This window comes from Chelonoidis abingdonii, chromosome 7 (assembly GCF_003597395.2).
Source record: "Chelonoidis abingdonii isolate Lonesome George chromosome 7, CheloAbing_2.0, whole genome shotgun sequence".
In the NCBI taxonomy this organism is placed as follows: domain Eukaryota; kingdom Metazoa; phylum Chordata; order Testudines; family Testudinidae; genus Chelonoidis; species Chelonoidis abingdonii.
Genome location: NC_133775.1, coordinates 15,802,853 through 15,859,204, shown reverse-complemented (window position 1 = coordinate 15,859,204; position 56,352 = coordinate 15,802,853). Strand labels below are relative to the sequence as shown.

Below are 56,352 nucleotides of genomic sequence, written 5' to 3'. Positions count from 1 at the left end.
GTCACAGAGGTCACTGGAATGCACGGATTCCGTGACTTCTGCGACCTCTGTGACTAAACGTAGTCTTACTATAAGTTCTGGATCTCTCAAAAGTATCTCCCTACAGATATGACGGAAACAAAGTACAATATTAAAATGTATGACACCTTTACAAGGAATACTTTTTGAACCCAGTATTTGGTGATGGAGGCTCTGTGACAAACTTCATCTTTATATTAACGGCAGGATTTTGATTTTACTTTCTTCTTTCCCGTATAGAAGACTCAGATAAATTATAATAACTAACATAGAATAATAAATAATAAACAACTAATACCTAACACCTCACTGAAAATCCTCTCTTCATTAAGGATAATAGCCAGGATGGCACTGGTGTCAATAAATTGCACAAGTATGTCAGGAGAGATATTTGGAAATCTTTACACCTACGAAAAGTGCCATTGGACTTTAATGTCCACATGAAAACACAGGACTTCATTTCTAAAGTCTTGACCAAATGACAGGAAGGCTATGTCTCACTGCCACAGTAAAGCGGTATTACTCGAGTTTTAGCCCAAACCCACCTACTAGTCACACAGAAAAACACTCTTTCCTGGGTTGGAAAGTGCTTTAAGCTCGGCTAGTTTACTTGGCATGGGGGCACAGGTTGCAGCTAAGCTCCATTTTAACTCATGCTGGAACCCATCCACCTTGCAGCAGCGAGGTGCAGACAAAATCACTTAAGCATTTATAATCCTCGCGTACCTTCTCACAAATTTCCTCCAAAGAAAAGGCAAGTTCTTCTGCAGTTGACACAACTGACTGGGAAAGAATCTAGGCCTGGTCTACACCTACCAACGTCTTTATATCGTATAAAGGCTCTTTAAATCGATTCTGTACTCCACCCTGATGAGAGGAGTAGCGCTAAATTCATATAAAGTCGGATTCGGTTAGAAATATTTATTGTGACGAAATCGACGTTATTGCCTCCGGTGTTATCCCAGAGGGCAACACTGACCGCTGGACAGCAATCTGAACCGGATGCAGCGTGCAGGTAAACAGGAAAAGCCCGCAAACTTTTGAATTACATTTCCTGCTTCCCCAGCGTGGAGCTCTGATCAGCACGGGTGGTGATGCACTCAAATCCAATAAGAGCTCCAGCATGGACCGTACGGGAGATACTAGATCTGATCGCTGTATGGAGAGACAAATCTGTTGTATCAGAGCTCCGTTACAGAACACGAAAGCCCAAAGCGTTTGAAAAAAATTCTCAGAACACAGCGCTGCGTGACAAGCATAACGGAAGCCAACACTCAAATGGACGCTCATGGATTGAGGGTACTGGGATCCAGCTATCCACAGTCCACAGCAGTCTCTGAAAAGTATTGCATTCTTGCTGAGCTCCTATATGTCGTAGTTCAAACACAGTGTCGGCATGGTTCAGGGAACAGCTCCCAGTTTCTTCCCCCCCACACCAATGAAAGGAAAGGAAAGAAATCATTCCTTGACTACTTTCAATGCACCCTAATACTGAATGCTTGCTGGTAGACGAGCTGCTACAGCAGTGGAAGAGCAGTATCTGCTCCCCTCCCCTTCCCCCTCCCCTCCCGGTGGTAGCGCGTACTGTAGGACTGCCCACCATCCTTCAATCATATTAACATGGTGACATTAACACCACATTGCTGTACTCCCAGTAGATAGGACAGAACGGCTAATAACCAGCTTCATCATCGCAACTGGGGCTTCACCCCTCCCTTTCTGTGTAAAGAAAAGATTCTGTACTGCCTGGACTGTCATAGCCCGCAGGCTGCCTCAAGGCCTCCCCTCCCCGTCATGTTATCTCACTAACAGTCTGTTTCTTATTCCTGCATTCCTTATAACTTCATGACACAAATGGGGGGGGGCACTGCCATGGTAGCCCAGGAAGGTTGGGGGAGGAGGGAAGCAACGGTGCGGTTGTTCAGGGCACCCTGTGAATACTGACACGGAGCAGCTGTCTCTGTGAAACATTGTCGTTTCTATACACTTGCCTCGTTATTAGGCAGGACTGCGGTTATGCAGGGCACCCCCGTGAATACTGACACAAGCAGCTGTGCTCTCTGATATACTGGTTCTCTAATACACTTGCCTCTTATTCTAGGCAGGACTGGTTATTGCAGGGCACCCCCGTGAATACTGACACAGAGCAGCTGTGCTCTCTGATACCTGGTTCTCAATACACTTGCCTCTTATTCTAGCAGGACAGACTATTTTTAAAACCATAAGGAGGGATTGACTCAGTCCCAAGTGAATCAATCCCAATTTTGCTTTCAAAAATTTTCAGCCAGGGGCACTCATGAATAGCAGTGGACAGTACAGAGGGGAGAGAACCATCATCTCATTGCCAATTTTCTCTGCAGTAGACAGTACAGAATGACCAGTAACCATCTCTGCATCATTGCCAAAGCAAGTGAATGCTGCTGTGTAGCGCTGGAGTATCGCTCTCTCTCTGCGGCATTCCAGTACACATATGTGCCGGAAAAAAAAAAAAGCTGAATGGGCTCCATGGTTGCTGTGCTATGGCGTCTGCCAGGGCATCCAGGGAAAAACGGCACGAAAAGGATTGTCAGCTGATGTTTTCCCGGAGGAAGGATGACTGACGACATTACCCAGAACCCCCCGGACAATTAAGATTCAACTCTGAATTCCAAGGGGCGGGAGACTGCGGGAATTTGGATAGCTACGAAGTGCACCACAATGCAACACTTCAGAAATCGACTGTTCAGCCTCGGAGAATGGATGCACAACGCTGAATTACTGTGCCTAGTGTGGCCGCATGAAATCAAATTTGTAATATCAGTTTTATAAAACTGATTTTAGCAAATTCGATTTTATCCCGTAGTGTAGACGTGGCCTTAGAGTGTCTCAGCACAAAGAACCATTAGCTATGCCCCCAGATACACAGGAGTTAGTGCAGAAACAATGATGACACAGTAACCCAGGTAGAGCTTTGCTATGGGGTGTGCACAGACCTGGGTGCGAAAACCTGGGTTAGTTGTGCAGTGAAGACATACCCTAAGTCGTATGTAACTCAACTTCAGAAGGGTGTTGGGCTTCACTGAACCTGCTAGAATTTGAACCCTGCTACCAGGGAATGGAGAGTGGACCACTCCAATACTTGGATCACTAAACCATTCCCTCTGACTAATATTAGTTATTTCTTTTAATTTTTTGTGATGTCCTATGAGAAATGAAAATTTCTGCATAAATACTAAGTATTTTACTGATTATGATAAAAACAGAGGAAAATTCTATGTTAAGTTATTTCTATGAACCTGATCATTGCACATTATAAATGACACCCCTTGACTTGCGAAGGGAAAAAATATGGGGAAGGGATGAGTTTTAATATAAACATTAGAGAATCCCTCCTGCTGGAAATGCAGGAAATTATCTGTTTTTTTAAAGTCTGTTTACAGGTAGGTTGTTTACAATGATTTTTATTGCATTTGATGTTTCACAGATAGGATAGAAAATAAAATAACTTGCACACAATGAAGGGATTGGTAAGAAAAATAAGTGCAAATGTTGTAATGCTGTTCCTCTTTCTCCCACCCAATTTTCCTTCCATGCAAAAAGACAACAAGATGTGATGAAATAGAGACTCAGTGCATCAAAGGAGCCCCAATTTGCAAACATGATATGAGTCATTTTATGCACGTGAGCAGTGCCATTAAATTCAATGAGACTATTCATATGAACAAAATTACTCGTGTACATAAGGGCTTGTCTACATGGGAAAATTTAACCAGTTCTACCGGTATGACTATACTGGTATAATTAAACCAATAAACCCTTTCTAAAGCAGCATAAATTAAACTGAAAAAAAAAAGTGCTCTTATTCTGGAATAAGAGAGTCCACACATGGAGTTATATTGGTATATTGGTTTAAATTCACACCTTAGGAAAGTTATTCCACTATAATTTATATAGACAAGTCCTAAGTGTTTGCAGGTCTGGAACCCACAAATCTGTTTTCAGATTTTAATATGATTCCAAGCACCTGAATCCATATTAAGATGATAGTGTCGGTTAATTAAAGCATTCTCTTTTGTCTGGCTTTTAATGCTGTGAGATTCCTTTCTGTAGAACCCCAGGATCACCTTTGAAAGCCTGTGGCCACAGGGGAGAAGCTTTGAGTTATGTTTCCCAGGTGTAAAACTCAGGGTTTGGATCAGGAAGTGAGAACTTTTGTTTTGTGAGAGCCCAGAGAGATAGAGGTCCAAAACAGCTGTTTTGAGGGACAGGGTAGTGGTGCCTTGCTTGAGGTTTCCACAAAAGGAATTTTTCTGCAGTCTGTTACCACTTCTCTTCAAGAAAATAGAACATGTGTACATTCCATAAATAAACAAATCATACTGGAAAAATACCTGACTCCACATTGCCAGTTTTTGCTTCAAACAGGAAACTGATCTGCAAGAACTTGATTCAGCTACTGCCTGGCAACAGGGTAACACAGTGAATTGCACAGATCTAGTCCCAATTTTGCCTGAGGATCACCTTGGACAAGTCACTTGCCCTATCCTGCTTAGAATGGATCCTGTGATTCTGGTGCATAGGGGCAGGATTTGGAGAGCATAAGCAGTGAGAAGTGGATATCCTGTAAATCATGAAGTTTTGCTCTAAGACTCCCCTTCCCCATCCGCACTGACCTGCAAAAAGCATTTGGGGACAAGAAAAAGGTATGGGAACTCCTTTTATGAGGATCTGTTGGCAATTTCCACTGCACCATGTACAGGGATAATAGGTGCTTCAAAAAGATTCCATCCCTGAAGAAATAGTAGATGGGGAGCAGCTCCATGACCTGGGGCACCCCTGACATACAACCCAGCTTCCTAGGCTAGGTGAATTTCACCCCTGTGCAGAGAGTCAGCATAAAACCTATATGCCAGTTATTACATCAAAATAGGGCTTAATTGGGAGTCATCTGGTGCATAGCCTTCAAGCTGTCCTTCACAGGAGTGAATTGTATGTGCTAGGGCCTGAATTTGGGCCTTAACCTCAGTCTCTCCAGATGTAAAATGGGGATAATATTTACCCAACCTTTTAAAACTTTTTGAGGTCCTAAGATAAAAGAAACTATGCATGTATGTTCATTAAAATTCAAGAGCAACTACTGTATAAATGACTATAATGGCTTTTGATTTAGCTGTGTATTTAGAGAAAACCAGCACTTAATACATATCCAATTGTGCAACTGTATATGCCAGATTTTCACATAAGGAGACATTGAGTGTTGGTGTACGATAGAGATATCCTGTAATTATCTATGCTATATTTGCAGCTTGTCTGCTTTGGAATTTTAATGAGTAGGAATGTCATTCATGGACATTTTTAGAAACGCAGAGAGCATAATAGGACTTTAAGGCCCAATCTTGTATTTCTTGTACACTCCAAACACCTACTTTAACAGCTTTAGGTGAGCCAGACATGCAGGATCAGGCCCTTGTTTGTGCCATTCCTACATCCCATATGCCAGACACAGTTCAATGATACAATCAGAGAGACAAATAATAGCAGAGGAGAAATAAGAAATATGGAAAGGAGAAAATATGTGATTTCAGTTGAGATTTGAAATAAGATGGAAAGTCAGTGACATGGAAAGATGGAGAAAGTTTGTTTGAGAGGGTAGGTGATGTAAAGTAAAAAACTCTTATATGTGAGTTGAGGGACAGAGAGGAGGCCTGAGATAGATGAGGAGAGCAAGAAAGGCCGGGAGATAGAATGAGTCAAGGAAATATAAAGCAGATAATTATTCCAGAAGATATTGCACAGAGATATGCAAGTTTGAGGCTCAGTTCTTTGCTACTTGACTAACTGGGCCATGCCTTAGGGTGCAGGTAGAGACTTGTGTCAATCAGCAACAATTCCCCAGGTTGGTTTCAGGAGTGGAGCTGACAATCAAAAAATAAAAAAACCCAACAACCAAGCCCTGCCTGACGAGTGGCAATTTCATCCCCTGATGTCCTCTGTGGTAGCAGGGCCAGCTTAAGGCTGATTCCCCTGAATTTGGCCCCGCGCCTAAGAGGGCCCCACGCCCAGGCCTAAGAGGGCCCTATGCCCTAAAGAAGAGCACCTAACTTTTTAATTTTTACTCACCCGGCGGCGGTCCGGGTCTTCGGTGGCAGGTTCTTCACTTGGTCCGGGTCTTCGGTGGCATTTTGGTGGCAGGTCATTCAGTGCTGCAGAAGCAAGTGAAGGATCCGTCGCCGAAGTGCCGCCGAAAACCCGGACCACCGCTTCCTAAAGCCGGCCCTGTGTGATAGAGTAGACAGAATTTGATAGTATTGATTATAAAGGAAATTCTTTATTGAATCTGTTGGACACAGAGAAGACCATTTCATTCTTCCTGGCTTTCTAGCAACCAGGCTGGCTAGTGGCAGACATGATTGGACTGCTACTACAACCCCCCAGAAGGAGCTACATGCTTCTATTCTTGCTGGGAGGGAGAATTGTCACAGTAACATGGCTTTGAGGTTGGTAGTGAAGAGGGAAGAGTGAGGGATGAGGGGGTAGCTCAGGAAATCAAAAAAGCCTCTGTAGATGCCAGAAGAAAAAAAAATCATAAAATGAAATTTATGGCATGTAGCGAGCAGGGTCATTGCAAAGTGCTTGAGGCTCTGTCACGGAAGCAGTGGGACCAAGAACTGGGCTTTCACACCTTTCCCAGGGACAAGCCCTTTGTTTTCACAAAAAAAGGCCTCATGCCTGCCCGCGTGAGCTGCCCTGCAGTAGGCACTTACCCTGTCATTATCATACCTTCCACTTGCACCCATTTAGATGGCAAGGCACCTGCAGCACCTGCCTTTCAGGTCACATCCCCAGCTCCTTAGGCAGAGGAAGTTTGGGTGTTGGTATCTACATGTTAAAACGTGCTTCCTAGGTGGCAGAAAACAGCACGTTGGGCATGGGTGGCGGGTATAATAGGCCAGGACAGGCTAAGCCTCCGCTGGTGCAACCTCTGCTGACCTGCCACCAGATGCTTGGCTGTGGTGGCCCTGCCTGCGCTCCGCATCTTCCTGTCCCTGCTCTGCCCCTTCCCCAAGGTCCCCACTGTTTGCCACCTGGTGAGTCCCGCCTCTCCTCCACTTCACCCCCCTCTTGCTACCATCTCCCTCCCCCACAAGGCCCTCCATTTCCCCCCTCTCCTCCCCTCCCCTCCCGTCCCCTGCTTGCAGGTAGAGTGGGTGGGGTATGTGCAGTGAGGCAGAGTGGAGAGGAAGGAGGCACCAGGGGGGAGCCTGGGGGTGCAGTAGCCAGGTGTGGGGGTGAGGGGCTAGGTCTGGGGGCAGAATGCAAAGGCCCTGGGGTTGCGGTGATGGCGGGGGGAGGGGGTGAGACGGTCCTGGGGATGAGTGAGTGCAGGGCCCAGGCAGACACAGAGCACAGCTGCAGGGAAGGGGGGGTGGGGTTGGAGGGTGTCACAGCTCCCTGCTCTGGACTCGCCTGGTGTGCCCCCCATGCCCAGCCCATGCCTCCAACACAGAGGGGGCGGGGCTCCCTCTGGCTGTAGGGGAGCAGGTCCCTCCCAATCTCTCCGCCCAGATACAAAATGAGAGTTGGGGTCAGACACAAAAATAGCGCCTCTCCCAGGCGGAACAAGGCGTGAGGCGGAGCCTTCAGGTCAGAGGGCGGGGCTACAGCGAAGTGGGCGGAGCCAACATAGCAAAACAACACGGGGCTATTGTGAAGACAGAAGGGGGGCGGGGCCACGGGAGCAGCCGCCTTTCTCGTAGTGGCGCCTCCGCAGCCGAAGGCGGAGCCAGGGGGTGTGGGGCGGGGTCTCCATGAGGGGGGCCAGGGCCCGCGTGAGTCGGGGTGGCCCCAGCGCCACTTCCTGAGGCGGTGAGTACGGAGCGCTCCTGGCGTTCCCCAGCCGGGCGCCAGCGAGCCGCCCCCTCAGCGGGGCCACCCTGCGCCCGCCGCTCCGTCCCATCCAGACCGCGGCGTGTCAGGGTGGCTGGGCCTCGCCTGGGTCTGGCCGGGCTTCAGGCTGCGTCACCGTCTCTCTTCCGGCGTTTTATTTGGGCGGGGTTCCACGTTCCTGGGGGGCGGGGGTGTCAGGCGAGAGTTACTTCGTGGCAGTGGCTGTTGGGGCTCAGAAAGGGGAGGGCTTTGAAACACAAACTGTCGCCGTTGCTAGTCACACGTACGAAGTAAATAGCCTTCAGTCAAACTTCAGTTCTCAAGCAGCAGTTTTCTTACCTTGTTTCCCTGCAAATGTTTTTTTTTTTTTCTTTTTATCGATGGAAACATGGTTTGTTTGGTGGTTCATGTGTGTCTGGTGAAATCAACATTTCCTAATGGAAAAACCCAAATCCTCCCAAGCCTGGTAGTATGTTACTCAGGTGCCTTGTCAAGGTATCTGTTTGTAAGTGTATGGCCTAAGGGTTCCTAAAATGCTTGTTGCCCTAGTGTCTAGATGCTAAATTGCTTTAATATGAACAATGAACCTTGATGGGACAGGCTCCTGTCCTGCAAAATAAACTTTCTTTATGATGTTGCAGATTGAGTTTTCAGTAGTTTTGGAGTCTGCTCATTCTTGCACATTGAATGCACAACTGCAGAAAACTTTTTTTTTTTTTCCAAAGGTCCACATCAAATGGAGCTGCAGTAATAAACCCTGTTTATTAGGATAGCTTGCAAAAGTGTAATGCAGAGAGGAAGTGAAAGTTGCCTGCTTGACTGAAGTGTAAAAAGTTAGTAGTCTATGAAGTATATGAGATCTTTTGCTTTTTTTTGAATGGACAGTGAAGAGCCCTGGTTTCCCTACCAGGTCTGAAAACACCCAAATTATTGATACACAAAGCATGCTGCAGCAGCATAGCTTAATTGTTCAGTGAGGTTTTTCCTTGTGGAGAGGTGCTTTAGTGGCACCTTTGAGGGAGGTTCTGTGTCTGTCAGTTGACATTACATCAGCTTTGTTTCGTGTATGAAAGTAAATGCACCTAAAAAGCGTAATAGGTGCATTTTGTAAATTCAAAACTAGATAACAGAAGTATTTCTCCTCCTGACAGTAAAGAATACAAATATTCAAAATAAAGAGCAAAATCCACATCATAATATTGTTACTGGGTTTTTGTTTTTTTTTTTTTACACCTTCTGAATAAAGGACACCTGTAAGCAGGTATCCTTTGAAACAATCATTTTAATGTCTTATTTTCAAGAAAAAGAGACCATGAGGAATATATTTCCTACACTTTCAGTTGCAAAGTTTAATATCTTTTTGTGCAGTTTAAAACAGTGTTATAACAAGTACATAATAGAAGACCGGGTAGTAATTCTGAGACTGTTGGCAAACAAGAAGTAGGATATTTCTGTTCAGCTAAAGTGAATTCATAATTCAGGAATTGCTTTAGTTATATTTTTATGATCTCTACAATAAATTCTCTTTTGTTTCAGGGTGAATAAATAAGAGAGAAATGTATGCCATCTGCCGCTTAAAAATAGCTGGTAGGAACTGCATTTTATTTCGCTTAACTTCTCTGGCCGGTCAGGCAAAGTGCAATAATCTTTATAGGTCTTCAGTTGAAGCTTTGAATGGACATTGCCAGATTCAAGTGAATCATATAGTGAATAAATGCCAGCAGCTAGTTACAAGCAGCAACACCAGCTATTATTTTATGACTGGAAGCTCTAACTTCTACAGAAAATTTATTAATAAAAGCCAAAGATGTTTTTTGAATGCCAAGAATATAGAAGTGTGCACAAACATACACAATAGCTGTAGAAGTCCTTGTTTCCTGGCCTCTCAACCGTTAGTGGAAGACCTTGCATTATTCCGAAGTCTTGCTCCAGTGCAGTCCCCAAATCGCATTCCTGCATGGGATGTGCAGATCATCAGACTTTTTCACACATCATCATCATTTCAGGCTGCTCCAGTGCCTCTGTTGTGGATTATTCTTAAACCGGCTCAGAAGCTATTTGCTATCGTTCTTGGAAGGTAAAATACTGTTTTATTTTCTCTTACAGAGTAAGGCCCTATCCTTCAAAAATTTACATATGTGTTTAATGTTACGCACAGCGAGTAATCTCATTAATGTTAATGGGACTACTCTGTAAAGTTGAACGTTTATGTAAAGCTTGCAGGATTTCGGGTTATGGTTGAATTTTTGTTTTTGTTTTGTTTACCACAATAGAATCCATATACCAATCAGACTAAAATGGTTATAAACGGGGAGGACCTCTCTCCTGTGGTTTTGTTTTAGAAAATGCATCTGTTTCAGACCTTTACAATCAATCACTATTTATCCACAGCCTAACAAAATAAACACTTTTTTTTTTGTGCTGAGCACCCTCAATGAAAATCAAGGCCATAATGGCCAGTGATATGTTTGGCAAAGCCAAAATATCATGGTATCTATCTACTGAAAGAGTAGACATCATGCTTGCCAGAGATGTGGTCCGAGGCAAAAGCAGAAGCCAAGAACTTTGGCATACCTCAGCTGTCCCCTTCTCCACAACAAGCAGGAGAGTAGCTACTGTTGCTGACACGATTCTGACATGTTGACTTCAGGCTGGAGATAAAGTGGGGGTGCTCATTCTCTCTTGCTGCATCGTAAGCTGAATTTACAAATGAGCCACATGATTTAAGTTGGATTCTGATTGTGCAGCTCTTGCCCAGAAATACAAATTCATTCTCTCCTATATGCGTAGTGAGATTCAATATATGCATCCTTTTGTATGTATACCTCTACCCCGATATAACGTGACCCGATATAACATGAATTTGGATATAATGTGGTAAAGCAGCGCTTCGGGGGAGCGGGCTGCGTGGTCCGGCGGATCAAAGCAAGTTTGATATTATGCAGTTTCACCTATAACGCAGTAAGATTTTTTTGGCTGCCGAGAACAGCATTACATCCGGATAGAGGTGTACTTATTTTTGATCAGCCTTGCTGATTGTGTCTTGCAAATCGATTCAAGGAGGGTGACCATTCCTTCAGATGTTCTCAAACAAAAATCTCAACATGCTGTTTTTAACCAGATCAAAAAGATAAAGGTTGGAATGGTTCCCATTCAAAAAGGAAGCATCTACCTTGTGAGACATTCCTGTTCCTTGAGGGAAATATTACCCTGAACTGACAGAATACATATTACTTAATGGTACTCTTGACTCTTTCATCCCAGGATTTCCTAGCACTTTATAAATGTTAATGTATACAGCCTCTCCTCACTTTTGTGAGGCACTATACCCACTTTACAATGTAAAATGTTTGTGTCTTGCAGGAGCATCAGAAAATGGTGGAAGGCGCTGCCTCCTAACAAACGGGAACTTTTTAAAGGAAGTGTAAGAAAAAACAAATGGAAGATAGTTGTGGGTCTGTGTAGCTTGGCAGTTTTATTTATTATGTTTTATTTTACTCACTTGGAGGAGACACCAATCACTGGGCGTGCTCGACTGTTGGTATTTGGGAAGGAACATTTTATGGCATTGTCAGAGATGGAGTATGATATGGTGAGTTGTTTGAAAGAAAGCAAGCCCTCCCCATTTCACACACACAAAAAACATGTTCCTGTTCACTGATGTGTGTCACAACCATGATTGGGCTCCCCCTTATGGCCCCTCATTAGCCTTCTGTATGGGTGACATATTGGACCCATCTGCTCTTAGCCTTCCCTTTGTCTGGGTAGGCTCTAGCACTGTCTCTTTCTTTGGCTACACTGGCTCATTTTCTGGGCACAACCTTGGTCTGTTACCTATTCATGGAAGTGGGACCTCATTGTTTGGCTGTCCTAAGCCCCCAGGTCAGTGCAGATCCCTCAAGCCAGCCCACTAGTTTAAACACACCCTTTCCCAAAGCTTCAACCTTGTGGTCACTTTGATTTATAGTTTACTTCTCTAGGGTCACATGATAGTGAAAACATATAAAACACAGTCTTTATGACGATTTCTAATATTATGACTCATTACTTTAGATAGCACATGAGAGGGAAAAATCTAAGTAAAAATAAAATGCCTATGTGCTGTTCCCTGCCTAAGTTTCCTTACCGCTCTTGAGCCTTTTGCGGGATTTGGTCAGAGTACTCTAGGGCGGGGGTTCTCAACCTTCTTCTTTCTGAGCCCCACTCCCAGCGTGCTATAAAACCTCCATGGCCTAACCTCTGTCACAACAGCTCTTTTTCTGCATATAAAAACCAGGGCTGGCATTAGGGGGTAGGAAGCTGGGGAACTGCCCGGGGCCACAGGGTCCCCTGCGAAGCTATATTGATCAGGCTTCAGCTTCAGTCCCAGATGGCAGGGCTCAGGGCCTTAGGCTTCAGCCCCATGCAGTGAGGCTTTGGCTTTCTGCCCTGGATCCTAGCGAGTCTAATACTGGCCCAGCTTGGCGGCCCCCCTGAAACCTGCTTGCTGTCTCCTGGGGGCCCCAGACCCCTGATTGAGAACCTCTCTGCTCTACGGTAAGCATGGTCCTACTCCTGCACAAAGCTTCTCTGAATCGTCCGTGAGGCAGTGTCAGTGTCCTGCAGCCAGCTTCCTTCTGCTCTCTCCCCACGAAGGTCAATGATTTTTGGATATTAATTAAGCTATATTAATACAATCATTTGGTGTAAATGGAAATATTACTTTGCACTGTATGTAATTGTTCGGTTTTATTACATCCGATACAAAACAGTTAGCCTAGAGTTTTGAAAAACTGAGCTCTACTGCTTTCCTTGGATGATTGACTTGGTATATAAAAGAGTATATGAGAACTGGATTGTTAATATATTGTCTGGAACAAAACTTTTACTGTGATACACTTACATGCCATATCAGTGTAGCAGTTAGCCTCCAGACTGCATTCTTTATTCTGTATAGACCTCAACAAATTCTCTCTTTCAGTGGATGGAACAGTTTAAAGATAAGATGTTATCCGAGATAGACCCTCGCTATCAGGTAGTGAAAAAAGTTATTGGTCATCTATCTGAAAGCAACCAGGACATCCCGCAGGTGTCGGACTTCAAGTGGGTTATCCATGTAGTGGAAGAACCAGGCATAAATGCTTTTGTACTTCCAGTAAGTAAAATCCAAAAGCAAAAGTAAGCAGTATTGAAGAATGCAACTTGTTTACACAGTTTCTATGCTATATTATGATGTGTGGCTTTTTTTTTTTCTTTTTACTCACAGAATGGACAAGTATTTGTTTTCACTGGTTTGCTAAATGCGGTGTCAGATATTCACCAGCTCTCTTTCATTTTGGGCCATGAAATAGCTCATGCTGTATTGGGACATGCAGTAAGTACTATTTTTTAAAAAAAACAAGTTAATATATAAACCAAAGTCTCAGGCCGCTTCCTCAAACTGAATAAAGACTTTGGTTTAAAGGTTGATTGTCCTGATCCTGCACATATTACTGTGCTATTTTAATCAGTGTTAGCGCTATACCTGCTAGTGAATGTTGACAGGATTGGTCCCTAAGAGAGGCTTCCATTCCATTACAAAATAGCAGTTAGGATTTGACCCTGAGAGATGCAGGCTTTTGGAGTTGCAGGTGCTCAGCACTTTACAAAATTGAGCCTTAGTCCTTCTAAACTTTTTGAATCCATAGATGCATTTAAAATGTCTTCTAAATTGCACGATACTTGCAGTTCAGTAGCAAAGCCCTAAAATTCATAATTAGTTTTTAAGATTGTTGGATTGGACTCTGTTTGCAGATAACTGAGAGTGGTTGCAAATGTGAGCATGTACCACCTTGTGTATATCCCAAGCCCTAATGTGTTCATGGATGAACTGGTAGTTCAGCACCATTTTTCATGCACGAAACATGTGTAATGATCTTTCACATTTTGCAGGTCCAGCTTTGAAAAAACAGGTTTGAAATAAAATCTTGGCCCAAGGTGTTCTAGATGAAGATATGTTATCCACACTGCTGCTTGTCTAAACAGAAAAACTAGGTCATTATAAGGTGTAGCTGCATCTGTACCCAAACCATTCCTTTCTTTTAATGCAAGATCTGCAGTCTTTTGTATCTGTACTTTCCCATCCACTCTCAAAACTCATAAACTTTCAACATAAAACTCCCCATAATGTTCCAAGGTTATGCTAGAGCTAGGTAAATGGCTCTCAAAAGCATTTGCAAACAAACCAACTGATTTGTTTCACTGGCACCTGCAAACACTTCATTGAACAAGAAGATTCGTGCCAGAAGTGCTTGTGATTATTTGAGCAGTTAAAAATATTCATGGCTAATTCTGAGTAGGGAAAAGGGAACTTATCCTCTTGTTATAAAGCCTCAGTCATCCAATCAGGACCTGAGATACCATGTGACTTAAGTAACCAGTTTCTTTGAGTAAAGAACCAAACCTCGCACAAACTGTTCACTAAGCAGAGAAAAAAATTGTGACCCAGACAACAGATTTGTATATGATCACATCCAGAAGAAGGGTCTCGATTCATCTGAAAAATAGTCGTGACTAGTAGTTTTACTAGTTCTAATTCATTTAGTGGAAAGTTGCTACACAACTGTGATTAGTGCATTTGGGGAACAAATATAACAAGGGATAGCAATATTCCCTTGGGGCTATTACTTGGGAGGGAGAAGTTATGCTGAATTATCCCTTTTTGATAGCATTGCACCTATGAAGAGGAGAACGGAGAAATGAGAGCTGCAGTTTTTGAGAGAGAAGCAACAGCTCTAACTATTGGAATAGTTTTACATTGTAACAGAATTTAATTTAAAGATTAAAATTGGCAAAATTGATGGAATTTGGGAGGAAAGTGGTCTTGGTGGTTAGGGAATTAGCCTGTATCTTGGTAGATCTGAATTCAAGTCCCTTCCCTGCTACAGATTCCTTATGTGAACTTGGGAAGTCACTTACTCACACGGTGTCTCAGTCCTCATTTGTAAAACAGGGATATCACTGCCCTACTTCACAGAGGTATTGTGTGGAAGTATGTTAGATTGAGAAGTGCTCATATTACAGTGATCAAGGCCTATAATTTGGTGGACCACTCACTGGCCAGTATGTCAAGTAAAGCTCTCGTCAGGAGAAGAATTTCAGTTCATTTTTTCAGGGATGTGTTTGTCGCCAAAATAGTCCAACACAAATCAAAACAAAAAAGTCAAGTCTGGCTGCCTGGTTCAAAGCCTCTTCCACATAAGGATGTTGTCTTTGCCCATACACTTTCTCTCTTCAGCTAGGCTGGTATGGAAAGCCTGTTTCTTAGTCTTTTTTTCCTGTCACTCGGTCTCCTGCAGACGCCTATGTACTCTGAGCAAGTCTCTCCCTCTGTGTTGCTTGTGAGTCTTTTTTTTGAGGGCCAGGTTGTCTGCAGGCTATCACCTGATACCTGGTCTAAATCATCTCGCCTAAGAGAAGAGAATTATTCGCAGTTGGGGCTAAGTCCACTTTTCTTAAAGGGTTATCCCACCCTGTGATGGCATATATGTACCTAAGATAGAAAATAACTATCTGTCTTAAATTCAGAAATAATGCATGCAAGCAAGATCCAAGGGTAATTGATTGAAAACTTCACTGTTTTTGTTTTCAGGCAGAGAAAGCCAGTCTGGTACATTTCTTGGATTTCCTGTCGCTTATCTTGCTCACTATGATTTGGGCAGTCTGTCCTCGAGATAGTCTGGCAGTTGTAGGCCAGTGGATCCAGACCAAGTTGCAGGAGGTAAGGTGGAGGCTGTGGCATTGTTGTACTTGCTTCATTTATTCAACACCTGCTTCAGTATGCCACACACTGACACTTTTTCTATAAATGCAGCTGAATATACTTTCTACTATTATTCAGGTAAGTTGTCATTTCTTAGTCATTTGGAAAACATTCAATTTGTAGTACTGGAGTATTGCAGTGCCACCCAACTCTCTGTCTAAGAGGGGAGAGCTCAGAGTTATAACTGTATAATAGAACGAGGAGTACTTGTGGCACCTTAGAAACTAACAAATTTATTTGAGCATAAGCTTTCCTGGGCTAAAACCCACTTCATTGGATGCATGCAGAGGAAAATACAGTAGGAAGATACTACTGTAGGAAGATATGTGAGAGAACATGAAAAAATGGGTGTTACCGTAGCAACTGTAACAAGAGTAATCAATTAAGGTGAGCTATCATCAGCAGGATTTAAAAAAGGTTTTTAGTGATAATCAGTATGGCCCATTTCCAGCAGTTGACAAGAAGGTGTGAGTAACAGTAGGGGGGAAAAATTGACATGAGAAAATAGTTTTTACTTTGTGTAATGACCCCTCCGCTCCGAGTCTTTATTCAAGCCTAGTTTAATGGTGTCCTGTTTGCAAATTAATTCCAATTCTGCAGTTTCTCATTGGAGTCTGTTTCTGAAGCTTTCTTTTGTTGGAGTATTCTGATTTTGAGGTCTGTAATCGAGTGACCAGGGAGGATGAAGTGTTCTCCTACTGGTTTTTGAACATTATAATTCTTGACGTCTGATTTTGTGTCCATTTATTCTTTTGCGTAGAGACTGTCTCGTTTTGCCAATGAACGTGGCAGAGGGGCATTGCTGGCACATGATGGCATATATCACATTGGTAGATGTGCAGGTGCATGAGCCTCTGATAGTGTGGCTGATGTGATTAGGTTCTATGATGGTGTCCCCTGAATAGATGTGTGGACAGAGTTGGCAACGGGCTTTGTTGCAAAGATAGGTTCCTGGGTTAGTGTTTTTTGTTGTGTGGTTGCTGATGAATAGTTGCTTCAGATTGGGGGGCTGTCTGTAAGCGAGGACTGGCCTGTCTCCCAAGATCTGTCAGAGTGATGGATCGTCCTTCAGGATAGGTTGTAGATCCTTGATGATGCACTGGAGAGGTTTTAGTTGGGGGCTGAAGGTGATGGCTAGTGAGGTTCTCTTTCTTTCTTTGTTGGGCCTGTCCTGTAGTAGGTGACTTATGGGTACTCTTCTGGCTCTGTCAGTCTATTTCTTCACTTCAGCAGGTAGGTATTGTAGTTGTAAGAAAGCTTGATAGAGATCTTGTAGGTATTTGTCTCTGTCTGAGGGGTTGGAGCAAATGCGGTTGTACTTTAGAGCTCGGCAGTAGACAATGGATCATGTGGTGTGAGCTGGATGAAAGTTGGAGGCATGTAGGTAAGTATAGTGGTCAGTAGGGTTACGGTATAGGGTGGTGTTTATGTGGTCATCGCTTATTAGCACAGTAGTGTCCAGGAAGTGGATCTCTTGTGTGAACTGGTCCAGGCTGAGGTTGATGGTGGGATGGAAATTGTTGAAATCATGGTGGAATTCTTCAAGGGCTTCTTTTCCATGGGTCCTGATGACGAAGATGTCATCAGCGTAGCACAAGTAGGTTAGGGGACAAGAGCTGAGGAAGCATTGTTCTAAGTCAGCCATAAAAATGTTGGCATACTGTGGGGCCGTGCAGGTACCCATAGCAGTGCTGCTGACTTGAAGGTATACATTGTCCCAAATGTGAAATAGTTGTGGGTGAGGTCAAAGTCACAAAGTTCAGCCACCAGGTTTGCTGTGACATTATCGGGGATACTGTTCCTGATGGCTTGTAGTCTATCTTTGTGTGGAATGTTGGTGTAGAGGGCTTCTGCATCCATAGTGGCCAGGATGGTGTTTTCTGGAAGGTGACCAATGCATTGTTGTTTCCTCAGGAAATCAGTGATGTCTCGAAGATAGCTAGGAGTGCTGGTAGTGTTGGGTCTGAAGAGAAAGTCTACATAGCCAGACAGTCCTGCTGTCAGGGTGCCAGTGCCTGAGATGATGGGTCGTCCGGGATTTCCAGGTTTATGGGTAGCAGATAGGAGTATTCTATTCAGAGTTCTAGGGGTGTGTCTGCAGATTTGTTCTTGTCCTTTTTCAGGGAGTTTCTTGAGCAGATAGTGTAATTTCTTTTGGTAACCCTCAGTGGGATCAGAGGGTAAAGGCCTGGATAATGTGGTGTTGCAGAGCTGCCTAGCAGCCTCTCGTTCATATCCCGACCTATTTATGATGATGACAGCACCTCCTTTGTCAGCCTTTTTGATTACGATGTCAAAGTTGTTCTTGAGGCTGTGGATGGCATTGTGTTCTGCATGGCTGAGGTTATGGGATAAGTGATGCTGCTTTTCTACAATTTTAGCCCGTGCACATCGGCGGAAGCATTCTATGTAGAAGTCCAGTCTGTTTCGACCTTCAGGAGGAGTCCACGCAGAATAAATTTGTTAGTCTCTAAGGTGCCACAAGTACTCCTCGTTCTTTTTGCTGCTACACACTAACGTGGCTGCTACTCTGAAACCTGTCAGCTGTATAATAGAGATTTGGGGTTTTTTGTGGGAGCTATATTTTTATAAATAATTTCTAATATTTCTGCTTCATCTGATGCTGTATTGTGACTTAACTCTTGTAATATTTCAAATATTTAGTAAAGAATTTACTGTTCGTAGCTTAGGAAGAGCCCAATTCCAAATTGTGTAGCAGAGGGTCAGCCTACAAAACTAATCTGCAGCGTATTAGCACTTGTGAATTAGAACCTGGGGATGTTCAATATCCCATTTAATCTTAGTTTGCCTTTTCAAAATAATTGACATTTAAGGTTCTATTTTTCTGCATTTGACAGCTGTTTTCTTTAGTTTGTCAGAATTGTGTGAAATGACTGTGTTTACGGATGTTTATTATTATTTTTATTATTATTATATTTTGTTAATTAGAAGTCTGTTTCCCCGCAATTTAATAAAATTCAGGATCTAAGTCGGAGGTGGGCAAACTATGGTCCTCGGGCCACATCCGGCCCGTGGGACCCTCCTGCCTAGCCCCTGAGCTCCTGGCCCGGGTGGCTAGCCCCCAGCCCCTCCCTCGCTATTCCCTCTCCCACGCAGCCACAGTTCACTCTGCCACCAGCGCAATGCTCTGGGCGGCAGGGTGGCGAGCTCCTGGGGCAGCACAGCTGCAGAGCCGCGGCCTTGACCTGGTGCTCTGTGCTGCACGGTGGTGTGGCTGGTTCTAGCCAGGTGGCACGGCTGCCTGTTTTGGTGCTCTAGGCGGTGTGGCTGTAGCGCCAGCGGCCACCGGTGCTCCAGGCAGCGCAGTAAGGGGGCAGGAAGCAGGGGGAGTTGGATAGAAGGCAGGGGAGTTCCGGGTGGTGGGCAGGGGGTCGGGGTGTGGATAGGGGTCAGGGCGGTCAGAGGGCAGGGAACACGGGTTGAATGGGGGCAGGGATGCCCGGGGGGGCCGTCAGGAATAAGAGGAGGAGTTGGATGGGGTGGCGGTTCTAGGGGTGGTCAGGGAGCGGGTGGTGGTGGATGGGGCTGGAATCCTGGGGGGGCCATCAGGGAACGAGGAGGTTGAATGGGGCAGGAGTCCGGGAAGGCCGTCAGGGGATGAGAAGCAGGGAGGGTCGGATAGGGGGTGGGGAGGCACAGCCCCCCCTAACCGACCCTCCATACAATTTCCAAAACCCAGTGCAATCCTCAGGCCAAAAAGTTTGCCCGCCCCGATCTAGCTCCTGTTTTAAAGCAAATAGTGCACTATAAAGAATCCAGTGAAATGTATGTAGTCCCTCCAACATAAATATCAATAAAATAAAACTTGGAGTTCGTATGGTGCCACATTCCTCCTGATAACTAATTCATTGTGTGCATCTGCCCAGTTATTCAGCTACTTCTTATGTAAAGCATTTTTGGGGGAATTTTGCATGTCATAACATTTTTTATCAGCCTTGAAATAAAGACACTTATTCCCTGTGATTCTTCTCCTGTTACCCAATGGTTCTTCAAAACAAAAACAAATATAACCAGTCTGTGCTGTGATATCTACCCATCAATCTGGGAGCTATAGACTTTGAACTTAAATTATTATAACAGAGGCTGGATGTTTGTAGAAGCATCTTAAAAGCCAGCACTAAATGCCAGCAAATGATCTAGAGACCAAAGTTTGAGAAATGTTGAGTTACTGTGACTGAGCTCTGACAAAAGTCTGTTTGGTTTCTGAGACCGAACTCCCTGTTGGAGCATGGAATATGGAGAGAGACAGCTGAGGTAAAAGTAAATTTGCAAAACTTTATTCCACAGTCTAAGGCTTCTTCAAAACTAGTTGAGTAGGGAGAGAGGCTTTTGTTAAGGGGAAGTTTTGTTAAAAGCACGATCTTTCCTTCTGGATTCACCCACGTCCTTGCAAAATCCTCCTGCCTCCCACTCAGTGTCTAGCTGTCATACTTACCAGAGCAGTTTTTTTCCCCCATCCACCCTCAAGTGTGTATCTCTCTGCTTTTGTCTGTCTGCCGCCTTATGTTTTTCTAGATAATAGCAACCTGGCCCGCCCTTGTTGTTGTCCATGCAATATTCCCCCTCTTGTGTGAGTTGTTTTAGCCACCTTGTCTGACCAGTTTAAGCTGCATTATGAGTTCTTCCTCTTGCGTACCTCCCCAGGAACATCATCCTTACTATAAATATTTGTATTCTCATTGCGCCTAGGAGCCCAATTTATGGACTTGCTGGTTGTTGTACAAACAGAACAAAAGAACATCTCTACCACAAATTTTACAGCTTACCTATCACTGTAAAAAAGTTCCACTCATTCTTCCAGGTTATTCTGTTCCCTCTGTCTTCTGATACAGCAAATGAGCACAGATTTTGTTTGCTTTTATACCAGAAGTTGTTCTAATTGACTTTAGTTTAAGGAATTGCTCACAAAAGAGCAGAAAATTAAGGTAATTTGGGTTTTACTCCCCATGTGACTACATTAGTATGCACAAATAGAACACTTCTTTTTCTCTCTTCCCTCCCCTCCCTGCTCTCTAACCTGCTACACATGGTTTGTATTTCCTGAGCTAACTGAGGTGTTGAGATTTTTGATTCTTTAACACACACAACCATTCTTTAACACACACAACCATTGTCAGTGTCTCTAACTCCATGTCAGTCACTCTGTCTAATGCCCTTCAGGTAGTTTTGAAGGGAGAGTTGGCAGATCTTCTCTTTCATTCCAGCATGCCCATACATTTAAAAAAAGCACACAATCAAATCATTTGTCAGTGGCAGATGATTACCCACAGCCTATTAAATGCCTTGAGGCCCAACCGCCTAGCTGCTTCATGTGGCTACTGCCAAGGCTTATTAGGCAGAAGCAGAAAAGAAAATCTCTTTCTTAACAAGCTTGCTTATTCTATTTTCCTATCCTTATGGCCTCAATCCTTCCTCTTAAGTACAGACAGCAAGTATATAGAACTTCCACCAATTTTTCAGGGCTGGTTTTAAGAAAGCATCTCCTGTAAATTAAGCAAACTTTGATATAATCATTGGAACATAATAAATATGGAATACCCTGTTGCCATTTTTAGTAATTCTTCAGAGTACAACCATAATGGGATGTATTTTAAGTCTAATGGGGACACCACATTGCTTGGTGACAACAGATCCAGAAACATTCCAGGGATGATAGAGTTTTAGTGCAGATCCTTGTAGTGTTATATTGCCCCCTGCCTTGCATCTCCTTTGTTCTTTACAGCAGCCATTAGAAAAACAAGCGTCCTGAATTCATTAAAATTTCTGCAAGTGATTAAGATAATTTTCAGCCCTCCTACCCCCATTTAGGTAAAGAATAATCAAATTACCTATCTCTCAAACTTTATATCTTTTTTTTTTTGATCTGTGAGATAATCTTCTTGATACGTAGAAGCCCCTGACTAAAAATTGCAGTGAAATCACCAAAACAAAAAATAACAGACTATGATGAATAGATGAAAAAATGCCTGTTTGTAGAGGTTTACTCAAGTCAGTGCTGCAAGTGATCATCTTGTCCATCTGTCAGACACAGAATCGAAACTGGGAGTGTCATGGCACCCACAGGTGATCCATCTAGCTTATTATCCTCCCTCTTTTATGAATGGTGATTCAGAGAGATATGTAAGACCACACCTAGAAGAATCTCCTGTCCTCTTAATGAGTGTGTGCGCTTCTCTTTACCTGGGGAAACTGTTCAATGAAAAGGAAGCAAATGTTCCCTATACATATTTGTCTCAAGTTTTCTGTTATCTGTCATTGCAATATCTAGACTTGGTAAGAGAGGCTTCAGCTTTGGGATTGAACTGTTCTCTCCTTCCTTATAAAACATGGAATTTGCTTTGGTTTACTCCGAGAGGATCAGCTTGGGTTGCCTTGTATTATGTTTCCCAGAAGCCCTCACACAAACACAAGTCAATATATGTGTCTAACCCTTATCCTATTATTGTAAAGCTTTCTGGGAGGTAGGGTAGGGTGGGAGACATACAGACATCTTAAAAATAATCCAAAAATGCCTGTCAGTTTACATCTCTGGAAAGATAAAGGAAAATTTAGTTACTTTGCTCATTTTACCAAGTGTTGCTGAATAAAACAGGAATACCCATGCTGCTTCAATAAAAGAACTAGTGACTAGGTTTCCACATGGTGTACGAGTTGCCAGGCCCGCTTCCTTGATGCTGTTCCATTGTGACAGTTACTGTTCTAGATCACTTCTTTCCTGATCCCAAATGCTTTCCAGCTCTTATTAACCAGTGAAGGAGCTGAAAGAACCTTGCAATAAACCTGTAATGCTCCCTCTCTCTAGCTGGAATTTCCCAATTGCTACTCAGTCCAGAGAGTGATGTCATAATGCCTATAAAACAGGAGCAAAGTTCACGCAGAGCAGCAATCTGCTTCAACAGGGCATGTAAATTTTTACTGTAACCTGTTTTACTAGCACATGATTACATGAATCCTTAGAAGATGCATATTCTAGAAGATTGGAGGTTGTATAATTGGATCTTTGCCTGGCAAAACAGCGTCTTTGTGCAATGTCATTTACATCACTAGGGTTAATGGAGTGGGAGCAGGCCAGATTAATATCTTCATCTCTTGGATTTCTCAAGGAGCATTTACGCCCTGTGTTGGGAGTGTAATCATGAAGGAGCAGTGATCTCTTATGGTTTATGGTTGTGTTGAATACTGTTGACTGTCTTGTTTACCATACCATATGTACTTACTCTCAGGTATGTCATACGAGACTTAAAGACAGACAATTTAAAAATCCCACTTCTTCTTCCTCATATTTTTACCCACTACAGGTACAAGCAAAACTTAAAATGACATCCTATCAAAGATATGATAAAAGTTTGTCTCTTGCTTATGCATAATCAGTTTATTCCCTCTGTTTGTGTGAATCTTCCACACAGCCATAGGGGAGATAAAACACTTGTTTAAACTGACAAATGTAATTGTAAATCCAGAAGATTGATGGGGTGGTTGGGAGGGGCATCACAAGCTTGGCTAGTACCTGAACTGCCTTTACTTCTCTTTCTAAAATCAACTAGTTGAATTGTTTGTGTCCCTTAAACTGCTTTTAAAATGCTCTGAGATCAGTTGATAAAAGTGCATTTACTCCTTTTCCTTGAGAAATGTATTTATAAATTTCCCAGTTGACTACATTGATTGAGTTCTGATGGAAAGAGAATACTGTGCTAGACAAGGATTAAAACTGTTTTTATAGGTAATTAATATAATGATGAACCCCATCCAGCTTTTCTTGTGAGCAGGTTAGAAAAAATATAAAATGTTAATGACTTCATAAACTGGTGAAAACAAGAATTATGATCAAGGCTTTGACATGTTTCTCTTCCAGTTTATGTTTGATAGGCCATATAACAGGACACTGGAGGCTGAGGCTGACAAAGTTGGACTTCAGTTTGCTGCAAAGGTAACTAAAATTGGTTCTTACTAGCCAAATAGCTCTTCTGTTTAATTTATTATTGGAATAAGTTATTTACAAATGACAATTCATGGACAGGTAAACTTTAATTTCTCAATCTAGGAATACTCCAAATTTTAGTCAAATAGATGTTTAATGACATTAAGGGAAAACACAGTAGTTTACTGGTCAATGGGGAAACAAAAGGGCATTTTTGCTAGAAGTAGAACAGTGGAGTTCATAAAACTGGGTGTTACTGACTTATTCTTAAAGAAGTGAAAGCTAAGAAGTTCCCTATCATAGATAATATACATGGAAATATATCTGGCAGCATAGATTACAACTCTGTCACTTGGCTTTTGATATATTTCACTTAGCTTCTGTCTGTTATTGAAGATTGTTTTACTAATCCCAGGGTAGGCAACCTATGGCACATGAAGGTGGCACGCGAGCTGATTTTCAGTGGCACTCACACTGCCCGGGTCCTGGGCACCAGTCCGGGGGGCTCAGCATTTTAATTTAATTTTAAAAGAAGCTTCTTAAACATTTTAAAAACCTTATTTACTTTACATACAACAATAGTTTAGTTATATATTCTGGACTTATAGAAAGAGACCTTCTAAAAACTTTAAAATGTATTATTGGCACGCAAAACCTTAAATTAGAGTGAATAAATGAAGACTCGGCACACCACTTCTGAAAGTTTGCCTACCCCTGTACTAATCTGTAGTGCACTTGAGTTTCAGTATATCTTTATCAGAGTAGATACTATGAATAAGCAAGAGTGGTTTTAAATTTTTCTGTATTATGATTGATAGCTAGTAATTTTGGTGTATATAATACATTATAACTTAAAATTCAGATCAGTTTTTTTTATTTGGTTTCAAGATTTAAAATAAGCATAGTCATGTTGTATCAATGGTACAAGTTTATTTATAAATCACTTCTAATATATCAGCTGCTTCATATGGGAAAGAGATGGGTTTCATACTTCTATGTGGAATTTAAATGATGTGGCTCCTTTTTAACATGAGGCTTTAATGCTCTTTGTAAAGTACTTGTAGTTTATTTCATAATCTCTCTACCAATTCACCCTTTTATCCTTGGAAGGATTTAGTTAATAAATTAAACAAATTAAGCAAGACCTTTCAGCTTTACCTATCCAGTTGCAGTGTTTTTGGAGCTGTTGGATAACTATGTGAACAGCACCATCTAGTGCTAATACGTCATAGTAAGAGAATTCTGCTTTTTGCAGTTTGGCCTTTTTGAATCTTCTATTATTCTGAGTTTCTTATTTCCTGTGATTGAAATTGCACTTTTATTTGTGGTTTTAATAGGTTACCAGTGAGGACATATATCTCAGAAATATATTTAGGGAAAATGTAATTGATATCTAGCTCTTTGGGGCAAAGACCTCATTGCTTTGAAGAACACCAAATAACGACACACACCCTCTTAATCCTTCTGCTGCCATAGGGACATCTCCTTTTCACACTAACCTTAGAAGACTTAGTACACACATCCACGCACTTCTAATATCATACGTGATAATAGTTTCCAGAGAATAGTTCCTTAATTAAATAACTTGTTACCTTGTACCTCGACTCTCTCACCTGTGTTCAGACCATTAATATATCTTGAACAAAAATACTAATATTCCAAATCTTTGAGCAGTTCCTTGCAAACTTTTATTAAAAAACATAGAAAAACAAAGATACATAGCTGTTCCGTTTTTCACATGAATGCATAGCAGGAAAATGCAAGTATATAGAGTCTATGGTGTAGGACTTTGGTCTTATATAACTGACATTTACTGTTCAATATCTCAGACACTCCATGTCCATATGGGGAGATGAGGTTCCTAATTTTCCAGCTGTATATATCATTAGTTTTTACTCGTGGCAGGTTACAAGAGATCATATGTTCACAGAATTTCAGCATAGTGACTTACTGAAAAAAATAGATAATTTTTAGATCATACAGAGAAATATACTAACTATATCAATCTTTTCATTTAGACACTTGGAAATATTTACAGTATGGTTGAACCCCAAATTTGCTAGGTGCTGTATAAAAACATAGGAAGAAATGGTCCCTGTTCCAAAGACCTTACAATCTCAAAGACAAAAAGGCAGAAGTGAATGGGGGTGAGGGAAGTGGTGCAGGGTTGGTTACATACATACGTACATATAAGCAGGATGGAAAAAATCAAACAAATACTGTTATAAAATATGAGACCCAAACAAAACAGGTTTTATTGTCATGAGTTTTCAGTGACTTTTACAACTAACTCATGGCTTCCGTGCTCACAAGAAATGTGGTCATCCCAAATTCATGCTAATAATACCCCTATATTGAATCCCACACACTGTCACGTGCTGTACTATCAGGGTCTGCTGGCTGCACAGTCATATTTGTTTACTTTCCTACAGCCACCTATAAATCACTAATAATATAAAGAGGCTTCATGACCATAGCATTCTATCCTCACTTAATAAACCTTGTCTTACTCACTCTCCCCTGGTACGTCTACCTTCATAGCTCATATTTTGACTGGAGCACTTTTTTGGCATTATCTCTGTTGCCCAATGGATGGTGGTGGTCCTCTAAAAACTATTCAGTGCTCAGTGTTTCTCTGAAGTAGAGAACAGCATGGGAATGGCATGGGGGAGGCAAGAAGAGCTGAAACGATCTCCCTCCCATTTGCCATCTAGCATCTCAACAACACCTTCACAAGCTCCACCCACCCAAAAAAACTTACCTGCTGTCACCCTTCACAAGACATATTGTTGCCATGACCTCAATCCACTATCTTTTGGCTGCTTTGAAGGTTCTGGGTGGAGAAAGTGATACACCCGCTCCCCGAAGTAAATAAGATTGCCGAAGTACCTGCAGTATTACTATAGGAAAAACCTTAAATACTGAATTTTCCTACAAATATTTAGCTAGATAAGACAATTGTCACTTTTGTTTGATGGCCATTGCTCCACTGTGTTCAGATACGATTTTCTAGTAACTATATTTACACTCTAGGACACTTTAACAAACGGATAGTATAGTATGGGTATACCCCACATTAGCTAGGTATTAAGACCTATGACTGCATATAAACTTAAGGTTTTTCTTCAGGCTTTTTATGGTGATTGGAGTTCCTAGGCATTGTGATATCACAATATAAATAATACATTTCCTTGCTGCAACTTTTTGTGGAATGTATTTTGGTAACTCTGTTTGCATCCCTTCTGCAGTGCAACTGTTACCACAGTTCATTCATTATTGTCATACTGCTGTGTAAAGTATTCCCAAGGTCAGGTGCTTAAACCAGATGGCATTCCTTTCACTAACATTAATTGTTATCCACCTTACACATGTGCACACATGCTGCCTGTTTCATTTACAGTGTCATTTCACTTCTTTTACTTCTGTTTCTCATAGTCATTACAAAAACAAAAAAATGATTCCCAAGTTTCCAGGAAAAATAATCCCTTCATTTTCCATAGTACATGGCATTCATCTTTTTCTAAAGCGTGAAAATTTACTCTGCTGCCTCTTGTGCTGTTTGCTGTATTTTAGAGTACATGACAAATTATGCCACTGATGCAGCAATACTCTGCTTATTGAGGCATTTTAAATTGGTCTAATCATAACGTGAGGCAAACTTCAGCCCTTATCAACAATTCATGCTGGCATATAGATGGCTGTGAAAGATGTGGCTGTTGGTTTTTTTTACTTCTTTGGTTGGTGAATCTTATCCTCCTGCACCTCATGAGTGACACACCTTTTGGATGCTGTTTTTCTGGGGTGGGGAATAAAAAAATGAATTAGCATGGTCATGTTTGATATGGCAGAGCTTACCTGTACTTCAAAGTCATTTATATTGTCATGAGCACTAGAACTAGCATAGCAGAAGGTCCTCTGAGTAGAAGGCCAAAAAATTGGGTATAACACCTTCCCTTCATTCTCCTGCAGAAATTCTCCCCAGTCTCTGAACTTTCTTTAAAGGGCTTTCTGGTAGTTGCTGTTTTCACAAATATTGAGGGGAAAAAAGGGACCTTCTCTCTGTAGATTTGTGTAAATCTATGAGGGTGATTAATTTGTTCTTCTGAGGTATTATGAGTAGCAACTGTTACTAAAAGAAAAAAGAATGCAGAGCTGTTTATAGTAAATTAAAACAAAGTGAAATCTAGAATAACTACTTTTTCTGATTAACCATTTCTGTGCCTGGCTCCTCTCTCACTAACTCTGTGTAATTTAGGAGTAATTCTTTCAAAGTCAATGAATTACACAGGTGTGAATAAAGTACAGGGCCCAGTGTGTCCTTGAAGTGCACCAGTCTTCAGCCCTGAGAGACTTATCTCATCTTTTCTGTTACTGTTTTTTTTCTTCTGTAGTTAATATCAAGGTTGAATCTGGCTCGCTGACTAGCATTCCCACCTGTCCGTTTTCTGGCTCTAGTGAAGTAGTTTAAGGGGAAAAAAATAAAGTTTTAATATTTGTCCCAGTCCATGTACCATAGTTGTACCATAGAATCTTGAATACTATGTGCAGTTCTTATGACCCTATCTCAAAAAATATATACCATAGTAGAAAGGCAACAAAAATGAATAGGCATACAAAATAACTTCTATAGGAGGAGAGATTAAAAAGACTGAGACTGTTCAGCCTGGAAAAGAGATGACTGAGAGAGGTCAATAAAATCTTGACTGGTTTGGGGAAAGTGAATAAGGAAGTGTTATGTACTCATTCACATAACAAGAACCAGGGGTCACCCAATAAAATTAATAGGCAGCAGGTTTAAAACAAACAAAAGGAAGTGCTTCTTCACACAACATACAGTCAACCTTTGGAAACTCATTGCCAGGGGATGGTATGAAGGCCAAAACTATAACAGAATTCAAAAAAAAAGACTGTATAAGTTCATGGAGGCTAGGTCCATCAATGGCTTTTAGCCAAGATCGTCATGGATGCAACCCTATTCTCTGAGTGTTCCTAGCCTCTGTTTGCCAGAAGCTGGGAGTGAACCACAGGGGATGGATCACTTGATGATTATCTGTTCTGTTCGTTCCCTCTGAAGCATCTAGCATTTTCCACTGTTGGAAGACAGGATACTGAGCTAGATGGACGATTGATGTGACCAAGTATGGCCATTCTTAGGTTTATGTTCTTATGTTCATGTGAAAGATGCAGTCAAAGGAGCTTTGGAGAATTCTAATTTAAAATGTGTTTCTGAGAATTACGGTACAGTGATAGTTCCTTTTTACTTTTAGGCTTGCGTGGATGTAAGAGCAAGCTCTGTGTTTTGGCAGCAGATGGAATTAGCAGAGACCATTCAAGGGCAGCGTAAATTACCAGAATGGCTCTCCACACACCCTTCTCATGAAAACAGAGCTGAACACTTGGACCGGCTTATACCAGAGGTGAGCAGAGAATCTTGAGAGAAGTGTCTCTCTTTTTTTCTGCGTGCCCCCCGCCCATCCCCTGCAAAAGGTTGTTAGAACCATACTTTAGGGTTTAGCTAATTTCATAGCATCACATTTATCTTGCCCTTTTTCCTTGCAGAAACATTCCATTATAAAATACTAACCTGTTCAGGACTTCCATTAGGTGAAGAAAAATTAAAGCAGCATAGGTAAAGTGTAGTTACTCTGTAGGCTTCTCAGCTATCTTTAGATGAAATGTACATTATGATTAAGATTTAAGATTTTTGTTTTGTTAATGGCTTCCCCTTTAATAAATACAGGCTTGGTAAAGTAACTTAGGTCTTCTATGACATCTTGTACCTGTGCTGGAAACCAGAGGTCAGGCTGGGATGCTAAGGATTTGTCTGCACTACAGGCCTTACAGTGGCACAGCTGTATTGCTGCAGCTGCGCTGCTGTAAGGTCTCCTTTGCAGCCCCTCTATTCCAGCAGGAGAGAGCTCTCCTGCCAGCATCATTAAACCACCTCTAACAAGTGCAGTAGCTATGTTGGCAAGAGAGTGTCTCCTGCCAGCATAGTGCTGTTCACAGTGGCGCTTTTGTCGGTGAAACCTTGTCACCCCTGACATAAAAGTGACAAAAATGCTAGTGTAGACAGAGTCTGAGTTCTCTTGTTTCCACTTCTGTTAACTACAAGCCCCAGGACCTAGCTTATCACACAGAGTAGGTCATGCTTCCCCATTTTCTCTCACCGAAGTGGGCATGAACAGCTTTGCCTAAAGAGTGATGTCAGATCCCCAGTAAAAGGTTTCTTAATATCCATAGTAATCATAGGCCTCTGTAGATTTTGCAGACTAGTTTTGTTTTCAGTTCTCTTTAGCTGTTCCATCACATTAGAGAGCCAGTTCAACCCCACTTTAAGGAAATGGAGCTAATTCTCACAATTGTCCATCCATCTGGAGTCTGTTTTTTGTTCTTTCTTTTAAATGTCCTCTTCTAGGAATGCCAAGTTGGTAACTGCTTGTGGATCCTCTTAATCTGCTCAATTACCCACCACTGGTGGCTGAACCAGAAAGCCCCCATTACCCAGGTGTTAGCATTGTATATGAAAACAGTTCTGTTCTGAGTAGTCTAGCCTTGTGTTCCATAATCAAACAGGGTCCCCTTTCTCCAGAAATGTAATATAATTACATAGGCCATTTTTAAAGATAAATAAAGGCTTTCTCTGTCTGCTGTTACCCTTTGCAGCAGCAAATCTATTCCAGTCACAACTCCTCTTTTTCCAACAAAATGAGCTGCCTTTTGAACTTACTACTTCATCCCAAAACAAGTGGTTGCTGCATATTTTGTACAACTAGCCAACTATCACTTGCAATCTTTTCCTGCTGCAAAGTTCTGACTGTTGGAGATTTATTAGCATGGGGATCATAAAAATACTCCATTTCCATAGAACTTTCAGAAAGAGAAGATTTTCATTCAATTGGAGAAAGTACAATTAGTGTGCTAAATGATGGCATAAGCCAAAATAGTGGTTGTGGGTGGGAGATTGAAGGATATCTAGATAGCATCTTTTAAAAATAACCTACCCTAGAAATACCCTGCTTCACCAAAATAACTCGGTGGTCTTTATTTAAGTTGTGAGCTGATTTTAATAGGAATGTTATAAAATCCTATCACAGTGGCTGAAGTGGAAAATGAAAATGTGAACAGTGTTCTTGGAGCCCTTGTTATAGATAGATCAGTACCAAAGGAATAGAGACCGTGATTTATTATTATTTTTTTTTTATACAAGTACCAGCTGGCTTGCAGAGCAGTAGTGAATTATTGCTTGGTCTGGTGCAGGGCATAAAATCTAAGAGCAAAAAAGAAGTTTTCTTATGCCATGGAAAGCGTTGGCATTTATTTTATCACTGCTTGATCTCTTGTTTACCAGGTGGAGTAACCCTTCCTTCTTTCCCCAGCCCCCGAAAAGAGCAGCCATCAGCCAGGTTGGGTGAGGGAGGTCTTGAAGTCATCTTCCCCTATGATATTTGAGGAAGAGGAACACAATTTGCATTTCACCTCAAACACGCTTGGAGTGGGATGGGGAAGCAGGAGTAAGGGCTTTGTGCCCTCAAGAAGAATTCAGTGGATAAGTGGAAGTGATGCGCAACAGCTAGAAAGAATTATAGGCAGAGGTGGTAATTGGTTCTGTTTGACCTGGTGCCTGTCTCTCCCCAATCTAGAGGACTGTGTGAAGAGCTAGAAGAAAAATGGGAATGTTGCTTTCAGTGCTAGTCTATTAAAGCCAGGTTTTATTTATCAGCAACAGCTTCTTGGTGCAGCATTGCTGCACTACAGGTATCCATATGATATGCTCAGTATTGTTCATACTGCACGCAGTGGAAAACAAGATACACTACTGGGAAACTGTGAGAGTAAATCTCTTGGAAGATTTATTTGTTATGGTATCATGAAGCTAAAGAGAAAATATACTATCAATTATACTGGCAGTAGGCAAAATTCAAAACGGGTATGGTAAATTCTATATCTGTATCCATTTTTGATAGTACCTCAGCTGAAGTGACCCTGCCAATCGTTCCCTACTGCTCAACCATTCAGATTAAAAAAAATTTTCCAGACAACCAAATGGCAGTGAAAGAAAACAGTTAATTTTGAAGGACACTTCAATAATGTTACTGTGTTTCTTAGCGTACTTTCTGAGCAAGACCACAATAAATTGCTCTGCATTCTCATCGCACCATAGGAAAGGTTTTTCTGACACTTTCTGATAATGACATTGCACTTTACAATGATGTGACCCAAAGCTATCTCAGGGAATGAAATGTCTATAGTGTCAGAAATCTGGAATTGATCATTCTTAGTCTACAATTGTTTACTCTATCTTTTAAGGCCAAAAAACCTACATTGTTTGCTATTAACTTGAATGATTTTTTTACTTTCTAAGATAGTAAGACAACTGTTAGTGCAAACCAACTGCAAACAGACTGACCAAAGGAGCCACTGGAAATGTGTTTTTTTGCTTCGTTCGTTTTGTTTTAAATCTGTAAATAATTTCATGGTAAAAGTTGTTTTATATACTTAAGATACTTATAGTACATAGCCGAATGATTAACATAAATTATTATAGTAACTAGAATGCTCGTATGGAAAATTGGAGAACAGATACATGCATCAACCTTCCGACATTTAATAGTATAACCATTTCAGAATACTTTCACATGATGACACTGTACAGCATTTTGAATATGTACATCATAACTTGTCTTTGAGCGAGATGGGATCTGGGTATTATAGCTGATTATATTATTATGAGGGTAGTTGAGAGAAATAGAGAACTAGTACGATAAGCCAACATGAAAATTGAATCTGAAATGTAGAACTCCAAATACAAATATTCAAAACCTATAACAGGTATTTTATGATTAGCTTTAAATTTCCAGCTAATAAAATTGGAAGCTTGATTCTGCAACACAAACTGCGGTAGTCTATATTTTGGTGACCAACTTGTCTAATATCCGTTATCTTTGTCCTCTTTTTGAGCTGCCATGCTGCCCACAGTCTCTTCGAGGGATATATAATTCTGTGCAAGTTCCTTTTGTTTTCCTTTTTTTTCCCTTTTCTCCCATCTTCTTTTCTCAATCTTGTGAGTTTAATAAAATCAGAATTGGAATGCAAAGTGACCCATGTTATGAATTTTGTAATTATTTAGGATTCTCATCTACAGCAAGCAGAATATTTGAACATAAAGGTAAACCTGAAGTACAAGAAAATATGTCCAAGCTCTGTGTATATACTATACAAGCACTATTCATTTTCCAGAATTTCATTTTGTCTGTGACATAAGTAAAGGCAGATATTTTACTAGCTAGTATAATTGAATTGGCCTCTAAATTTTATGACGTTATCAAGCTTGACAGTAACATTTTCTAAACTAGAGTGAGAGAGAATACTTAGGCCTGACACATACACTGGTGTCTACTTCAGGCCCAGAACAAATAGGCTGTTACAAGAGTGCTATTTTAGGAGAAATGATAGTTTTAGAAAACATGAGAGAAAAAAGGTTATTTTCTTTTACCCGCCTCCTCTGGAATGTCATCGTATCCAATTGCTGGTGAAAACTTTTCAATCTATGATGAAAATGCTAAAGCAACTTGGACACATCTTTTCCTGCAGCTTTCCTTTTAAAGGTGGCTGTGACAGTCATGGAGCTGCTACGTAATAACCTAAGTATACAGATATGTAACATCGTTATTGAGAGAGACTGTATTACACTGGGGTAATGGAATGTTTATTATATGCTTAGAATGCTTTTATTCCAGGAGGACTGTTGCTAAGAAGAGAGTGACCCCAGAAAAGAACACCAGCACCCACCCACCCACCCTACTCTCCATGCACACGTACTCCATGCACTGGTTTTGTAGATCTTACGTTCTGCCTCCTACTTATATGCCTCGTTTTGCCACGGCTGTGAAATAGGGGGTATGTCTACAAGTCCACAGACGCAAGTGTCCCAGCTTCGTTAACAGACTCTGGCCAGTGGGGCTCATGCTAGTGCTCTAAAAATAACATTTGGCAGCATAGATGTTGCAGCTTGGGCTCTCAACACGTCCCCCTTCAGAGGCCAAGCTTCAGCCCAAGCCGCAACTTCCAGGTGCTCTCTGCACAGCTATTTGAGCACTAGGGGCAGCCTGGCTAGCTTGAAACTGTTGACCCAGGCTGGGAGGCTCGCTTACAGAGGTTATATAAACATAACCTAACAGATCAAAGGGCCGTAATCAGTTAAAATGAGATCTGGTCTTGAGGGGGTGATCAAAAGGACTAAAGAGCTCTTAAAGAACTCTCTCCCTGAGGCTGAGGGAGAGAATGGTTTGAGCTGAGGGAAGGAACTAACCCCAGAGGTCTTGGTGGTCTGTAAGAGAATTATGCCTACCAGGATTCCCAGGTGGAAGATGGTTACATACCTAGTCAGCAAGATGTGTGTACAGTCTGATTGTTTTAAGAACTGCGTTTTCTCTGAAATGCATTTGTTCTAATAAATAGTAATTTGCATTAAAAGGACTGTCAGATCACTGTGTACCACTATCATTTTCAGTACGTTAGTCAGAACTTCTGAGGCAGTCACGGTTGATGCGGCGGGGACTGCAATCCAAGGGAAGATCCTAAAGTGGGAGAATGGTGTGATTCCATCCCAAGCGAGGTGATGGCCAGAGACCTGAAGGGAGGTGTATTCAGAGAGGCCAGGCATAGGGGTGTCAGGTTCAGTAAGCCCGGGAATGTGACAGTAGTGAAGTGTGTGTGTGTATATATATTGCTGAGGGATAAAATCCATCCTCTTTCCCAGGACCTGCATACAGCCATCTGTGCCACAATAAGTTTTAGTGTATGTGAGTGAGAAGTGTGAGTGAGGTACTAAGCAACGGCACAGGCAGGCCTTCACCCCATTGCTGTTTGTAGGTGGCTACGGCTATCTTGTAGTAGGAAATCTGCTCCCCTTTGCTATTTACAAGCCAAAATCTGAAATTTTTTGATAGAAATAATACTACTTGGTGACCACTCTGTGTCAATACACACACACAGGGTGATCTTCATCACTAACAGTTTCTCTTCTGCAGGCAGCGCAGTGCTTTTGTCTTAATGGGAGCCTGAAAAAAACAGTAGTAATGTGCCTACAAACCCCAACCTAATCCAAGTACTCCACTAAACATTTAACTTGGTGATGTTGCCTTGGTTCTGACTGGATTCGTTAGTATATCAGGGCTGGTTATTCAAGGAAAATAGAAATATAAAAATTTAAGTTGTATCTTGAAAAGGGCAACGTAATCCTCTTTTAAATTAAATTAGCAGTTTTAAATCTCTGGTTTTCTTGACTATAATGCCTATCTTCCTTGGGTTTACTTATCTAAAATATTAACTTGGTAAGTTGTATGCATTTAATTGGGAATGTCTATGCACTATCCTTACAACTAAATTAGCTGGATTGGATGGTGGAAGTGGAATTTCTTGAGCAACCCCAAATTATTGGAACTGAAGTTATGATAGTGATATTGAAGGTAGGCATTGGGATGCTTTATCTTCCAGAAAGAGTACATTGTAGGCTTCTTGAACAAGTTGGGAAATGGCATCTTAATGGTTCTGCTGCATTGAGTGCATTATTATCACTTAAAAAAAAATAGCAGGAGCCACCTGAGCTTAGGAAAGAACATCCACTAAATAGAACTGAATCCTCTGTACCAAGGACACATACTCACATGCAAAATCATTGCAAAAGTCACTCACTCACTAAAATGTGGATGCAGCTCTGTCTTTAACAGGAAGACCCATGCAAAACATAGCCTTTCAACTGTCACAACAGTAGACTTCAGTTTTTTATGGATTATGAATTGGTGTGTTTTAATCAGGCACCTCCAGCTGCTTTGTGTAATAAGAAAGCAGAGGCCTCTGCAGGGTAAGAATATTACTCCAGAGCTATTGCATGTAACTCTTAATGTTGTGAGCTCCAATATTTTAGATAAGTGAACCCAAGGAAGGAAGATAAGCATTACATAATCAAGAAAACCAGAGATTTAAAACTGCTAAATTAATTTAAAAGAGGATTATGTTGCCCTTTTAAGGATACAACTTAAATCTTTATATTTCTACTTGCCTTGAATAATGCTGCTTGACATTAATGCAGTCTTGCAGCAGCTTATGTTCTGCAAGAGAAAACTCTTAGTCTGTCGTTATAAATAACAGTTTTGAAATTGATTGGTCACTGAAGCAGAGTTGGGTTGATATGTATGATAAAATTTGGGGAATAGTTGGATGATTAGCTTGCAGAACCACACATGTTGAACTTACATTTTTATTTAATAAAAAGAAGTTATAACTGAGAGGAATATATGCAGTCCTAAGCCCGAAGTTGTGTTTGTGATGATTCAAACAATGCATTTTAACCAGAAACTATCACATAGCACAGATGAGAAACATTTGTTGTGTCTCTAGAACTTGTCTTTTTCTAAAGGCCAGTTGGAGCTATTCAGTTCCATTTGTTTCTAAGCCAGTTCCAGAGATATTAGTTTATTACACTGAAAAGATTTTCATTAGAAAAACGTGGTTTCAGAACCTCTTTGTAAAAGGAGCTATTAGGCTGGACTTATCTTTCCTTTTAAAAACTGCAGAAGTGATCTGTACATAGTACCCCTATTGGAAGGATCTGAATGAACTTCAGATTGAGGCAAATCCTTCCCTCCCTGTAGGTATGTAAGGAATATAAGTCAGCCCTTGCTCGCTATGTTAGCAGCAGGGCAGCATACCTACTGAACTAGGTAGATGAGGGAGGAGGGCAAGCCACTGTGTCCACATACATACGCTTCACATTGCAAAAGTGAGTGTGGCTATTCTAGTCTGTAGCATACCTAAGCCAAGGGTGAATTATTCCCTTCTTTTTAAAGGATCTGCAGTGTGAACTCCACTGTGTGGTCGCTCTCTTCTCTCACTCTGGGTCTAAGCCACTGTTTTCTGTAGTTTCCCCATAACACCACTCCCAATGGATAGGGCAGGATTTAGCTGTAAGTAACTCAAGGAAACTCTGACAAGAACTCTTCTGAAACATGAGGTTAGGAAGGGAATCGAGACGAATGGAATAAAGCATACAGGGAATGAACTTTTCTGATGCAAAGATTAAAAATGTCAGCTGGATGGGCATTTGCCCGTAAAGTGTGTGTTCTACTTTCAATAAGGCTAAAAAGCATTTAACAGCAGATAGGAAAGTGGCCATGATAATAAGTACTAAATATTAGAGTATATTATGACTTTACATTGTTTCATTAGATTATGAGAGTTTTGTGGATTTCCAATGCTGTATACCGTGGTTGGCAACCTTTCAGAAGTGGTGTGGCGAGTCTTTCTTTATTCACTCTAATTGAAGGTTTTGTATGCCAGTAATACATTTTAATGTTTTTAGGTCTCTTTCTGTAAGTCTATAATATGTAACTAAACTCTTGTTGTATGTAAAGTAAATAAGGTTTTTAAAATGTTTAAGAAGCGTTATTTAAAATTAAATTAAAAACGCAGAGTGTCATCCCCCTCCCCACCCCGGTCCCTGTCCCCTGACTGGTGGCCAGGACCTGGGCAGTGTGAGTGGCACTGAAAATCAGCTCATGTGCCGCCTTCAGCACGTGTGCCATAGGTTGCCTACCACTGCTGTATACAGTTAACACCATGGTACCATACCTCTTAAAGTAATCCACTCTTCATGGAGCAGCTGAGAAAACATTCTCCTTAAAAACAGTATCTTTTACCATATTAATGGCCCTTTTGACCCCAGGAGGTCTTGGTTTTCCTCGATAAATTGTCAGATAATATGTATATAGACTTAATTTTGAAGTCACCAACATATAACTAACAAATGCAATCCATACTGGAAAGCTAAGGGACTGACTGTCACGCACCAAACTGCATGCTCCTAAATTGTTCTTACCTACAATGTTGTTTTAGTAATTTGGTTTGATTTCTTCTGCTTGTTTTCATAGGCACTTAAAATAAGAGAGAACTGCAATTGCCCCTCTCTTCCTGGACCAGACCCTCGCCTCATTTTCAAACTTAACACGCAGCATCTTCTGGAAGCATCTAAGAATAAAGAAGGCCAGAATGCTACTGAGCATGATCTTGCAAAGCCAAAGATGGACTTTCCTTCTGTTTAAAAGGAGGAAAAGATTCCAATAACTTTTGCAGTTAAAAACGAACCAACGAGCTGAAGGGAAAAATATTCACCTGAAAAACTTTACGAACAGGCCACTGAACAGATTTTTTTCTCTGCAAGACTTTTGATCCTTTGGGGATGATAAAATGGACAAATCATGTTTGTACCTCCATGGTGCCAAAAATCCATTGAGAGAAACTTGTTTCTCTGTATCACAATGTAGGTCAAGCCACCAGTATTCTGTATTCCCAAACTTGTGGTGATCTCCCACCCAGTGCAATGAGGAACTCTCCCCACATACAGAGAGCGGTGTATTGGAGTTGAGACTTTTACTCAAGGAAAGATGCTAAACATAAATCACTTCAGTTGGGGGGCAAAAATCTCTGTACAGTCTATTCACACGAATAGAAAAGAAGCAATAAAATGGCCAGGGGGCTGTACATACATCCACCTATTTGGATGGTTTTCTGCTGGGATTTTTCTTATTAAATATCTTTTAAAGGCACTTTAGAATATGGGTGATTTCAGCATTTCACTTCAAAGTAATCCAGAAAGGTTGTGCAGAATTATATTTAAAAGTGAAGTCAGAAAACTTACAAGGGAATCTTTTTCCTTTTAAAAATCTGTAAGAATTGTCATTTGTAGCCCTGGGATATTTTGCAAGTGATCTCTTTAAATGGTGTCTCTTTAATAGATCAAGATGCTTCTTCAACAGGCAGATTCACTTCAGAGGCAGCTGGTCTGGACAGATCAGCGCTTGAATATTAGTGATTGGTGCTCTATAAACACATTAGGGTTTGACCACCTATGAAACTTCTAAGTTGTACAGACAATGCATCCTACTTAGAATGTTTATTTCTCGTTAGGAAACGGCCATCTAATGCTAGTTTACAAGTCTGTCTCTCAAGTCTGTCCCTCTTACAGCGGAGATGATTACTTGGAGTTGCCAGGGGAGGAATGGATGATGAGTATAGTTCCCGATGCAAAACCTTGGTTGGAGTTGATCAGGTAAACAACCGAACATGAAGGAGATGCCTCCAAAAGAAAGCTGGGGAAGATATGTGAGACCATGCCTCTGCTCCATTGTACAGTGAGCTCAGATTGAATAGAGGGATGTGACCTCTACCCCTCATTGGCACACCTGCTTGGGCTCCCTAATGCCAAATGTGATTGAGGAGCCCCTCATCAGAGTTTATATAGGTGGAAGGCAGAAGATTTCTCTGTTCCTTTAACTCATGTACGTTTGAGGAGCCAATCTTCCTTTATTTCCTTGCCAGCCTGGGAGTTAAACTATCAGGCTGTGCAGCCTCATTTGATGAGGTTGGGAAAAGGTCCAGAACCAGATAGAGCCTTGTAATATGAAGCTAAGAATCATCCCCCACTCACACCCCTAAGAAGCTTCCTGCTACAGATTTATTTTATTCTTTGTCCTCTCATGATGGACTGACCTTTCCTCCATTTAGCTAGGCCTTCCATGAAGCACAGCCAGCACATCATGTTTATTTTCAGCTGGTTGATAGACTCTTACTTTCCAATTCATGAAAATAAAGTGTGCTAGTCTTACTGGACTAAAAGAATGATACAGTGAACAGAAAAGGAAGATTTTACTGATTGAAATGCATGATCTAACTATGTATTGTTTTGGGATCCATTTTTTATTAAAGTTTAAAAGAAAATTACTGATGCTTTCCTATGTGGTAAGAGGGAAAACTGCAGGATTTTATTAGATTGTTTGACAATCATGGTACAGATTATAATGAACAGGATCATTCAAATGCAAAGTGGAGAACTGTGAAATTTTAGAATGTATTACACAAAGCAGAATTTCTTTTCCTTTTAATTTCGTTTGAATGCAAACTTTTTTGAAAAGACCATATTCAGCGTTGGTTTGTAGGCACAGAGTCTGAAAGAGTTTGAACAATAGTTTGTTTGCTGACTTAACCCAAAGAACTTGGGTCCTTTGAGCCATCTACCATCTCTGTTTGCGGGTGAAGGGGCTGCACCTGAAAGGTTGACTGTGCTGATGTTTTCCAGGCCAGGTTATATATTTTTAGATTGACTGCATATTACTTGCAAGCTATTTTTAAATTTGTATGCAAGACACCACTGGCAACAGGCAGAAGGTCCAGCCTGACCGTTATCCATCCATCCATCCATCCATCCATTATTTTTATTCTTAGTGACAGGAATTTATGTAACAGACGTTCAGCAATGTGTTAAGGCATTTGGACATTGTCACCTGAAGGTAAACAGAAAAACACACCATTTAGATTTCCCTGTGAATTTTATAACTTAAACTGTATAGTCAAGACCCCCATACTTCTTCCCTCCCACCGCAGTGTCAAAGCTTATTTTGTTATCCAGTCCTTCTGATTGACATACAACATGATTTTATGTCAGAGGAGATGAGGGAGAACCTAGAGAACTTTTTTTATAGAGTTCATGCATTTTTAAATATAAATTTGTAGTAAATAAACTACAGAAATATTGTATTTATGCTTTATTGGTCCATTTTAGGTGGCTTAAGTGTTATGTTGGTGAATGTTTGGGATACAAATACTGGTATTCAGTAAGTAAGAGTTCTTTAAATTCCAATGTATAAATGCCTTGCTTATCATACAAAGATGACCCTGAACCAGCCTCTGAATTTGAGATGTGCAAAATCTAGATCTGTATTTTGCACATTGATCTTATTCTAATACTTTGTCGAGTGCTTTTAAAAGATTTCTTCTTTCATTTTTGCATAAAGAATTAGGATACCCAAAGCCTGCATCTCTTGAGTCGGCCTCTTGTTAGCCTCAAGTGTCTAAGTGATTTCTAAAACCTATACACTGCATTTGCCTAAGCCGCTATAGAATTTTTGTTTAAGTATTTAAAAATACTTTCTTGCCCATACAGAAACAGATGAAATTAAAAGATGTTATTTTTCCAAAGGTCTGGGAGCCTTGAGCAAAATCTACACTGGCTCTTTTCTTTTATTTGTTAAAGAAACTAATTCTAAATCCTTGTGTAGTTAATTTTAAAATATACTTCCACTAGGAAAAATATTGCAAGTACCAACTTCTAACTAGCTGTAAAACTCTTATGCTGCGGTTGGATGGTTTAGTGGACTCCAGTGGAAGAAAGAAGTTGGAATTAAAGTGAAAGGAACTCAGTACTGAAAGATGAATGTTCTCATGGGGGGAAAATAGCATGTAAAATTGAGACAGATTGGTAAAAATGTTTCTACCTTCTATTGTCAGTGCTGCATGCTGTGCTTCACAGCTTCTTATGGAAAGATTAAGTCCACAGTACACACAATACTAAATTTATTATGCATTTACCTTACTAGGAGTGTTGAGAAATTTGACAAGCAGGAGACATGCACACAAGTCAGTCTTACAATAAAATTGTCGTCTTGTAACTTTTTATTTTGTCACATTTCACATCTTGTTTTAAAATAATACCTATCTCGATGTGAAATATTTATAAATGCTGAGAAACCAAAGCAAAGTACTTGTTAAAAATGAATTTTGTTTTGAAACTCTGAAGTCATTAAAAAAAGAAACAAATGTGCAAACTAAGATTATTTTATTATCTGTCCTCCTGAAGCGCTTCTGTAGTGTTGCACTTCTATTGTAATACTTAAGGTTGAAAAGGCACATCTAGCATAATCCCCATTCTTCAGACACTTAACTGTCTTAAATGCTCAATGTGCTAAAATTTCTTATGCATACTCTCAGTTCGTAGGATTTTCTTGGTGGATGGAAAGAGGAAGAGTTGATAAAATTCTGTTCAGATGATTTTCTAATGTTAAAAAAATCACTTTTTTTGCTTTCTAATCCACATTTAATTTTTCTTAAACTTCAGATGTGGCATGGATTTAGCAAGGGCTAGTAACTGGCATTTCTAGATCACTCAAAGTAGGTCACAAATATTAATAAGCCTCTCAGAACACCTGTGTAGGTGAACTATTTACCTGTTTTCTAGTTGGAGAAACTGGGGCATAGTGAGATAAAGGCTACACAGTAGGTCAGGGGGAAAGCTGGGAATAGAGCCCAGGAGGTCTGATTCAATCCCCAGCACTATTGTTTCTAAAATCACATTTTCTTTTAAACAAATTGAGGTGATTGCTATTTGAAAACTATATATTAACATGCACAGCACATCATCCACTGCTAGGTGCACCTGCAGAGGTTTACATGTTGCATGTTTGGTTAATATGCTCAGCTATCTGCACAAACCTTGAATAATCCTTAATGGTTCATTACCTTCAGTGTATCCTGACCAGTCTCTGAAGGCCTCTTTGTTTTTTCCCCTCTACCTAACCCCACTACAGAAATAGATCCTGAAGTCTGTTAGTGCTGTGGCTGAGACTCCAAACAAAAACATCAGGAAATTCAATATCATGATTCCCATAGCAAGCCTAGCTTGACTATATATTACATATATGAAGACATAAAATGAACTTCATACAAGTAATGCAGGATGTTGCGTTACTGTAGCACACTGTTCTTAGAGTGATTGCTCATGTGAATTCCAATAGGTGTGTGTGCACGTACTGCATGCATAATCACGGGAAAGCTTTTCCCCTAGCGGTACCTGTTGGGTCGGCTGTGGAGACCCCTAGAGTGGCGCCTGTATGGCGGTGTATATATTCCTGCCGACCCGCCACCTGCTCAGTTCCTTCTTACCACCCATGACGGTCGTTGGAATGGCTCAGGGCTGGTCTACACTAGGGCGGGAAATCGATCTAATATACGCAACTTCAGCTACATGAATAGCGTAGCTGAAGTCGAAGTATCTTAGATCGAGTTACCTACCATCCTCACGGCGCGCGATCGACGTCCACGGCTCCCCCTGTCGACTCCGCTACCGCCGTTCGTGTTGGTGGAGTTCCGGAGTCGACAGGAGCTCATTCAGGGATCGATTGCTACCCGCCGATACGGCCAGTAGTGAAGACGTACCCCTAGTCTCTTGCATCTGCAAGTGCCTACCTAGTAGTTCCCTTGTTTTTGTGTAAATAGTCATTAGTTAGTTAGTTAATAGTTGTAGATCAGTTTAGCTTACTTCAGGGGGCTCGTCTCCCACCCCCATTTTACTCTCCCGGTGCTGGGGGATGCCTCAGTTGCAGGGGTTTAAGGCATGCAAGAGGTGGCAAAACCTATGCCCACAAGTGATCCACATGCAGCTTGTCTCAAGTGCCTCGACAGATAAGTGCCCTATTTGCAGGATCTTCAGACCCAGGACTACAAGAGGGCGGGTCTATCGTCTGAAGCTCCTCCTGATGGAGTCGGCCCTTCAGCCACAGCCAGAGCCAACACCGGCATCCTCGGTGCCCAGCTCAGTGGCCTCGGTGCCGGATCTCCCGGCACCGAGGAAGGACTCCACCAGGGAGCAGCAGCACTGCTCCCTGGCCCACAAGCCCAGTGCCACCAGACGGCACCGTTCGCAGTCTCTGTTGCTGCATAAGAAAAAGAAAACAAACGGGATGTTCCCCTATCAAGAAGCCGAGGAGGGATTCTAGTGGGGTGTGTCCTCAAGAACTAGTGCCGTTGACTGCAGCCCCAGTGGCAGAGCCGTTGAGTCCGGCAAGAACAGGCTTCCCTACCTGGGATGATTTGGAGGAAGAGCTTGACCTCCCCTCCACTCCGGACAGATAAGAGGTGGCTTGAGACCTCGTTGCCATGACACATTGCACAGTAACCGACCCTGCAGGTGTGAGGCCTGGCTTTGCAAACTTAGGCACCATCAGTAGCACTGACGACGGCACCGTGGACAGCGACGACGTTCGTCATGGCACCGCCATTGAGTCATCATCGGGGGAAGCCCATGATGTTGTGACACCAATCTCCATCTCCCCGGCACCATTAGGCTCTGCTCCTCCATGGTTGGGTACAGAGTACTTGTCAGAGTCAGATGCCAAATCTTCTGTCTCCCAGTGCAGCCACCTCCACTACCAGTCCTGGCACCGATCCCAGCACCGTAGGCCAGTGGCACCAGCCATTACTTGGCCACCCCAGTGGCAGGGCCCAATACAATGGCCCTTTTGGACCCCTTGGGCCTACCACCAGGCTCAGGGTCAGTGATTCAAGCCAATATCGGTAGTGTCAGTCCCCAGTGCCCCTCCCATCACTGGGACACCAAAAAGCTGGATCTCTTTGGCTGTAAACACTATTCGACTAGTGGGCTCCAGCTTCGAGTAGCAAATCAGCAGGCAATGCTTGGCCGATACGCCTCTAATTCCTGGAGCTCGTTGGCTAAATTCCAGGAGTTAATCCTGGCCGACTCTCACAAGGAGTTTGCACTCCTTGAGGCGGGTAGAGTGGTGTCTAGGACCGCCCTCCAGGCAGCACTGGACGTGGTGGACTCTGCCTCTCGAACCATGGCCACCACCATTGCAATGAGGTGCAGTGCATGGCTCCACGTTTCAGGTATCCCATCGGAGGTCTAGAACACCATGCAGGACCTCCCCTTTGACTGCAAGGGCCTGTTCACTCAAAACATGGACACAGGCTTGCATAGCCTATAGAACTCTCGGGCGACTATGAAATCTCGGGGGCTAGACACCCAAGCGCCTCAGAGAAAGCCCTTTAGACCTCAGCCCTTGTCCTGCTGCTACCTTGGGCTTCCTAGACGAGATCCATCAAGGAGAAGGGGCAGGAATAACAAGAGGTGCCCACTGCAATGCTCCTTGGGCCAAGGCCAGGGTTCAGCCAAACAGCCCCCTAGCCCCAAGCCTAACTTTTGAAGATGTGCCCGAGGATAGTGCACCAGTCGCCATCCTGGATCCTTCCCCTCCTCCCCTTTTGTGAATCGACTCTCCTGCTTCTACTGTGCTTGGTCTCGGATCACTAGGTCCTCAGCATGGTCGGAGCTGGATATTCTATCCAATTCTGTGCCCTCCCTCCCGCCCTGCCACCCCCCTTCCCTGTCCCTCTTCAGAGATCCCTTTCATGAGCAACTCCTTTTGCAAGATGCAATCACTCCTAGCTCTAGGGACAATAGAGGAGGTTCCTCAGGAATTCAGGGGTTCTATTCCTGCTCTTTCCTCATCCCCAAGGCCAAGGGCAGGCTTCAGCCTGTCCTGGACTTCAGGGCTGGCGCTTCCATTTAGGCGACCTAGGCAGTCGCCTAGGGCGCCAGGATTTGGGAGGTTGGCAAGCTGCTCCGGCGGACCTCCCACAGGCGTGTCTGCGGAGGGTCCGCTGGTCCCGCGGCTCCGGTGGAGCATCCACAGGCGTGCCTGCGGCAGGTCCACCGGAGCCGCGGGACCGGCTGACCCTCTGCAGGAACGCCTGTGGGAGGTCCACCGGAGCCCCGGGACCGGCTTGGGGCAGCGAAATGGCTAGAGTGCCAAAAGGTGCCAAAAACCCTGGCGCTGCTCCTGCTGGACTTACAAGACCTCAACATGTTCATAAAGAAGGTGAAGTTTTGCATGGTCTCTCTGCCCGCTATCATTCCCTCCCTGCATATAGGAGACTGGTACGCCACCCTCGACTGAACGTGTACTTTCACATTGCTATTATCCCAGCCCACAGACGCTTTCTCAGATTTGTGGTTAGTGTCCAGCACTACCAGTTCAGGCTGCTCTCATTTGGCCTCTCAGTGGCCTCCTGAGTGTTCACCAAGTGTATGGCAATCGTGGCAGCCTTCTTCTGCAGGCCCAAGGTATGGGTATTCACGTATTTGGATGACTGGCTCATTAAGTTCGAGTCTGAAGCACGGGTGGCAGAACATGTGTCCCTGGCCCAGGCTATGTTTCACAGGCTGGGACTTATATCAAACGAACCCAAGTCCACATTGACCCCCCTACAAAGAATAGAGCTTATCGGCACTCTCTTGGACTCCACACACACGAGGGCGTTCCTTCCGGAACTGTGTTTCAAAGCACTCTTGAACATTATTGAGACAAAGCACTCTTGAACATTCCCACAACCACAGTCAAATTGTATGAAACTATTGGGGCACATGGCAGCCTGTACATATGTGGTACAGCACGTCAGGCTGCACCTTCGGCTCCTCCAGGCATGGTTAGCGCAAGTGCACAGACCAGGCGGGGACCCACTGGACTCAGTAGTGACTCTCCTGCCTCAGATTCGCAGCTCTTTCCACTGGTAGCTGCAACCACAGCTGGTTTTTGTGGGAGCACCCTTTGCCAAACCCCAGCCTACGCTGTCCCTGGTCACGGACGCCTTGGCACTCAGTTGTGGAGCACATCTGGGCAATATCAGAACCCAGGGCCTCTGGTCCCATGCAGAGCTATCGCTGACAATCAACGTAAGGGAACTGAGGGTGGTTCACCAGGCATGCCAAGTGTTACACACATGCCCTGAAGGCGGGCCTGGATCAGTGCTCAGAGATAATACTGCAGTGATGTTCTAGATAAACAACCAGAGTGGTGCTTGCTCCTGTCCCCTGTGTCAGGAAGCCCTCATGCTATGGGACTTTTGCATTGCCCGTTCTATACAACTACAGGCGTTGCACTTTCCGGGGGTGCAGAACAAGTTGGCTGACTGCCTTGTTCACTCATTCCATGGACATGAGTGGTCCCTCAGACCGGACATCGCTCACTTGATTTTCCAGAGGTGGGGCTCTCCCCACATGGATCTGGTTGTGATGCGGAACAACAGGAAGTACCAGAGGTTCTGCTTCTTCCTGAACCACAGCCCAGGCTCCACCGTGGACATCTGTCGCTTGTCATGGACGGATTACCTGCTGTACGCATTCCTGCCGTTCCCCCTCGTACACAGAATGCTCCTCAGAACTCATCAGAACAGGGCTTCTTTGATCCTCATAGCACCAGCGTGGCCTCGCCAGCACTGGTTCACCATGTTACTGAACCTCTCAGTGGACAGACCAGTAGCGCTCCCTGTCTGTCCGGCCCTAATCACACAAGACCACGGCCATCTGCAACACCCCAGCCTGGAGTCCCTCCACCTCATGGTGTGGAAGCTCCATGGCTGAACCCTCTTGAGCTTCAGTGCTCGCACTCAGTGAGGCAGGTCCTGATAAGAAGTAGGAAACCCTCCACTCGAGCCACGTATATGGTTAAGTGGAAGCGTTTCTCCATTTGGTCTCAACAAAAGGGAACTGAGCCACAATCAGCCCCAATTCCCCTTGTCTTGGACTATCTTTTATATCTCAAGCACCAAGGGTTAGCGATATCATCCCTGAGGGTACACCTCACAACCATTTCGGCCTTTCACCTGGGAATGGCGAGGGGGTCAGTGTTCGGTAATCCATAGTGAGCAGGTTTCTTAAGGGCCTGGACAGACTTTATTCCCCGGTATGTAGGCCCGTTCCCCAGTGGGACCTCAGCCTGGTCCTGTCCTCACTCATGGGCCCCCCTTTGAGCCCATGGCTACCTGCCCTCTGTCCTACTTCTCCTGGAAGGTGACCTTTCTGGTATCTATAACCCCCACTAGAAGGGTATCTGAACTCAGAGCGCTGACCTCTGAACCTTCTTAAAAGGTATTTTATAAGAACAAGGTGCAGCTACGCCCTCGCCCTGCATTCCAGCCTAAGGTTGTATCCCAGTTTCATGTGAGCCAAAATATATTTTTACCTGTTTTCTTTCCTAAACCCTATGCCACTAACAGGGAGCGCATGTTCCATTCCTTGTATGTTAGATGTGCCTTGGCATTTTACAGTGAATGCACGAAGCCGTTTTGTAAATCACCACAGCTCTTTATTGCTATCACAGAAAGAATGAGGGGGCTCCTGATCTCATCACAGCGCATCTCGTCATGGATCACGTCCTGTATCAGGACTTGCTATGACCTGGCTAAAGTTCCAGCCCCTCTGCTTACACCACACTCTACCAGAGCACAGGCAGCATCTGAAGCATTCCTGGCACAGGTCCCTTTCCAGGATATCTGCAAGGCGGCAACCTGGTCTTCAGTCCACACCTTCACTTCACACTATGCTATCACCCAGCAGACAAGGGGAGATGTTGTTTTTTTGGTACGGAAGTCCTTCATTCTCTCTGGGTAATGGCTGGGAAGTCACCTATTGGAATGCACATGAGCAATCACTCGAAGAAGAAAAAATGGTTACTCACCTCTAGTAACTGTTCTTTGAGATGTGTAGCTCATTCCAGTCCAAATCCCGCCTGCCTCCCCTCTGTCAGAGGATTCCGGCAAGCAGGAACTCAGCAGGCAGCAGGTCGGCAGGGACATGCATACACTGCCATAAAGGCGCCACTCTAAGGGTCTCCACAGCCGACCTGACAAGTACCGCTAGGGGAAAAGCTTTCCGGTGATCATGCACGCGGTGCGCACATACATCTATTGGAATTCACATGAGCAACACATCTTGAAGAACAACAGTTATGAGAGTTAAGCAACTGGTTTTTCTTCACATACATACAGTGTAGCCAAATTACAGCTCCAGTGGGAATCATGACTTTCAATTTTTGTATTTTTTAAAATCTAAATTATAGTGTAAAATTAGCTACATTAATACATTTTTAATATGCAGCATAGACACTGCCGCATGCTTCACAAGAAGGTGTTACATGGAATCTTAGCAACAGCAAATCAGAGGCACAAAAGAGTTGTCAAAAATAACCTTGCTTTTTCTTGTACTATTTCTAAATCTGCCCTTTTAAAATCAGTTTATTTAGTGTAATAGTTTTCCCCTAAAAATATCTGAGATGAGTTGTTCAGCTCAGTCTAGTTTCCAATGCAAGAAAGGCCACATCACGTGAACCCCAATTGCAGCTGACACCCTGTTGAGATTCTTGGCAGGCAGACCATGACTGGGATAACTCACTCTCTCTCCTCATCACCTTCCTTTCTGGCTTCTCCAGAAAAGAGTGAAAGTGAATTGGTGCTGCTGCCCATGCTGTGCCTAAAGGAAAGCTGCTCTTTCCATTACTGTTGAGATGCCATCTTTAATGAGTATCACATTCACCAAAAGGAAGGATGGTCTAGTGGTTAAGCAGAGAGTGAGACAGATGGATTCTGTTCCTGGCACTGCCACAGACTTCTGTGACCTAGAGCGAGTAACTTAAGACCTAATATTTTTTAAAAGTGGCTTCTGATTTTGTCTGCCTCAGTTCTTGAGGGAAACGTCTGACTTGTCAAAGGTCCTTAGCACTTAGCACTCCTGTGGGAGTTGCATATGCTCAACACTTCTAGAAAATCAGGCCTTAGGGAATATCAAATTGGGCACCCAAAATCCAAGGCCACTTCAAAATTTTTAGGTAACTCTCTCGGCCTCTGTTTCCCCATCTGCAAAATGGCAGCACTTCTCTTTCTGCAGTGGTGGCACTATGCTGCTTGCAAAGCCTCTTGAGATTCCTGGGGCTAAAGCTCTGTAAGTGTCCAGTGCATTGGTTTTTGTTAGTTTGGTTTTGCTTTTTAAATAAAGACTTTAAATGTCTAGAAATTAGTATAATGTGACAGTGTCCTGTGTTTCAGAAAGACATGCTCTTCACTGCGGCATATCAGACTTGCTGCTGTAGGGAAGGATTCTATCGTACAACATGATAAGCTGTTTACTGCACACTTGTTCTGTTTTTAAACAAAGGATTATTACAGCAAATTATAATGCATGTTGAATGGAGGACTCTTTCCATGTGTACCCACATGTGTGGTTTGGCTACTGAGGAGCAACAGGGCTGACAAAGAACAAAAGTATATCTAGTGTTTATCAAGAGCATTTTTTCCTCCCCTGTACTGAGAATTAAACATTTACCGTATCTCTTAAGTAATGTTTAATGGCTAGAATGCTACAAGGTTTCATTTCAAAACCTAGTATGTTTGAATAGTTGAATCATTGTCAATAAAAGCACGTTAGTGGTCTTTGAGAAGGTTATCTGACCCTAATCTCTGTTGGGATGGAACTCAGTAATTTCATTTAGAAAATAAATATTGTAGTATAAATGCTAGTATGTATTTAAAGCTTCATTTAGAATTCTGAGCTGCATCAGAATCTTTTCCACTCTGGCTGTGCCCACTGCACAAGTCCTGTATTTTCTGCTAGGTCAGTGTGGGTCACAGCACAAGCCGATGTGTCTATTTGTGTACAGTAGTTGGAGGAAGGGAAAAGAGAGTTTGCTGTATTGAAATAATTTAGCATTTTGACTTAGTATATATTTAAAAAACAAAAGCTCCCCATATTGTAGAGATGTGGCTGGAACTGACAAATTTCTGCTGATTATTGTGCCGTTGTTACAGGGAATGGGGGAAATAGTTTAATGAAATAGTAAGTATTGATAAAGAATTACAAATGCCTATTTGTTATAAGCTTGCATGGAAGGTCTTTACATCCTGACACTGTGATATCTCTGCTTTGTATCTCCATGGTCTAAATGTTATAGTAGGAAACATCTTTTCTCTTCTGAATTTAACAATCCTAATTTTATTGTGGTGACCATGCCTTTTAACTAGGACTGTCAAGCGATTAAAAAAATTAATCTCTATTAATCTTGCTGTTCAAATAAATAGTATTCTATTGTTTAATATTTTGGGACGTTTTCAAATATATTGATTTCAATGACAACATGAAATACAAAGTGTACAGTGCTCACTTTATATTTATTTTTATTACAAATATTTGTGCTGTAAAAACAAAAGAAATTGTATTTTTCAATTCATCTAATACAGGTACTGTAATGCAATCTCTTTATCATGAAAGATGAACTTACAAATGTAGAATTATGTACAAAAAATCTGCATTTAAAAATAAAACAATGTAAAACTTTAGAATCTACAGGTCTACTCAGTCCCATTTCAGCCAATCATAGAATATCAGGGTTGGAAGGGACCTCAGGAGGTCATCTAGTCCAAGCCCCTGCTTGAAGCAGGACCAATTCCCAGACAGATTTTTGCCACAGTTCCCTAAATTGGCCCCTCAAGGATTAAACTCACAATCCTGGGTTTAGCAGGCCAACGCTCAAACCACTGAGCTATCCCTCCCCTCTCACTTAGACAAACAAGTCTGGTTACAATTTGCAGGAGACAATGCTGCTGGCTTCTTGTTTACAGTGTCACCTGAAAGTGAGAACAGGCATTCACATGGCACTGTTGTAGCCGGCATCGTGAGATATTTACATACCAGATGCGCTAAAGATTCATATGTCCCTTCATGCTTCAACCACCATTCCAGAATATATGCATCCGTGCTGATGACAGATTCAGCTCGACAACAAGCCAAAGCAGTGCAGACAAATGGATGTTCATTTTCATCATCTGAGTCAGATGCCACCAGCAGAAGGTTGATTTTCTTTTTGGTGGTTCAGGTTCTGCAGTTTCTGCATCAGAGTGTTGCTCTTTTAAGACATCTGAAAAGATGCTTCACACCTCATCCCTCTCAGATTTTGGAAGGCACTTCAGATTCTTAAACCTTGGGTCGAGTGCTGTATCTATCCTTAGAAATCTCACATTGGTACCTTCTTTGTGTTTTGTCAAATCTGCTGTGAAAGAGTTCTTAAAATTTTGAAGGAGAAAGTAGTTAAGGACACTGAGGTCAATGGTAATTGGGACAAATTACAACACGGTTCTATAGCAGGTAATCACTGCCAACCCAGAGCGCTGCGTGCTTCTTCACGAGCAGGTGATCGGATTATTTAGACAAAGGAAATGCGGTTAGATCTAATTACCTCGATTTTAGTAAGGCATTTGACACGGTTCCGCATGGGAATTGTTAGTTTTAAACTGGAAAAGATGGGGATGAATATGAAATTGAAAGGTGGATTGGGAATGGTTAAAGGGAGCGACTCCAACGGTCATACTGAAGGGTGAACTTCAGGCTGGAAGAGGTTACTAGTGGAGTTCCTCAAGGATCGGTTTTGACCAATTTTATTTAACCTTTATACTGACCTTGGCACAAAGAGATGGGAATGTGCTATAAAGTTTGCGGATGACACAAAGCTGGGGGTATTGTAACACAGAGAAGGACCGGGATACCGTACAGGAAATCTGATGACCTTGTAAACTGAGTATAGTTATACGGATGAAATTTATAGTGAAAGTACAAGTCATGCACTTAGGGATTAATAATAAGAATTTTTGGATACATTGGACCATCAGTTGGAAACAACAGAGGAGAGAAGACCTTGGGTTTTGGTTGATGCAGGATGATATGAGCCGCCAATGTGTATGGCCATTAAAAAAGCAATGCGGTTTGTGCATCAGGTGTAGGTATTTCCAGCAAAGATAAGGAGTGTTAGTATCGTTGTATAAGGCGCTGGTGAGACCTCACCTGGAATTCTGTGTGCAGTTCTGGTCTCCCATGTTAAGAAGGAGAATTCAAACTGGAACAGTTCAGAGAGGGCTACTAGGATGATCCGAGGAATGGAAAACCTGACTTATGAAGGAGATCCAAAGAGCTTGGTGTTTTACGCCTAACCAAAAGAAGACTCCAGGGGATATGCTTGCCTATATAAAATAATCAGGGGATTAACGTTAGGGAGGAGAGGAATTATTAAGCTTAGTACTAATGTAGACACAGGACGAATGGGTACAAACTACTAGAAGTTCAGCTTGAATTAGACAAGTTTCTTAACCATAGAGGAGTGAAGTTCTGGAACAGCCTTCTGAGGAGAGTAGTGGGGCCAAAAGACATATCTGGCTTTAAGACTAGCTGATAAGTTTATGAAGGGATGATATATAGGAAGTTTAATTTTGGCAATTGTCCTTGGATTATCAGCAGGAAGTCTGCTCAATGGTCTGCGATGGATGTTGGATGGATGGATCGAGTTACTGCAGAGAATTCTTCCTGACTGCTGCTGGGAGCCTGCCCACATGCTCAGGGTTAGCTGATCGCCATATTTGGTTCGGGAAGGAATTTCTCCAGGGCAGACTGATGACGCTCTGGAGTTTCGCCGTCCCTGCAGCATGAGGCATGGGTCACTTGCTGGTGAGTCTCTGCTTGAGGTCTTCAACCACAATTTGAAAGACTTCAATAACTTGACATAGGTTAGGGTTTATAGAGAGTGGATGGATAGGGTTCTGTGGCCTGCTTTTTTTGCAGGAAGTCCGACTAGATGATCATGTTGGTCCCTCTGACCTATGAGTCTATGAGTCTATGTGCTGGGTCATCATCCATGTGAATGCCTGTTCTCACTTTCAGGTGACATTGTCAATAAGAAGTAGGCAGCATTATCTCCCGTAAATGTAAACAAACTTGTTTGTCTTAGTGATTGGCTGAACAAGAAGTAGGCCTGAGTGGACTTGTAGGCTCTAAAGTTTTACATTGTTTTGTTTGTGAGTGCAGTTGTGTAACAAAAAAAAAAATAGACATTTGCAAGTTACACTTTCATGATAGAGATTGCTCTACAATATTTGTATGAAGTCAATTGAAAAATACTATTTCTTTTATCATTTTTATAGTGAAAATGTTTGTAATAAAAATAAATAAAAAGTGAGCACTGTACACTTTGTATTCTATGTTGTAATAGAAATCAATATATTTGAAAATGTAGAAAAACATCCAAAATATTTAATACATTTCAATTGGCATTCTACTGTTTAACTGTGTGATTAATCCTGATTCATTTTTTTGAGTTAATCGCGAGAGTTAACTGTGATTAATCGACAGCCCTAAGTATAACCTCAAGACGTAAACAAAGCGAAGTTCTTTAAAAGGACTGTGTACTCCTTTCTCTGTTTTTAAATTTTTTCCTCTATCCGCTCCTCAAAACTGTCTTAGATCCTTTAATACAAAATATGTCTGTACTAATTATGTTCTTCTCCATTTGGCAATTTTGATTCTTCCTCTCCCCCATACACTTCACAACTTACACAGGAGCTGAAATTAACCTGTTTTAAGGTGATTCATGCATCAGCAGCACTGAAGGTATGTTGTCAATTATTTAATTTTGTGGGAATAAGAATTCATGTGTGAGCTGTTTTTTAGTTTTAAAAAAGTTCAATTCTGCAGGATTTTGTCAAAGCAGAAAAATGAAAACTTTCTTTCTTTAGAAAAATGTACTTACCATTGTCCATTCAGCTCTATGAACCGCCAGAGTTGTTCTGCTGAAAATATTTAACATTTATGGCTTGAAAGCCAGTGTAACTTTTTTTTTTTTTTTTTTTTTTTTTTTTTTTTGCAAAGTCTGATTCCACCTCACTTCACATTAATTGGAAAAGAAAAATATACATAATTGAAAACCTGACTGCAAATGCAGAACTCTGATGAAGTCACCATTGATTATAATGCATTGTATTTGCATAGTACTTTTCAGGCTGCGTAGAGCACAGCTCAGGAAGGGTAAGAACAGTGGAAAGCTTACTTTCTGTGCTCTCCTATTCCTCTACCTTCAGCATAATTTGCAGATAGTGCTCTAACTTACACTGGTTGCTATTGGTTCCAAGGATCCGCTAAATCATCTTGAAATAAACGGGTTATAGTGAAGACCTTAGCCCTGCCACCTTTTGCTCCTGCCACATGCCTTAAACCAGCAACTGAATCATCCAGTGGTATGGTGCAAAAGGGCTGCCCCCAGCTGAGAATATGGCCCTACATCCATCTTGGATGCTTCCTAGTGGGTATACAGAACATGCATTTGGAAGTTGTACAACCTACACCACCATGGGACCTGAATCATGTATTCAAATGTCTGACCAGACCACCCTTTGAACCACTATCAACTTGCTCTCTCCTACGTATGTCCACAAAGGTTGTGTTTCTGATGGCCATCATATCAGCCGGACGGGTCAGCGAAATAGGACCACTCGTGGCTGAACCTCCCTACACCGTATTCACCAAAGACAAAATCATGCTATGACCACACCCTAAATTTTTGCCAAAAGTAATTACATCCTTCCACATAAACCAAATGAGACACTTACCCACATTCTACCCTAAACCACTCAGAGATTCTCAAGAGGCCGCCCTCTACACACTGGATGTCAGATAAGCCATAGTGTTCTATTTAGACAGAACCAAACTCTTCCAGAAATCAGCTAGACTGTTTATCTTCACAAAAGAATGAACCAAGGGTTGTGCAATATCAAGCCAAGTGGCTCTTCACCTGTATCTGAACCTGCTACCAGCTACACAATAAAGGGCTTCCCTCAGGCATCAGATCTCATTCTACACATGCTATGGCTACATCAATAGTCTTCCTAAAAGTGGCCCCTTAATAGATATAGGTAGAGCTGCCACTTGGGCGTCAGAGCACGCCTTTGCTAAACACTATGCTATCACCCAAGGGGCTATGTCAGACACTATAGTTGGTCTTACTGTGCTAGGGTATGTCTACACTATGGGATTAGTCCGATTTTACATAAACCAGTTTTGTAAAACAGATTGTATAAAGTCGAGTGCACACGGCCACACTAAGCACATTAATTCGGCGGTGTGCATCCATGGTCCTAGGCTAGCGTCGATTTCCGGAGCGTGCATGTGGTAGCTATTCTGTAGCTATCCCATAGTTCCCGCAGTCTCCCCCGCCCCTTGGAATTCTGGGTTGAGACTCCAGTGCCTGATGGGGCAAAATCATTGTCACGGGTGTTCTGGTAAATGTCGTCATCATCCTTCCTCCGGGAAAACAACGGCAGAAATCATTCGCACCCCTTTTCCCTGGATCCCTGGCAGACGCCATATGCAAACCATGAGCCCGTTCAGCTTTCTTTTTTTACTGCACTGATGTGTACTGGATGCACTGACAGAGGCGTTACTGCAGCGCTACACAGCAGCATTCGTTTGCTTTTGTATGATAGCAGAGACGGATCATGCTAGTTCTGTACCATCTCCTGCCATTGTAAAATGCAATAAGATGTAGTTATCTGTCATTCTGTACTGGTCTGCTGCATTCATGGTGCCCCTGGCTGAGGTGGCTGGGGGGCAAAGGCAAAATGAGAATGACCCCAAGTCAATCGCCTTCTTTATGGTATTTAAAATAGAGTCAGTCCTGCCTAGAATATGGGGCAAGTGTACTAGAAACCAGTAATCAGAGAGCACAGCTGCTCATGTCGATCTCGCAAAATGACGAGCTGCATGCCATTCACGGGGTCGCCCCTGCAACAACCCCACCTGTTGTTCCCTCCTCCCCCAACCTTCCTGCGGCTACTGTGGCAGTGTCCTCCCCATTTGTGTCATGAAGTTATAAAATGCAGGAATAAGAAACAGTGACTGTTAGTGAAATAAAATAGAGGGGGAGGCAGCCTCCCGCTGCTATGACAGTCCAGGCAGGACATTAAGTGATGCGGCAGACGAGCCCAGCAATCCCACTGCTATGATAGTCCAGGCAGTACAGAATCTTTCTTTACACATGAAAGGGAGGGGGCTGATGGAGCTTAGCCCCCATGCTATGAAGAGGATGGTTACCACCGTTCTACATCTACTGGGAATGACCAGGAATCATTCCTATTTTTACCCAGGCGCCCCCGCTAGCCTCACCTGAGCCAGCCAGGAGCACTCACAGGCTGATGGTGACGATGGATAGCAGTCATATTGTACCGTCTGCCACCAGGAGGGAGAAGAGCCGGATACTGCTCTTCACTGCTGCACATCGCATCTACCACCAGCATTGGTAGAACATAGGGTGACATTGAAAAAAGTCAAGAAACGATTTCTTTCCCTTTTCTTTTCACGTGGTGGGGGAAGGAGTAAATGATAAGCTAACCCTAACCATGGACAATGTGTTTGAACCTACAGCATTGGAGCTCAGCCAAGAATGCAAATACTTTCGGAGACTGCTGTGGACTGTGGGAT

At 42.4% G+C, this 56,352-nt stretch overlaps 1 protein-coding gene across 6 annotated transcripts; it reads left to right on the top strand.

The window, feature by feature from the left end:
- The first annotated feature begins 7,693 nt into the window (after positions 1–7,693).
- On the top strand, positions 7,694–40,469 carry OMA1 (OMA1 zinc metallopeptidase). 6 transcript variants are annotated; one of them, XM_032803118.2, is made up of 10 exons: positions 7,718–7,863; positions 9,421–9,961; positions 11,248–11,308; positions 11,393–11,476; positions 12,845–13,018; positions 13,130–13,237; positions 15,494–15,622; positions 23,538–23,612; positions 28,871–29,020; positions 37,535–40,469. In XM_032803118.2, the coding sequence occupies exons 2-10, from the start codon at positions 9,441–9,443 to the stop codon at positions 37,703–37,705; spliced, it is 1,473 nt and encodes a 490-aa protein (XP_032659009.1). In that variant the 5' UTR covers positions 7,718–7,863; positions 9,421–9,440; the 3' UTR covers positions 37,706–40,469. The 6 variants fall into 6 exon arrangements, with proteins under 6 accessions (XP_032659007.1, XP_032659009.1, XP_074923741.1 ...); XM_032803116.2 differs by having other exon boundaries at positions 7,694–7,863; positions 11,248–11,476; XM_075067640.1 differs by lacking the exon at positions 28,871–29,020.
- The last annotated feature ends 15,883 nt before the right edge of the window (positions 40,470–56,352 follow it).

Excerpts from the sequence above, each read along its gene's own strand:
- OMA1 (XM_032803116.2), top strand. The coding sequence starts at position 9,441 with ATGTATGCCATCTGCCGCTTAAAAATAGCTGGTAGGAACTGCATTTTA. Across the intron at positions 11,477-12,844 it reads CAGAGATGGAGTATGATATG|TGGATGGAACAGTTTAAAGA; the intron begins GTGAGTTGTTTG and ends TCTCTCTTTCAG. Across the intron at positions 13,019-13,129 it reads TAAATGCTTTTGTACTTCCA|AATGGACAAGTATTTGTTTT; the intron begins GTAAGTAAAATC and ends TTTTACTCACAG.